The sequence below is a fragment of the Leptosomus discolor genome, chromosome 3 (assembly GCF_034619465.1).
Source record: "Leptosomus discolor isolate bLepDis1 chromosome 3, bLepDis1.hap2, whole genome shotgun sequence".
In the NCBI taxonomy this organism is placed as follows: Eukaryota; Metazoa; Chordata; class Aves; order Leptosomiformes; family Leptosomidae; genus Leptosomus; species Leptosomus discolor.
In genome coordinates this window covers 18,803,823-18,856,172 of record NC_141393.1, presented here as the reverse complement: position 1 = coordinate 18,856,172, position 52,350 = coordinate 18,803,823, and the positions used below count along the sequence as shown (strand labels likewise).

The following is a 52,350-nucleotide window of genomic DNA, read 5'->3' as shown; positions in this document are numbered from 1 at the left end:
CGGCCCTGCCCTGCCCTGCCCCGCCCCAGAAAACGCAGTACCAAAACAGGAAGAACACCACCGGTAACAGCAAACTGCCGGGGGTGGAAATAAAATCCAGGGCAGCTGGCTCCGTGCTAGTTTCGAAGTAATAATTTTATATATGATATATATTTATTTACAAATATATATAAATTAAATATATTATCTATATTTTTACATATAAAGCACCACATGAACGGTAAAACGAAACTGAGAAGAAAGCGCATTTCACGTTTCCAGCGAGGAGCCGGGGGCGCAGCAGGCACCGAGGCCGCCCGGGCGCTGCAGGCTGACCAACATCCCCAGGCAGCTCCGGAGAAAGCGGCTTGCTGCTGCCCCAGCGGGGCCCCGCAGGGCCTGGGCGACGGGAGTGGAGCTGGCCCCCTAGACCGGATTGCCGCTTTCGCTTTAGTGCCCGCTGTCACTCACAGGCCGCCCTGAGCCTGGGCATAGTTATGTGGTCCAGGAGTGTAGAAGTTAAAAGTAACCAAAACAGGTGTCAGGTTTGACAGTTTTCTAATAAATATTGCTCTCCCTCTTCTTCAGTGAACTATTTTTTCCATCAGGTTTCTAGGTTACCAAATTTTAAATTCAATAGTATATTTACCACCCTTGCAACTATCCATAACAAAAACAATTACCTCAAATCCATTTCTAGCTCAAAAAAAAAAAAGGCACCAAATTGTAGGAAGTATTAGTTCTGCAATATAGCATGAAACATAAACATGTATCTTAATCAGTTAATTTAAAACATTGTTTAATGGATATGAAATGTTTACAGTGCTCAAAACACCCTATATCATAGTTTTAACAAAACCCATATAGGTCCACAGGAGATAAAGATGCGTCACCTCTTCAAATACTGTTTGGTCAACTCATTTTTATGTGAAACTGTCTGCTACTGTCATTCATTTTATAATGCCAAGTAAGGCAAGAAGTCAAGAAAGTAGCACAGGCATCTTTTTTCCCCACACTTTTTTAATTACTACTCTTTAAAAACTAGAAACCATTCAGCATTGCAACTCATTTTTTAGCTGACGGGCTTCATCTACTGCTGCTAAGGTACACAGAAATCATCCAGTATACGCTGTGGATTGACTAAGCTACAAAAACAGTGCATCATGCCACCAAAAAACCCCAACTGTATTCTGGTAGCAAAACAGGAAACATTAGCTTATTTTAGAAACAGAAAGCATATAATTTTTAAAGATGTAGCATAACTATAATCAGCACCAACTTTCATCCTAACAGGAGTGTCTTTACGTAAATTTTGGAATATCAACAGATGAAAAGACATCAGAGATGACCAAAAAAAATGTCAGTTATGAGCAACAGGAAATTACCCCACTGTTACTGTATATACACAACACCTGGTACAAAGCCCATCGACAAAGATGAGGCTTTAATGTTTGATGACTCTGTGACCAATCCACATATAAGGGAAAGCACATATGCAATTACTCAGGTCAAGAGAGAAACATTAGAAGCTATAATCATATTTATTTTAAAAAAGTGATATCAAATACAACCATATATATTTGTGTCTATTTGGAGAGCATTTTCAAAATATCAATCAGCACTGCCATTTTCCAGTGAAAACAATGACAAAGCATTTCAGCTTTTTTTTTTTTTAATCTTTTCAGTGTTATAGCTTTATATACACAAAATAGAGACATAAATTGTATAGGAATCCAGAGCCAAAGACATGATACTGAAAGCAGAGTCTCAAGACGAAAAATCTATTACTCAAAATTATTTCTAAAGTACACAGCTATTAGGCAAGAGATGAAAAAAATTATTCCCTTACAGAATGCTAACTCTACACATGGAGTTTCATGTAACAAAAAAGAAAATTTTATCATTGCTTGCATGCTTTAAAAGACAATATCAAGGTGGTTGGTTTGGGTTTTTTTGCGCAGTGGCCTTTAAACATTACATCCCTTTCTGTTCAAACCCTTGTTTAAGTTTCCCTTACTGAATTCACACAGTGGCTATGCTAGAGTGGGGGGTGGGGGGGAGTTAAAGACAATCTAACTGAAGTAACAATCCTTTGCTTTCTTAACAAAGAAAATAAAGTAAAACCACCTTTTGGTTGAAAAAGTCAAGTCACATCTAATTTTTCTGAAGAACTGTAATTGGGAAGGTGGTGACTATGGCAGGTTAAATACTAAAGCATTCCCTCCATGTCTGAAAGGCAAGTAAGGCAAAATGTGTGGATGCAGGTTAAAGTTTATTGCAAAACAGCTCATGCTTTTAAGATGCAAACCTGGCTACAACACAAAGAAGCTACTAATTTTGAACTGAAGAACTAAGTATTTGGACTGGGCCAGTCTGAATGTATTAAGTTTTGTTCTTTATGTGAACAACTGATGATGTGGATGTGGGGAATGGGTATATATTTACGACCTGTTAGACTTTTTTTTTTTTTTTAAAGTGATTTGTGAGTAACTATGAAGATTTCCCAGGAGTCAAGTTTGTTTTATGCAAGACAGTAATGGCTTACCAAGTCAGCAACATAATTTGATATCTAAGCCCTTAAAAAGAGTTTCCACTTCAATTTTTCTTTTCCTTGGATTCTTTTTTCAATTCCTTTAAATGTATGTGCTGGTAACATGAGTTGTACAGTAATACTGCTTTCTAACTCTGAGTTCTAGAGTCCTCCAATCGCATTCCCCATAATATTTCTCAGTACGAAGGCTACCACTTGTACATTTTCACCATTATTTGAAACAGTAACTAAATTCCAGAAAATCTCACCAATATTTGGAACTGTAAGATGTTCTTGTTCATTTTAAAAGCCTAATTGTCAGTTTTGTAATAAAACAAAGCCGCTTGCAAATGACAACATTTGTCTGAGATACAGAAATAGTTGTTTACTAGACATGTGCAGAAGCCATTTTGAACTCCTCACCATTTAATAGATTTGTAATAGAAACACAAGTCCAACATTAAAACACATTGGAGATTTAACTTTGTATTGGTTACTTTTAAGTAGTCTGCAAAGTAACTAGGTATGAAAAATAATATGAGTACCTTAGCTGAAAATTACATTTACACTTGAAGTTGTTTGAAGGGTGGGCACAAGGAGCCCAAATGTTGGAGAGTAAGGCAGTATCGTATCAGATTAGTTTCAAACACAGAAAAATGTGAGCATTTAAATAGCTTATACTTATACCTGCTGTGCGTTACAAGAATTGCATTCAAGCAAGACTGCATTACAACTTTTTCCTCCTGCCTTCAGTACAAGACCATGAAAGCAGTTTACTGAATTATACTTGCAGAACTAATTACGGAAGATATTTAATGTAAGTATCCCTCATTCCTCCTACCCCTTTGATTGCTATAGGCATAAAACCACAAATTATGTCACATGCACCATTCACTGTGAGGAAGACAGTAAAATGCTGGATGAAGTCTGAAATTCTCTCAAATACCATACTGTAATAACAAAACCCCAAACCACAAACCAAATCAATTTCTGCTTCTTTACAATGGACTTTGGCCTAAAGATACAACATGGGAAAAAACCCCTTCAGCTTGACAGGATAACACTAGGAATAGGCTCTAAATGAGTAAATGCCTTATGAGAATAGTTCAGCCACGTTGAGAACTGTTTATCACTGAAAGAATGCACACCAAAAAATGAGATAGCTTTTTATTGACACCTTCTTGGCAGGTCCACACATTTTAGGTCTGGGTTATAAAATATATACGGTCAGCAATTAGTATTAGTCTTTTCCTTTGGTGCAATTAACATATGTAGCTTAAATTGCTACCTCTTAACTGCTTGACTAGGCAGATATGCCTACACTTCATTAAACTTGACATTCCTCTGAAAATCAAATTGGTATTTGCAGAGTGACAATGTTCCTACACAGAAATAAATATGGTTAGTCCAGTAACAATTGAAAGTTGTGCTTTTCAGGCACTGTTACTTTATATTCCTTACATATTAAAACACTTGGGTGATGAAGTAACTTACGAAGTGACATGGCAGTTCAAATGCAAACCTCCATGCTTTAGTGATTATAGACATGTAATTTTCATGGGTTACAGTTAATGCAATTCAAGGGGCTTAGATATTGGGTTTTTTTAATATAGGGCTGCTACACTATATGGCTATAGAAATAATACATTTTTATTATATTCTTATAATAGAGGATAAAAGGTCCAAGTTCCAAGTAGTGGTATCAAATGGCCAGCCTACACCTATTTATAAAAATTAAAGTCGTATTTCAGAATCAGTTTATGGCACAACAAAAGATTGGAAATTAAAGCTGTGGATAATTTACAGACAAGCAAAGAAATAATTCAGTGCTTTAGATATTCCTTTCCTGTCTTCAGTTTCATAAAAATTTTAAACTGAAAGCAGAAATTTACATCCTGAAAAATACAGCATTTAAAAATGGCACATGCACACACAGACTTTTAAAGTCATTGTTTAGCTGTATTAATTTGAGACATTATAGATATCAATTATAATGTGCATGACATGATTATTTAAAAAACACAAAATTTAAAATCAGTTTTTAAAAAGTAGTGCTGTCTCATGACAAAATCCATATTGTCTTACACATGTCAGTGGTTCTGGTGACATTGGTGGAAGTTCAGCACACAGGTAAGGAAAACAGAATTTAGCCCAATTAGGTATAATAAAATAATATCCTAAGCTATCAAGAAACCATTGCTGTAAACAAATCTTTACTGAGAGGTAAGAGCCCTTTCATGTACAGTACTACTTGATGCTGAATGTATATTTCCATCTAGCTACCATTCATTTCATACTAATTTTAATTAAAGGTTACTATTGTGCAATGAAGTAACTTTAGACTATTTTGATAAAGAAATTTGGGGTTATCATCACAAGATTCTCAGAATGCCTGTGCTAACTATTAATGCATTAAGTGGACTACAGCTTACATACCCCATCTACAAGATATTTCCCTATAATTTATATGTAAACAGAATCTGTATTTCAAGCACCATTTAGGAAAATGAAACATACCTCAACTGTTGCACTGAAGTTGAAAGTCAGGTTTGGTCACCCTGTTACACATTCATCCTGGATATCAAAGCAAATGTCTTCCAAAGAATAGCATAAGCTATCTCACACACTTTGCTCCCCAATTTTTCTCAGGATCAGAAACAGCATGACAAAAAATTGTAAGGTGCGTGAATAAAGGCCATTCCTGGAAAAGCTGCAACATTCTGACAGACACTCATAAAAAGCACTTCAGAAAGAACATCCACACAGACATAAATATTCATTCTTAAAAGAACTACTTGCACAGGGATCATTTCAGACTGCAGGAATGCACCTAACGTGAGTGGCACTGACTTTATGGCACCTAAATCCCCTCCTCCTTTCTCCTAGACTCAGTTACAGCCCTTTCATACTGAAAGGTCAGAATGAAGGGTTGAGCTTGAAAAGGAAAAAAGATTCCAGAAGAGGTAGAAAAGAAAAATCTGTTTAACCCAACTGATAATATGCTACTTTTATAGTAAAGACAGTGGCATAATAGAAAGAGCTTAAGAAAACAAAAACAAACAAACAAACAAACAAAAACCAACCCCACAAAGGCGCCAACTTATCTGCCAAAAGACAATAGGGCGATGTAAAAAACCTACTTTAAACATGGATCTGAAAATCTTACAGTTGGAACTGAAACTGAAACCAGAAAGTCACTGGTCAAAGTCACTGAAATATTCAGGAGTAACATCATAATCAACAATACACCAAAGATTTTCTCTTGAACTGCAAAGTATGAAATTTATGGGTTCATGTTTCTCCTGCAGAATGGGTCATTTCAAAAGTGGACAGCAGGATCAAAAAACTGACATGAAGTCACTCAGAATAAACAAAACCAAAATAAATTATCTAAGATAATCAGAATTTAATTCTTTTTCCCATTTTAAGTGATTTCTTATAAAGAACTTAGTCATTTACGAGCACAACTGACTACTTGTATCTATTTTTTTGTTAGTTCTGAAGGAAATCAGTTGATGCTGGTTTCCAGCACCTTTTGTAATTCTTTGAAACCATTTAAACTTGCTTTTTAAATGCAAGTTACAGCTGCTACACGTTTATAGCTTTGCTCATGTGAATAGTTGAAGTAATTTTAATACAGCTACTCTTGTGAATAGATGTTCTGTAATAGGAGTGCTACCGTTTTCTAAATTAGTGCAATATTTTTGCATTTGCAGATTCCCTCTAAACTCTGACTGCCAGCCCCCCTTTTATTCCTGCTTCCAGAACTCTGAAATGAACCCTGCTTGTGCAACATCCACACAGTAAAATCTTAATGGAGACTTAGTGTTTTGACAGTAGGAGGGAAAAAAAAAAAAAAAAAAAGTCATTTCTCTTCTTCTGTATTCAAGTGGTTTCTAACAGATTCCAGAGACATATTCATGGCTGCTTGAAGCATGTCTTCTTCACTCATATCACCTCCTAAAGAAAATAAATGCATGTAAATTGTAATAAACGCATAGAACTCGTTCTCAACTGTAGTTAAATGCTTTTGTTGTTCCTTTTGTCCATACCCACATGTTTCCACCCACTCCCAATATAGGTTTTGGTTTTGTTTTTTAAAATCATTAAACATTTTGCACTTAGCTTTCCATCCACAACGGTCAATTTGTAACAAGTAATACACATTAATTTTGGATCACCAATACCTAATACTGGTAAGGCCTACATACTTGCGTTCTACTGAAAACTGGTTCCAGTAATTTTGTCAGATATTACTCCAAGTTTATTACATTGTCACACGACTTTAAAAGTCATTTAGAAAACAAATTGTTGGCATAAATCCCAAAGATTACCATTTGTAATGCTCAAGCCAAACAAAACAACAAAAAGCAAAGCCAGAACTCAAATGGTCTAAGAGTAACGCTCTTCAGGATATTGACATACAAAGCAGAACCGGCTATTCAAGAAAGAAAAGAAAGTAATGGCTGTGATACACAGTCCAAAAGGGTGCTGGAGTGAGCAGACAAGGAAAGTTAATAAACAGAACACAAGACAAAGGCGAAAAAGACATAAATATTTCAGCATTGGAAACAAGTTTAAAAAACAATACCTGGGTCAGCTTCCAGAGTGCTTGAGCTTAGAGCTGGCTTATCACGTAGCTCTGGGGTCTGATCTGGCTGCTGTAACTGTTGTTGCTGTCTGGAAGTGTTATAAATTTATAAGAGAATAAGATTAACAGCCATATGAGACCTGTATCAAGCTATTTCATCATAAGAAAGACCAAAAGTAAGAAGCAGAAGCTATTTGGTACAATAACACCCCTGCACCTAAAATCTCTTCAATCATTTCACCCTGCTAACCTTCAGACACCAACATTATACTCCAAGCCACACTACTATTTTCCCAGAATTCAGATGTTCTGCATTCTTATCCTCTCATGCGAAGTCTAACTCCTCTCAACCATAGCATTTCTCCTTGGTCTTTATTTCCTCCATCACTAGGAGACAGAGATAAAGACAAGCTACAATACCCCAACTATGTATTAAGAAGGTACTCCAGAACAGCACATAAAATATCACCTAGAATACTTTCATGTGATGCACATTAGAGGCATCATTACCAAAAGCAACGCCTTAGAGAAAGAATACTTTTCTTCAGGAAGATAATTACAGAAATTTACAGGATTTCATTTAAAATACTTCTATAACATCTATGTTTTCTTTCTTCATAAGACTGATGTTGCATTACTAACAGATCCCCTCTTATTTACAGGTTTCTTTTCTTCATAGGAACCACATGGGAATAGCAAAATTCAGGTACTGTTAGGAAAACATGTTAAGAGAGAAAAGTTAAGGCTGGACCTCAGTCATAAACCCATCCATGCCCCAAAAGCACTGAAAAATACATGTACTTCCACATGCAGTTTTCTATCAACTACTTTACTTTTCAAAGTAGGCTTGTCTTCTCCTTCGCAGTTCTTCTGAAGAAAGGGAGTCTGTCTGACTGGTGTGAGGCGACTGAGGAACATTCTGGGGTAATGAGTCCGAGAACTCCCTTCGACGACTACCTGAAACCAGAATATGCCATATTCTACTAATCACAGTAAAATTAAGTTAGTAAATGAAATACAGTTTAAGAAAATGCCTTCAAACTTGAGAAGACGAAGAAAGAGACTTGTTGGAGAAATAAGCACCTAGGCTAGCTTCACTTGATAATTGTTTTCCCTCCCTCCTGCCACCCTTTGCTGATTTGTTCTTGCCTCCTAATGATCAATGCTAACATGAAAGTTACAACTTTTCAAAAAGCAGCAGGTAGACAGCTACAGGAAATTCTGGATTGCCCTTCCATGCCTCAAAGCTAGGCTTTTCAGAGAGCTTGACACATGCTGGAAAAAGTGGCAGACTGAAACTGATTTCAGTAGCTGCCTAAAGCATAAGCAACATGAACACTGTAACAGAAATTTAGATGAGCACTGCACCTTGCATGCTGAGTTGAATGGCTCTGCGAAGATCAGCTTCTTCATCTTCCATATCAATTTCCTGCCTACTTAGAGCCAGGGCTCTCTGAAAATTCTCTTCATCTTCATCTAACATGCCTGTGCCATCAAAAGGATTATTAACTTCTATTGCTTGGTCCACATCACTTCTGGGTAGCCTGTGAAATTGATACGTTAAACGTAAAATACAGACAGAAATGATATTAACTTTTACTGTGAGATTTAAAGTAAATATTTTCTGCTGATTTAACTCAACCTTTTTTTAACTTTGGAAAAAACCATTTCTATTGTGAGAATCTGTTATATAAACAAATATTTTCCTTTCTACTTGAAAAAGCAGAAAAGGGCCGCAAGCAGAGCGTGCAGCTGTAAAAATGAAAATACTGCAAATCTAAACCCATGCACATGTTGACAAGAATCTGTTTGATAGGAAAAACTTCAAAAACAATAAGCCTACAAAAAGCAGTAATACATGCTATTTGACCCTACTGCTATTTAAAGTTACACCAGCAGAAAACAGTGCATGTGGTCTCCTTCTAGGAAGCTTTGATGACCACACTAGAGCAACAAATCCTCTTTAAACTATACACATTTTCTGTGTTACTGACAAGTAGTTTGTTTTCAGTCCATCAATTTATAACACCAGTTTAGCTTTACAAAGTGGAATAAATAATAATGAATTAATTCCTCTGAAAAGCCTTAAGCCTTTTTATCAGGCTTATTTTCTGTGCAATTTATGCTATTTTTTCCACTATGAAAATGTGATAAAATTATTGCAGTAGTAGTATTTTATATGCTTTCAAGGATGTTTTATATTAACAGTATGCATCACAACAGAGTAGCCCCACAACAATTATTCCCTTTTAAAATTATTCCAAAAAGGAATGCTGTATGATTTCTACGATGTGGAATTCAGATATGGGTTTCTCGTTCTTTTCCACTTATGACAGAATGCACAAGCCAGTCTTAATTATAGATTGATTACTGTTAACCATAGCTTGGTAAGATTTGTTAACCCATTTTACTATAATTAGGAAAATAGTGTAATCCTGAAGCTAAAAACCTGCACTACACAACACTTACGCACATGGAAAGACTGAATCCTTATTAAGGTAGTTTTTGCCCACTTAAAAATGCACCATTTATATTCTACCGACTTGGTTTTCCCGTGTGCAGCACTAGTAAGTGTATGGCACTAAAGCTGCTTCTAATTACTTCAAGGCGTTTGTCTCATGGAAACCAATCACACTGAACATCATTAAAATAAAATCTCTATTTACCTTACCTCTGATCTCTTGACTGTGCTGTCTCTTCTCCAATTAGTTTTGGTCGCTGCATCTGCTGCACCCGAATCATCTGCAATAGTTGATCAGCCTCACAGTCTGGCAGGTCACCTTTTACTACAAATATGGAATAACCTGAGAAAAATAAATCGTAAGTCTACAGCATTAAGGTGCATGCGTAAACACTCTAAAATGCACACTATGGAACACAACGATGTGCAACTTATTACAATGTAAGGCTCTACCTTTCATTATAAGGACTTGGGTTATTTCACTATTTCAATCATAAAACTAAGGGTAGTTAACTGAATACATAAGTTCTAATAAATAATGATTATTACCTACTTTTAATTAATGAGATTTAACATCTGCAAGTTACTATTACCTTCCTGTTGTAATTGAGCCAAGAAAAGTGCAAGATATGTATCTGATATTAGTTCTGGACCCATCAAGAGAGAGTTCAAGTTAAACCACTGTAATTAAGAAAAAAAAGGTTTGAGAGAACAAATTAGCATAAAGATTACTCGGTAATCCATTTCTGTACATTGTGGTCATTTTCTATGATGGAATATCCGAATAAATCTAGTAAAGTAAATTATGAAATTAAAAGTCTTTTGAAGCACAATGCCTATACTGATAAAGGTTACCCTTCAAATACTCTTCACCTAATGAGATCTGAAGTGGGCAAATCACTAAATGCTCTCTCCCATTACTGAACACTGGTGCCAGGCAAACAGATTAAACCAGACAAATCAGAATATAATGGTAGAAGAATTATTTCAGACATCATTCTAGATTTCTGTTTAATCCTAGTTTAAAATCTGTTCAGAGACTAATGAAGGAAGAAACCCTTCATATGTTAATGTTTTAGCTTAAGAAATCAATAGATACAGGAAACAGAAGTTGAATGTATTAAATACTTTCATTAGATGTTCTGCCTTTAATAGCTGGTGATACTGAAAACTAGCGTTTACCTCACTCTGAGATAATTTTTAAATTTAAAAATTATCTCAAATTTAATATGCTGATAGTACAGCACCATATTACAATAGGGAACACAGATCAAGTCTAGTTCACTGAAGACGACAACTAATCATTCATAATATTTCTTCTAGAGAGAAAATATATTCAACATCGATGACAAAACAGTCTACCTTTAAAACCCCACACATATTGCAATCAATCTGAAGAACATTTTTTATACCGTACTTGTTCATCTAATTTTAACCAGGAAGCAGCATTTCAGATAGTAGGAGAATTCTGTCTCCATTCTCACAAAAATCCATTTACCTACCCAAATTTCCATATATGCAGTCACACACATGCAGTCAGGCCCATACTATAATTCACCTGGAATACAGGTAAGAGACTACCTTCCATTCTGTCATTCAGTCACTTGTGGAAAAACACCCTTTGCCACTAGGAAAGGGTAGGATGACCAACAGCGTAGGAGTGGGGAGTAAAAAACAAACAGATACAATGGACAGACTACAGACAAACTTTTAAAAGAGAGTATGGAGGAGGAAGGTTTGGTAAACTAATTTTGCTTTAACTGTAACAGACGAGAAGCAGGTCAAATCTAAGTCAACCTATTTGGCTATCTTTTCTCATTACTTTATAGATAACAGACACCTAGTTTTGTCATCATGTGGTTACAAGCCACATGTACAAGCAAAAGACATCCCCCCTCCAACTTAGAACATTTTGGGCTAGAATGCTGTCTCAGAAAATTCCACCCAACATGGGTGTATATATAATAAGGAACATTCCTGTACTTTTGAAGAACTATTCAGCCTTTTTGATATCAAATACACAAAAGTTGTCTGTAAACATTAGCCATACTTCTAAACTAAAGCAGAACAGTAGCGTTTAGTTTGCCTACTCACAGCTGAATATTTTTTTTTTTTAAATCTGGATGACAACATAGGTAGCCATCACTTGCAAAATGAACCAAATGGGTAAAGAGACTCCTGTCCACTATTGTAGAATCTAAAAGCTTATTTCATGGACATTTTCTATGACAAAAAAACCCAAAACAAACAAACAAACTGCAAACCAGCTTATGTTGTATAAAAGCTTATGCAGTATGTTCCAGAACAGGGATCAGCTACCGAAATAAAACACTGCATTGCTGTTACAAGGGACATAGATGCGACTTGAGTTATTGTATACATACCATATACTTGTATGGCCATCCCTTACCTTTAATAACTATTTCCTGCTTATGATACAACTGTTCCAAAAAGTTTTCTAAAATAGTGCAAAGTTTTGATTCTACTTTCCCCAACCTTAACCTGATGGATACTCCTAAGTACTTGCAATTGTAAATATTAATACATTTGAAATTTGAACTTTTTCTTATACCTACTGTCCATTTAAATGAGCATAATAATTTTTACAATGTCAATAATTTAGTGCATTAAAATAAGCTTGCATTCTATAGGTATCCTAATCCTTGTCTAGGACTCCAGACTCCACCCATACAATTTTTCTGCTACTTTTCATGCAGAAAAGAAAGAAAAGAGCTTAAGACATCACATAGACTCCACCAGAGCTTCACCTCCCTAGAGGACAGGTTCACTGAGGAATTGATCCTGGGGTCCTTCCCCAGGCCAACATTTGTAAAAAGCTGCCTGGCATTTTTGTGATACAATAAACATTTACTTTTTTTTTTTTTTAAATATGGGATATTATTAAGGCAAACCACAGCAAAAGATTGCAAAAGGCCAACACGTGGTCTACTTGCAACCAGTTTTCCACCCCCATTCTGAAGTCAATTTTTAAATTAAAAAAAAAAAAGACAATGTCACCTGTTTTCCTAACTTCCGAACTGTAAACCAGTGTTCCTTATAATTACAAATAAATGATTTTTCATTTCTGTAAAAAGAAAAACAAAGGGTATAGATAAAATTAAATACTCTAATATCGGAGTGCATATTAATGTTTACATTCTTTGCCATGACTAATTTAAACTTACATAATGAAATTTCAGTAACAGAACTGTTGATGTTACAGAGTACTCATACTGGTTTTATAACATTTAGTAAGTTGTCAAAGTTACTGAAATCTCCATGTACCTGTCATGCCACAGATACTGAGAGGTCATGAAGGCACAGAGGACAGATGTTCATATAAACCCCCAAAAGGAAAAAATTAAAGACAAAGGGGATAATAAAATGATCAGAATGCAAGAGAGTCTAAAATAGTAATTTTAAAGAAAGGTTTAAATCATAGAGTAAGAGTATTATTTTTCTGCAGAATGAAAGCAGGGTGCTAAGAAAACAACTTCTTACATAGGATCGATCCCAAGCCTCTGATACTCTGGGCTGTTGAAGAGGATCAGTTCTAAACCCCAAACTTTCAAGGCATTGCTTATAACCTGTCAAAAGATAGCACTTTTCGTTAGTTAAACCAGTCAAATCTAAATTTAAGCAATGCAACCATCTTAGCTGCTATAAAAAAATTGTACTGTTTTCATAAAACTTAGATTTCAAAGCACTGCTAGGAAACCTACGAACCCCATTATTCAAAATGCAACCGTCATGAATCTACAAGCAAGCCTAACACGCATACCATTTCTAAGAGGAAGTAACAAAACCAGGATGTAACTGAGATGTGTTAATAAGCCTACTCCCCAAAGCTGTAACTGCATGTCCCACAGACAATTCATAAGTTACCATCTCTCTGCTCTCAATGTAATGCTCTGCCCTCCCTCCCCCCACAACAGAATCATCAATACAATGCCATCCTTCCCCACAGTAACTACTGGAAATTTTGTACCACTGGATTGTCACAGGATCAGTCAGGTACACTAGCACAAACTCTTTTACAATAACTCTTTAAAGCTATCTGAAATAAAGCTGTAAGCAACTTTAAATTAACAATTCGTCTTACTTTCAGCAAGCCAACTATGTAGCAAGTGAGCAAAGCAATGACAGTACAAAAAAAAAAGTAGAATATGAGGAAGCATTTTTTTTCAGCTTCAATATTGAAGCAGCACAATCAAGAATACAAGAAATGACAAACTGTTAATGGTTTTCCACTGAATACAAAACCAGCTCTGTCCTGCCACGAGGAAGAGAGGCTCTGGGGAATTCTAGAACATCAACAAGCACCTCTGAAAGCTCGGGAGACAGCCAAGGGTGCAAAGCATTGCCTACAGCTCTAGTCTAGACACAAGCCCCCATTTGGTGTTCAATACCTTTTTTTCCTGTTGTTCTCGTTTAAGTATTTATTATTAGTTACTTTTCCATTGTGGTCCTTAAAAAAAAAAAAAAAAAAAAAAAAGAGAAAAAACCCAGCTCTAATGTGTCTGCAGTGTGTTATAAAACCTGGAATGCAGATATTGCAGCTTTTTCCATTCTGCTGTAACTATTGCCAAGGGCTTTACAGTCCATAATTTGAGAAAACAACCTCAAGTCTGCTTTTTCACCTGTAGCCTATGGGAGACAAGGTCTACACCTGATGCACCCATAAGAAGCAGCTTAGAAATCAAGCTTATTGCCACCAGGTGTCATTTCAGTGTCCAGGAGTCCATGCTTCCACTATGTGTTTAAGGGCCCATGAACTCAAGAACTGCAAGTCACTGCTCTGAAGATTGAGAAGTCCAGTACTTAAACCCATTAAGCCTATAAACTGGAAACTAGATGAAAAATCTCAATGCTGTTTAAAGTATATAAGAGAACACATATTGCATGCATAAAAAATTCTGCAGTATAGAGCTGTGCTTACTTGAATTGAGAAGAATCCACTATCATCCATGTTTACAGAAGGCTGCTGCTCAGTGTGAGGTTGGGAGGGAGAAAAGGGAAAAATAGTGTAAGCATAAAAGGTCAGAAATAACTCAGTTTTGAAAATAAAAGTAACTGCACATACTTATGTCCTAGTCTGTAAGTCTGGTTACACTGCCAAAATTAGCTTATAAATTAAAAACTCAAACCTTTAAGTTAGAAATGCTCAGTGCTTAAAGGACAGAGGGGCATGGGAACTTCTGTTCCTATCTCTGCCACTGCCTTACAAAACAAGACAAAGTGCAGATCCTCCTTCTTGCCATGCCTGACCTTACTACCTGTAAGATGAAGGTAATGTAGCTTTTTGCAGATTTATCATAAAGCTGTACTAGTAACATTTGAAAATGCCAAATTGAAGATACGTGAATGAAAAGGCCTATAAATTTAAGAACTTTTAGCACTCGGAAATTAACCCTCTCTGGCTATGCAAGAATAGCAGATCTGTGCTACACAATGTTAGCTTTCAGGCAAATACCAAGCAACCTCCAATTAACATGATTTTACCTGTAAAAACGTTCTATATTCTTCACTAGACACTCCTCCCTCTGCCATTCTCATTCTCTCTTCCTCATCCAGCTGCTGTGCAATAGATGATAACTCAACAGGACTAAAATATTCCCCTTGTAGCAAATTATTCAGACAGTGCTGAGCACACAATGAGCCTTCTTGCTAACATTGGAAGAGAAAAAAATACCAAAGACAACAACAAAAAATAACGTTAATGTTTTACTCTGTAAAATGACTCAACCATTTCATTCTGGCAAGTTTCCTGCTCTCCCCACTCAGGCAGAATGCCATATATTCTTCAGACCTATTACACTGCAAGCTATAGAATACAACCCTCCTGTCAATTTAATGGGGAAAAACCCCAACACACATACTACTTTATTTTCTCAAAGGAAACAAATTTCAAAAAACACTGTAAAAATTCCAATGGCCTGACCAAATCAGACAAGGACTCTGCAACCGTCAGGACAACGGACTCCGCCCTCTTCCAAGTCACCACCACCTGAAAATGAAATGGTTTAGATCTCTACTTTCCAATAACGAATGTTTTCTTCAACAGATGCTCTCGTTCTTTTTTAACTTTTCTTCCCTGCCAGGTATGGCTATTGGCAATCTGCTCTCTACAGGTGGCTAAAGAAAAGCAGACCTTAGATATTTAAAAGTAGACATCTACAGAATTTATTTCCTTCTTTTCAGGTTATTCACCCAGTTCAGGTTATAACCAATTTGTTTATTGCCAAGAAAGCGATTAGGAGCTGGAGGAGCAGTAAAGCTAATTTTCCACATGAAATTCATATATGGAACTAGGTAAAAGAAGCTAATATTATTGGTTCTAAAATCTTGATGACAATGATGAGGTGACAAGAAAAAAAGATTAAATTCAGCATATTAAACAACAAAAATATTTTTTTAAAAAACCATTTAAATGGTAAGCACTTCAGATACTTTGTTACATATCCAGCACACTGGATATAACAGAAATGTAATATAACATTTTTAGATTGTCAACCCAAATCAAAAATTAGTAAATTAAAAATGGCAGTCATAATTTTGTAGCAGAAATTAAAAAAAAAAATCTAATCTAAACAAACTCATGTCAGGCTCTATCATTTTCAAACTGCAGATAAAATACTGCCTTGTTAAAAAAAAAAATAAACAAAAAACCAACAACAAACCAACCAAATTACAGTTTCCCATGAAAAGCAACCTTTCTTTAAAAATAATTAACCTACAAATGCAAACCAAGATTAACATCAGTTTTAAAATCCTGCCTTTCTCTGTTGTTTTAATCAGTCCCCATTTTTATTTACATTAAGAACTGGAATGTGCATGCACTCTATTAAAAAAACTTAAAATCTCTCAATAAAATGAAGAACACCCCTCCCTCCCACCAAACCCACAGAAACTAAGAATCCAAGAACATGCCTTGGAGGAATATTCTTTAAACTTCCATGAAGGCCTTGTACAAATCATATGCACAAATCTCCCAAGATCTCCCTTACAGCCAGAGCCTCAAAAGTTGCCTTTACCCCAGATTACAGAATCTTCCTGGGGCTTCATCACTCAGTTGAGCAATGAGCCATTAAAGCTAGACTGGCTGTACAGCCAGGGTTCCACAGAATCCAGAAAGCTCCTCCAGCTCATGTCCCTGCCACAACAAGAAACTCAAGACTAAACACCAGCTCCTGTCGCTTTGGGATCACATCCCTGCTGCTGGTCAAATGATAAAACCGTAACAGAATAACCTGCTCAAGAATCACAAGTTTCTCCACTGGAATTACATGAAACTGATTTAGAAACAATGGGATATTAAAATACCTTTGAAAACTAGTTGTATTACAGGCTTAAGTTTTAATTTCACTAAAAGGATCTTTCTGTATTTGTACAGTTTTATCTTAGAGTAATAAACATAAATTTTCATATGCAAAATTTGTAGACATTAAGGGCAAAATGCGGAAGAGAAAACTGATCTTACAGTTTTTAACAGATACTAATTTCTTTTTCTTTTTGTGCAAAGAACACTGCATCTTTCTATAATCTGAAATCCCCTCCTTGAAACCTATCCCAATATAAACTGCTGCCCTGCTTTCAGTGTTTCCACTTGTATCTTACCAAAGGAAGGACAACTTCTAAGATAGCGGCTCCTTAAGCCCCATCCTTAAGCCCTACTTTCTCCAATTGTCATTCCTCTGTTAAAAATGCCATATTGCTTAAGTCTTTGCTTTGTTAAACTTCCTTTAGAAACATCATGTTTTTCACTGAAACATCCGAGGTGTGCAGATTCAAGTGGAGGACGTGTGTGTACATACAGCATGTTAAATATTTTGACAGGAACTGAGATAGTACATTTGATGGGGTGGAACAAAACAGAGGTTCAGTTAAATTTTCTCTAGAATAATAATGATGATGAGACAAAAATATTTGGTACTCCAATATAAAACAGGTATTCAGGTGTAACTTTAACTGTGCTACTAACTTACCAGGGAGCAGTTATGTTTCACATGTGAGAGACTCAAGACTGTACCCGGCTTCCCCAAAACCTGTAACCACTACAAATCACAATCAGCTTATAACTTCGAATGTATTCTGCTCCATCACTTCAATTTCAGCAGAGGCTTGTTACTAAACTAGACAGCAACTTAGTCATAAAGAAAGTTATCGTTTTGTTATGTGATAGGCTAGGCCAGGTAAGAGAAAGGTACACTTGTTTTGAACTTATTTTCAAATCTAGGTCGGAACTCGAGGTCATTGTAGTAGGGGCCATAATGGCTGAAATCCAACACACATCCTCTGAACAGCAGCTGTTTAACACCATGCCTGCCAAGTGCTTTTGCAACCCAAAGCTAGTTTGAAAGACCACTCCTCATGTTCTATGGATTTCAGAGCAGTAATTTTATTTTTTAAGTTACACAGCTATCTTGCTTTACTTGCTAAGCAAGCCAACCATAACACATGAGAACAGCGTATAAAAACTAGTGTTAATCTTAACACAATAAAGGTGCAGAGGCATTGGCAAAGTACATGAAAAAGACAATTATATTTGAGTAGCATTAAAGCATAAATAGCTCATATTTGGGAACCTGGATAAATCACAGCAGTTCATAAAAGCATTTGTCCTCCAAAACAGAAAATACCGTTCAGCGCACAGAAGCACAGCACATGAACTAGGATTTCATTAGCAGCTCTCCCTTTCCCTGCTCGTTACACAGCCCCAAGCAAGCCAGGCAGGGTGAACAGACGCGACCGAGGGCACAAACAGTCCTGCCTGCCTCCGCTCATCTTCACGCTCGTTTCTCAGCCATGCGCGTTCTCCCTCAAGAAATACAGGCAGCTGTAGCCTGCCCCTTCTCACACTTGATCGCTATTTCTAAAGGCCCAAGAAGAGCAGTCACCGCGCGAGAGGAAACCCTGAGGCTCAGTCCTGCCCCTCTTTGATCTCCAGCAACCGTGCTTTCCCGCAGAGCCAGGCCACAGGCACCGGCACGGCCGCGCGGGAGGGCCCCAGCTCTCCCCAGAGACAGAGGAAACCGAGCGGCCGCCTCATCCTGTCACCGGAAGGATGCCGGGGAGGGGCAGCGCGGCCCGGCCGGGCACAGGCAAAGCGTACCCCGTGGGGACCGGGGACTGACTCTGGGCCAGCACAGGGGCGGGAGGCCCGGCTTCCGCCCCGAACAGCTCCGCGGAGAGAGCACTCCCGGCCCGGACGGCCAACGGACGGCAGGCCCCCGGGAGGGGACACGGGACATGGACGCAGGACCCTCACTCACCCGCTCATGGAAGATCGACTCCATGTTTATTGTCAACCGCCAGCAGCCTCCGCCTCACGTGCCCTCCCCAGCCAATCAAACCTTCCCTTGCTCGTCGACCCGCTGCAGCCAATCCGCGCAAGCCCCCTGCTGGGCGGGGCCGCCCGGCCGTGGCGGCGCCCCCTGGCGGGAAGGAGGCCGCCGGGCTGATCGGCCGCCATGTCCTGCCCGCCGGCAGGCCGGGCCCTGGGGGTGGAACACGCACCGCCCGCCCGAATTCCCCCGTTCCCTCGGAAAGGCCAGCTCTCCCGATGCCCCCGCGGTCAGCACAGGCCCGGCAGAGCCGGTGCCCGCCTTGTCCTCGCCCGCGCCCGGCCCTCCCACGCTCCGGCTGCCGCGCTCGGGCCCAGAGCTGCAGCACCCCGCCCGCCCCGCTGCGGGCGGGAACCTGCCGAGGAAACCCGCAGGGAAACGCGTTCAAGTTCAGTTAAAAACCCAAACAACTGGCGACCGCATTCCAGGTCTGTGTAACTGTTCCTTTGAGCGCTGGTTCGCAAGTGTGCTACAAATTCCACACCACAACATACCTGACTTTTGCATAGTTTTTCTTTATTACATAATTCTTCTTCCCCCCCCTCCAGAGTATGGTTTCTGTGGACAAATGTTTCTCAACACTTATGAACTAATGGAATTCCTGGACATGTATTAGCCATGTAATTAAAACATCTTCCAAAAAAGCAAGACCGGAAATTAAACTAGCACTAAGGAACTGCAGGTGTCCTTTTCTGTAGCTTTACATATTTTCTCAAGGTAAAACCCGTAATCCTAGTCTTTCAACATGTGAGATAAGATGATGAATCAAACGAAAATATTTTCCATTTCATCAGCAGCCTTTACTTCCATGTCACTTCTTCACCAGGCTTCAACTCTCTGTGGGGAAAAAAAAAAACAGAGCAAAGAGACTAAAATTCGGGCAATTTTTGTAGAATAATTACTAAGAAATGTAATTAATTATTCTACAATACTTTAATCTTGAGAGTTATGTACAAATTAACTTTCCTTGCAATCGTCAGTAAACATCTTTCAACACTGATAAGCTTCCTCTTTTCTCTCCAAAGCTTCAATGGATTGACTCCCCCTAACTCCCACCCATCTAAAGAGAAGCCCAAAGCAGCTGACCCTAAGGAGTTAACAGACTTTTTACATAACGGGATCCAAAACGGAAAATTCAACTTCTTTTACACACAAAAATTCATTACTTTAGTGGGAAGAGAACTAGGGGTGAAAGCAGAAGGCATTTTTGCAATATGCTGAAATACTGGCAAGGCTTCACCAGCCCCTGCAGTAAGAAAAGCGCTAACATAGCAGCGGGGTGCACTATGTCACAAGGTTACTTTCTCACTCAGAACTAATCTAGGTGAGACCAGGGTAAAAAAAATAAATCCACCTGCAAACTGGTAATAACATTCCTACTACTAGTCCATGCTATGCGGCATGACTATTTCCCTGTTGTTGCATTAACCCTATGAACCCAGAATTCGGAGAACTGACATAGGTGAGGCAATGCATTATCTAGATTCTCCACAGAAGCCAGCCAGTAAAGCCCAAACTATCTGTGTATATAATCACATCCTTCAGTGAAGATATGGCAGTTGCCAACATAAACGTGTTTTCAAAAACTTAGTTATTATTTTTAAATGACACAAATTTATAAAAGTCTTTAGTTAAAAAGTGCTCTGATCATTTTAAATTTAAGACAGAAGTTTGCTATAATCCACTGAAAAGCTGAAAATGAAAATTCAAGCACTGTGTTTACCACTGTCATTTTAGAGACAATGATTTCCACATTTCATGACCAAGAACTTGACAGCAGTTAATGATCTATTCTTCATGACTGAGATGGCTCCTAAAACCCTGATTTTCAGTGACGTAAAACCCTTCATGAATGCTTCCTGCAATTTTTTGGGCTTTCTTCCCTTTAATATATTGACAGCATCACTTATTTTTTTCTTTCACACTGAAGACTCCCCATACAAACAGAGTAGCACTTTGCAAAATAACTATATATATGAGGCACCATAAAGCAAACCTTCTATATAATAAGCTCTTGTTTCTGAAGGTAGACAGTTTTTCATCATTCCATCTGTCCAAATAGCACCCAATCACAAATCCTAAGGGAACAAGGATGTGAACCCAGTGGTCACGCAGAGCTTGGGCAAAATTCACCATGACTGCTAAAAGAAAAGCAGAGGAGGTAAAGGTTACTGATAAATCTGTATGTGGAAACTGTTGCGTACCTGGCACCTTTAATCACTTACTAGGACCCTACAACAGCATAATAAACGCAAGGGCCACTGAACACTTCCTACAAGATGCATGCTGTTCTCGAATCCATACACAGGCTTCTTAGAAATAATTCCAGCTAACTCTTGGCCCTGGGAAACAGGATTTTATCCTAAAATTGGGAGAGAAATAGACCATCTCTTTAAAATTATCCCTGGTGAAATAGTTCCATTTAAATGTTCTAGAGTAATTTACCCAATAAAGTAACTCTAATGGTACAGACGTTTGCTGTTCTTTAAAACGTTACAAACGCATTTATAACCCAAACTCCTGCAGATGGACGCTCTGTCATCCGTAACAAGACTGAAAGGTAAGCCGTACAGTCAGCGGGGAACCGACAGATAAGCAAGCAAGAACACTGCTAAAGCCCAGCGAGCCTTTGCCAACCTAACCGAAGCCCTCCAGAAGACGCCTTGCTGCAAGTTGTAAGAGACACAAAGTCATACACCTCCGAGCCCCCAAACCACACATTAATTCCCGAGGACGCCCAAACAGTGTCCAAGCCCCAAGAACTCCCACGGCCGCGGCGGGCCGGCGGCACGCCGAGCACCCGAGGCGCTGCGAGGGCGCACGGCGGGTGGCACCGCCCTCTCCCGGCCGCGACGGCGGCTCGGGCCGGCGCTGACGGTACCGACCCACAAGAGGGCCCTGACAGCCTCCCGCCTCCGCCGCCTGCGGAGAAACGCCGCCCTGGCCTGCCTGGGGACCCGACCGCCTCCTGCACGGGGCAAGCGCGCCGCAAAGCCGCGGGGCTGAGGGGCGCTGCCACCCGGCCCCACGTCCCGGCCGAAGGGACAGGGGACAGGGCGAGACGCTCCCAGAGGGGCTGACGCCGGTACCACGGAAACACCCTCCCGGCCGCTCCCGGCCCCCGCGCGGGCCCAGCCGTTACCGCTCCTCGCTGCCGCCAGCCCCACGCAGCGGCCACGCCAAGGGCAACGGGCGGTGCGAGCAGGCCGGGAGAGCCCATGGGCTGCGCAGGGAGAGGGGGAGGAGGGCCCTCACCCCCCGCGGCCTCGCGGTGGTGCCGCCCGTTACCCTTCCACCTTCCCTCCTCCTTCTCCCCCCCCCCCCCCCCCCCCCCCTCGCAACATGGCGGAGGGTGCCGCGCCGGGCGGCGGCGGGCGCGCGCCCCGGCGGGCCTGAGGGAGGGCGGCGCGCGGGCGGCCCGCGAGGCAGGTAGCGGCGGCGGCGGCTCGGGGGCAGCGGAGCGGGCCGGGCCCAGAGCCCGCTGCTGAGGGCCCTTCTCCGCCCCGCGGGGAGCCGGGCCCGGCCCGCCGCTCGGCCGTGAAGCGCTCGGCTTGCCCTCGCCGAGCTCGCCCTTCTCTTCCTCCTTCTTCTCTTCCTCCCGGGACTGGAGCGGGCGCAGGGCTCACAGGCTTAAGGCCTGGCCCGGCTGGCGAGGCTCACCCCATCAGGGCCGGGCCGCTGTCTCGGCGGTGGGCCCAGGCGGCGGGGCCCGGCGGGGCGCTGGAGTCGTCGCGCGGAGCCCCCGACCCGCCCGGTGCTGGGGCCTCCCTCGGGCAGTCGCTGGGCTTGGGGAGCCGTAGCCCTGGGTCCGCCGTGTGCGGGTTCACCTACCGGGCCCCCAACTGGAGCTGCTGTTAACCGCGCTGCTCTTAGTGATCCTTTTTGTCTTTATTGTAAAAAAACTCTCTAATAACTAAAGACCTACAACGATCAAAAGTTAGTATCTGAGGCTCAATTGGTACCCGGTAGCTGTCTTGAACAGTGTTCACAACTGTTATCCTGCGTATTCTCAGAAATGTATAAAGTTAGATCTAAATAAATAGACTTTTCCTTTGGAATAGTCAATTAAACATTTTGTTCCCCCATTCAGATTAGTCCTTTTGGAGATTAAACACTTGGAGAGGAAAATGACATCGATTATCAAGTTGACTACACTTTCAGGGGTGCAGGAGGAATCTGCCCTTTGCTATCTGTTGCAAGTAGATGAATTTCGTTTTCTTTTGGACTGTGGCTGGGATGAAAACTTTTCTATGGATATTATTGATTCTCTAAGGAAGTAAGTAGTTAAGTTCATACACTTTTTTTTCTTTAATAGGTCTTGTCCTTTTCAGAAAGTTTTCAAAATACCATGCAATGGTATGTGTATGGTGATGTTAAATCCAAAATTGTTCTTTTTTTTTTTTTTTTTTTTTTCATCTTGTTTTGCTTTAAGTATGTTTTATGTGAAGGGAATTATGCTGCTGAAACATTTCCGGTAAAAACTTTGGGGTTTTTTTTTGTGAGTAATGAGTTACATCTATTTAACTGTAATCCTCAAACTGTTCTGTGTTTGGTTTTGCTTGGATGTTTTGGTTTTTTCGTAAGCATCAGACAGAGCAGAGTTTATGGGAGGCTGACCTTGGCCCTAATTTAGAATGGTTAACTAAGTTTTAAGTGAAAGAAATCTTAGTGTGTGTAGGCTGAATACAAAGTGGTTCAACTCTTGCCTTTTATTTCAAGTTGAAGAGACTATCAGTCAGAAAAACAGCTTGTGCTAGTTATCCCGGCTCTGCAAAGAAGTAGACCTGTCTAGTGTTTAATACTGAAGGTATTACAACAAGGAGCTTTGTTGGTACAAGCATTGATTACAAGGTTAGGACTGAAACATGGAAATTTCTGAAAGAAACTAAGCTTTGTGATGCTATTTTTATAGATCCACTTTTCTAACATTGACACACTTGCAGTGGTTGAAGTCTTTTAGCTGAGGATTATTATGTACTCAGGATAATTTATAAAGTTTTTCTAGTGTCTTATCTGAGAAGCAATTAAGTAAAATCCCCTTTTTAGTAACAGCCACCAAGAAGTGGGTGCCCCAGTTGCTATGTGAGGGAACAAAAAGCTTTCAGCCCAACTTGTATTTTCACTTGTTGCATATTTTTATGCCCTCAAGTTTTTCAGTTATGATAGGTAATAAATTTTTAGTCTGAGTTCATATTTTATGCAACACTTTGAAAGAAAAAAAATCTTCAGTTTTTAAAATTAATAAACCCCACTAAACTTATGTGCCACTTTTAAAAAAAAAAAAATTTGTCTCTTTCTGTTTCTAAAGAAATATCATTTCATTTGATCCTTGTCAATTTAAGGAATTTTGTGTCTTTGGTCTTGTTACTTGGTCTTTCTCATTAGAAGAAAAGTTATCTGTTTTAGGTTTTTAGATGTATAAACAATTTGTAGCATGTCTGCATTGATAATATTTTTGGCCCTTCAGATAATGTACTTTCTGGTGTCATATATATTAAGGTCTTTCTAATCAAGAATTTGATGTGAAATTTATGTCTTCCAGACCTTGAAATTATGTTTTCAGAAGTCACTTGCATTTTTAAGTACTTGGCTGTTTGGAAATATCTGTAACCTTTAATTACAATTTTAAAAACTTTTTTTAAAACCTGGAAGGATTTAGGTTTTCTTGTTTGGGATTCAGACGTAATAGGGAGTTTATAACAGCATGCAGAACTCTTTTCACCAACTTCTTTTGTGCCTGTTTTTGTAGACATGTACATCAAGTTGATGCTGTTCTTCTTTCTCATCCTGACCCTCTACACCTTGGTGCTCTTCCATACGCAGTTGGAAAAATGGGGTTGAATTGTGCCATTTATGCAACTATTCCTGTGTATAAAATGGGACAGATGTTTATGTATGATCTCTACCAGGTATATTTGATACTTTCATGCACAACATCTTTGGTACGGTAGAGTGCTCAGGTTCTTAAATGCTCTATACTTCTTATTTGTTTTAGTCCCGCCATAATACTGAAGATTTCACACTCTTTACATTGGATGATGTAGATGCAGCCTTTGATAAGATACAACAGCTGAAGTTTTCTCAGATTGTGAACTTGAAAGGTAAAGTTGTCACTGAAGTTTCAATAAATTACTTTCAGTGAAAGGCAGCAGAGTCGTTAGGAGTTAGATAACCTTTTTTTAAAGGGAGTAAGTTTTGAAATGTGCATTTTGCAGGGCTGCATTCAGTAGCCCTTGTCAGTCCACATCAGCTGAACGTGTGCGTCAGTAATTGTGTGTGGAAATGGGTAGAATTTCCACTTAATGAGGAGGAGGTCATGCCAAAGTGTATTTAGGCATTTGTTTCTCTTTTGTGTTCTTGTAACTTTTCTTGGAATTGTCTCATGTCTTTCAGAAGCATTTACTCATGCCTCGTGGTAGGTACCTCAGAACTCTTCAGTAACCAGTAAGACAAAAGAAAGCTTTCTAGAGGATGAATAGGTTGAAGAGATTAAGTTGCAGCATGTGGGTGATTTAGGTGGTCTAGATTAGGGTGATGTGAGGAGGTCTTTGCTGACTCTGAATAATACTCAGTGTAGTTTAGCGCCAAGAACAGGGGCATCTGGCAAATCCAGCAGCTTTTCACGCTTGTTGAGTTTAAAGATCAGAATGAAATGGAACCCTTTTCTTGAACAAAGATGCGTAGAAGCTGACCACCAGCAGCTTGTCTCTGAAATGCAGTGTCTCCCAGTTCCTGAATGCTGCTTCCCAAGATACTTGCCCTGTAATTTGGAGAACAGAAATGGGATGCCATCCTTGAAAGGCTGCTGACCCTTTTCCAAGGTATCTGTAGCAAGGCTACATCTGTGCTCCCAGCTTTAACATCTTAGAAGTAATTTTGGTGAACAATGTTTTTAAAACACCCTACTTTTTCATACTTAATGGAAGTGATTTGAAAACATTCAGTGGATACCTCTAAGAAGATAATATATGTTTTAACTGTTATTAAAGCCGTGCAGTTCTGTTCAAGTTGGCATTTGATGAAGTCAGTGAGTAGTGGTCATGGGTGGTCCAGTTTTACTCTGACAAAGATACAGGCTCACACCAGTGATGAGGAGCAACAGTGTATTAAAGAAAAAAAAGGCATAAAGTGTGAAAAGATCCGTCATCCCTGACTGCAGCACATGAACACCTTTCCTGATGTTGGACTTGTGTGTCTGTTGTTCTGGAAAACTTCCAGTTTGTGTAATGTATATGTGGTTTTGTAAGTACCTAGAATGATACAGTAAACCTTTCACCACTGTACTTGCTTTCATGTGATATGTTTGTATGTAATTTACTCTTGTTTAGGTCTGTAGTTACTGCAGTTCTGCAGTGCATCTGAGTACCAGTGGGAGGTGGAGGGAAGAAATGATCTTCACTTTAGTTTCTTTTTCTGGAGGCAAAATAGTTATTACTGGTTAGATGGGAAGGGCAAATGTGTTACTGATTTTTTTCATACTTTTTTTGACTTTTTTCCCCATTCATAATTTTGATGTTCAGTTGTTTAAAATTACTCTCTTACTCAGAGTAATGGATTTTAATATGTGTTACGTACCTAAAATATTGAAAACTTTTGTAGGCAAAGGACATGGTTTATCAATCACGCCGTTGCCAGCTGGACACATGATAGGAGGCACGATTTGGAAGATTGTCAAGGATGGAGAGGAAGAAATTGTTTATGCAGTTGACTTCAACCACAAGAGGGAGATGTAAGTTCAACATAGCAATACGTATTTCTTAGATGTTGTGTTAGGTGTGCATCATTTAGAGTGTGATAAACAGATAGGGGCGTAGCAGTGCCTTTCCAGCTCTAGTAAGACCACTAATTTTGCTTGCATTTGGATTAATCAGTTTGAAACAAGCGTTAGCTCTGGGTTTTTTTATTCCACTCAGTTTTATTTATTTGTGAGTTTTAAGCAGGAAACTCAGCTACTGGGGAGTTTGATTGCTTTACATGCAAACATCTGGAAGCTAGTGGTCTTATTTTTTTTCATATAATAGAAATGCAAAAAGTGAGATTTTTGCCTTTTTTTTTCCCACAGCCATCTGAATGGATGTTCCTTGGAAATGTTGAGCAGGCCTTCATTGCTCATTACAGATTCATTTAATGCTACTTATGTACAACCCAGGAGGAAACAAAGGGATGAACAGCTACTGAGTATGTATTCTGTTTGGGCTTGAGAATAGCAGTAATGTCATTTATTAGCCACTGTAAATTGTTTTTCTATGAGAAATTCATCAGCATCCAAACAAAGAATCTTTATTATTTTATTATTAAAATTTAACAAATTTTGAATTACTCTTTTTTCAATGGTACTACTGATCCTGTGGGTTAAACACTTTGCTGAAAACATTGAACCGTATTTGAAAACAGTGTATTTTACCCAGTATCCATTAATCTCTTAAGGGATTTTAAAATGAGCTTCCTCGGCACATTCTTTTTTAAACTCAATTTTACTTTTCATTAAAAAAAGAAAAAGTAGTATCAAGGCAGTGAAATCTTCAGAGCTACCAAGAAAACTCCACCTCCCTTTAATTTTGGTGGAAATGTGGTTTTGGATCTCTTCTGAAGTTTTAATTTATTTCTGTGTTCAGTTTGCTTTTGATTATGATTGCTAGTGTGATATAACAAACAAACAAACCCAAGCCACAAACATTCTAATTTTTGTTCAAGGTATAAGTAGGTTTTTGTTTTGTTTTTAATTCCTCTTAGCTAATGTTTTGGAGACGTTAAGAGGTGATGGAAATGTATTAATAGCCGTGGATACAGCAGGCAGAGTTCTGGAACTTGCTCAACTTCTTGATCAGATCTGGAGAACGAAAGATGCAGGATTAGGAGTCTACTCTCTAGCACTCTTGAATAACGTCAGCTACAATGTGGTGGAGTTCTCTAAATCACAGGTTTGTTTAGATTTTCAAATGCAATTATGAAGAGGGTAATGGAACACGTATGCAAAAGCATACGTTTCTTTTTAACAGTAAAAAATGGCTACATGCTGGCTGTTGTCCTCATTCTGTGGTGCATGTTTGCGTCAGATCTTTTGACTGAGTAACAGAGTGCAGTCATGGCTATAGGGATGTTTCTTGATACTCATTTCTGGTTTTATCACAAGGCTTGTTAGCACAGTTTATAGCTGTTAAAAAAGAAGACTTAAAGTAGTTGTTCCTATGTTGCTTACACTCCAAGTTATTTCTACTTGCTGAGAAACATTGGTGTAATCACATGTATATTGCATCCTGTATTTTGTAACAGGTTTGTACATTATTGTAGAACTTGTACTCTTATAAATAACTTTTTCTTAATACATATTTTAGGTTGAATGGATGAGCGACAAGTTGATGAGGTGCTTTGAAGACAAGAGAAACAATCCTTTTCAGTTCCGCCATCTCTCCTTATGTCATAGTCTGTCTGATCTGGCTCGAGTGCCTAGTCCAAAAGTTGTCCTTGCTAGCCAGCCTGACTTAGAATGTGGGTTTTCTAGAGATCTTTTCATTCAGTGGTGCCAGGATTCCAAAAACTCTATAATTTTAACTTACCGCACTACACCTGGAACATTAGCACGATTCCTGATTGATAATCCTTCTGAAAAAGTTATAGATATTGAGGTAAGAGTTGGCTATACATCTCGAAGTTTTTTTTTTACTGTGGACTGTAGGGGAATATGAGCAAAACTGAACTTAGTTTCCTTTTTGATCTGCTGATGCTTTTAGAGGCGGAGGGAAATTTGAAATCAGAATGTTGCCTGTTTAACCAATTGTGAATAAACTGACATAAAAATATGTCTTGTATTAGGAACTGCAAAATGCTTTTTTGTGGTGTGGCAAAATTAATACTCCATAGAGGTGAGCATGAAGTTGCTTTTAAGTGTTTATGTTTAGACAACACTTTAATTCATGTTTTTGTCGTAATAGAAAAAATTCTACTTGCAGTTCATGTACAGATCACAATATATGATGGATTATTCTTGCTGGAAAACACTATGGGTTTGGATGATGGTAGAATCAAGTCAAGCTAGTGTAATATATCCCACCAGAATTAGAAAGATAAGCAAAAGATAGGAATTAGAATGTAATTAATTGTTACTCATGCTTTCGCATTATTTTCGGTAATTTATATACCTGTGTCTGTTTCTCTCTGGTAAGCTTTGTTAATTTATGGGAGTCCCCTGTGATCACAGTGATAACTTCAATCCTGATGATCCAGCTATTAGATTGGATTGAAAGCATTGAATTACAGTATTAGACTATTACTAGAATTCAGTATTATTCAAAGTGAGCTATACTCAAACTTGGTTTTCGGAAAACAAGAAACAAAACTTACCCTTGTTTTGCCTGCTAGTATGACTTTGCTGGGTTCTTGGTTTGATGTTAGTGACACAAAAATTGAAAAAGCCACTGCTCATCTTGGAGTATTTGAGTTCATTTATTAGAGAAATACTTTCTGAAGAAGTTTTAAGAGACTTTTGTAAAGCTAATTGATTTTAATACTTTTAGAAATGCTTTTCTGTTAAAGTAGATTTTACTAATTGATAATGCTGTCATGATGTTGCAACACCAAGGTGCCACATGTTTGCATAATCTTGTCTTGTATATGACATGCAAGTTGTACTTGCCCCTGGTACTTAAATACAAATATTCTTGTCAGCAGTGTGTAGGAAAAGTATCAAAATCATGTCAGCTACTCATTTAATTCTATCTGCAGTTGAGAAAACGTGTCAAGTTGGAAGGAAAAGAACTTGAAGAATACCTAGAAAAGGAGAAACTAAAGAAAGAAGCAGCTAAGAAGTTAGAACAGTCTAAAGAGTAAGTGTATTGGCTGTTCTTGCATTCTGCTGTTATTGTCAGAGTTGAGATTTCTGTGTGATCATTCTGCTGCTTCAGCCATTTACAGGGATAAATGAAAATCATGGTTTTGATAGACTTGTCTGAGGGCACTGAGGAATCGGGAGTGGTTGTCTTTAATCTGTTGTTGTGATAGACCTGTTTCATCTGCCGTTTGACTGTGAGCTCTTTCTCGGATACATAAACTGCCCTTGTCCTTGGTTAATGTTAGCTCAACTGTTACTTTCCAATCGGTGTATTTATGTAATATTAAACGTGAAGGAAAAAAGAAAGTGATAGGTTTTTTTTGGAATGTCATTTCAGGGCAGATATTGATTCCAGTGATGAGAGTGACGCTGAAGAGGATATTGATCAGCCAACTGTACATAAGACAAAACATGATTTGATGATGAAAGGTGAAGGTAGCCGGAAAGGAAGCTTCTTCAAACAGGCAAAGAAATCTTATCCAATGTTTCCGGCCCCTGAAGAAAGAATTAAATGGGATGAATATGGCGAGATTATCAAGTATGTGGTGGTAATGCATACTAACACATAGTAGCTATGAAATAACTCAAAAATAGAAGTAATAAAAATAAAAATCATCATTTGTCTCTTTTGCAGCACTGTTATACGCTCTTCCATCCACAGTAACTTTTGAACAGTTAGGACAGTTTGCGCTAAATCTCCCAGGAAACTTGTGGTAGGATTGTGCTGATCATTGGCCTGTGTTCACACCTCTTGGGCTGGAGTGGAAACACATCCTTTTTTTTTTTTGTCTTCTATCTTACAAGATAGAAGATTTTTTTTTTTCAACCTGACTTTTTTTCTGCTTCAAATTACACATAATTTTGATAAATTTATGAGGGGAAAGAATGTTGTTCATCCTAGAAAAATCTAGCAACACTTTTCCTGTCTGCATAAGGAATACTTGCTAGAAAACCTCAAATTGCTAGTATTTCCCAAGATATCAAAGTTTTGAGTTTTTTTAAGATAGGAAGGTGATATTTTCCAAATGAGCGCTGTTCAAATATGGAAATAGTGAAGGTAAGTGTAATAAAGTTGTTGGTAATAACAATTACAAAGCATCTCAGTAGTAATAGTCACCATTGCTTGTTTTTATATTATGTAGTGCTTTGGTTTTACTGTTAGACTATTAAAAGCAAAATGCCTTTCATTCTTTAGACCTGAGGATTTTCTAGTTCCTGAACTCCAAGCAACAGAAGAAGAAAAAAGCAAATTAGAATCTGGTTTGACAAATGGAGAAGAACCCATGGACCAGGATTTATCAGATGTTCCTACCAAATGCATTTCTGCAACAGAATCCATGGAAATTAAGTGAGTGGCTTTGTTCTTGTCAGTTCTTCTAGAATGGTGGCATGGGTACGGTGCAAATTGGGTAAAAGCCTAGCCTGGAATTAAGGAGGTGGGAAGGGGCTTGCTTTTAGGGTTTTTTCCCCAAGCAATCTTAAGTTTTTTACTAGTCCTTCTGACTAGTACTAAGCACAGTACAGAACCTTATGGTTCCCCACTCCTAAGAAATTTGTAGTTTGTTCCCTGTCTGATGGAGACAAGTGAAAGAGGAAGAACAAATTATATGATAGTATGTTAGCATCAATACTGAAATAGGTATGTATTTTGTTAAAAACCCAACTTAGTCAAATAGACATATCTCATGTTTTGGATAACTATGTAAGTGAATTTTGGGAATTTGTAATGTTAAATACACATGCTGATATTTGACAATTCTCTATTTTACTGATCCGTAATATACTGTGTGCTGACAGCTTTTGCTGATGTAGAATAATTTCAAAGTATCTTCCATTTTTAAATGAAATATTTTGGACAGCTAGAAGATTTATTCTTTTAAAGTAAAAAATGTTGTTCTTGGGTTTTTAATTCAAACTAGAGCCAGAGTTACTTACATTGACTATGAAGGACGCTCAGATGGGGACTCAATTAAAAAAATTATTAACCAAATGAAACCAAGACAACTGGTCATTGTTCACGGACCACCTGAGGCCAGTCAGGACCTTGCAGAATGTTGCCGAGCCTTTGGTGGAAAAGATATTAAAGTTTACATGCCAAAACTGCATGAAACTGTAGATGCAACCAGCGAAACTCACATTTACCAGGTAAGGTACTGAAATTCGTTAGTTGTGTTAACTACTGTGAACTGTAGTAGAGCTATATTGGCAGACTCTAATTTGGCCCTCCATCCTTGGGGAGAGGAGAGACAATACTACCTATGTGTCTGCTTGGTTTTGTGTGATCAAGACATTAGTGGCGTTTTTCTGTCTTCTAGGTAAGTGTTCTCCTTATGCTTATTATTCATAAGAAGTTTTTAAAAGCTTGAACATGAGATCAGTGTGTTTTTACTGGTAGTGCAAAAGGCAAGGTTCATGTCCATGGGAACATCAATTTGCTTTACTAAAGTTGTAGTAGATTTATAATGTTTATATTTAGAGTACCCTGTACACTCCTTGCAATTCAGGATTCTTTTTGGAATCTGAAGGGGAGCCTTAGAGAGCAAAGAGAAAAAAAAAAAATCCTTCAAACCTAAATAGTACCCAAGAATGAACATGTAAAGTTAGGAGCAAGTTAATGCTAAAAATAAATAAGACACCTCTACCCCCCCCCCCAAAAAGTTAATGTAGTGGTTCTTGGAAAGTGAGGTTATGATAATGTGTTGCACTGTGTTAATATATTGCATTTAATTTTAACGGTTAAGCTTTTAAATAAGAAAACTTGGATGATTTATGTGAAGTATGTGAAAATTGTGCATGGTCCTGACTCAACTTTTGAAGTTGTTGAAGAGGAAAGTCTCTCACATGCACTTTTGGCATTAGACCTTTATTTCTTCTGTCCTTTTGAAGTTAATAGAAAAACATCAGTAGAATTGTTGAAAGAGGTACTTCTACTTCTTTCCAGAGAAAAATCTGTTACCTTGTAGGAAGTGGAAAGTTCCAGTTATTCAAAATTGTCGAGGTCTGACAGTCTTAAAACAGTGGTGTTTTCTGTGTTTGGTTGGTTGGTGGTTGTGGGGGTTTTTGGTTTGGGGTTTTTTTTTAGAGTTTTTTAAAGCTATGAGGGTTGCCAGTGTGTAAGAAATGACATTATAGTGATTTTTCAAAAAATATTTGTCTAAATAAAATTGTAATTGCTTTGTATTTTAATTTACCCTTTATATATATAAATTGAAATTAATCTTCTGCATAGCTTCAGTATGTTTTTCTCTTTGAAACTTTCTGAACAGATTAAGTACACTGGAGACATTGAATTAGAAAATAATAGATGTGAGTGGGGCATCAGAATCCCAGTGTCTTTGGAGTGGATTGTGCTGCAGATGGATAGTTAGTGGCAGTATCCTTCACGTAGTTGGAGCCTTGATTCCGCTGTAGGGATCATGTACAATCTTGTGTGGATAACAGTCTTTCAGAGTAGGTCTTTATTTAATAGCTTAAAGTCCTGGAAAGCACCTGAGGAATCAGTGTAAGGTAATGTTTTGGTCACGTTAAAATCTGATACTTACGACATCCCTTCTTACAATAAAATACTAATTATAATTTTTTTTGAGGGTTGAAATTTGGAACTGCTGTTCAGTAACCTAAATGTATCTATAAGAACTTTCCTTAAATTTACTAAGGCCGACTGAGGAACTCCTTGGCCACAAAAAAAGGTTTCTGATGTTGTAAAAGGAGTTGATTGCTCTTGCTTGTAAGTTTAACTCAAGTTTGCTGTGATATTGGTTCTTTTTTGATTTAACCAAGACGAAAAATGTATTGATCTCCACTGCTTTTTAAGTTGAGTAGCAACGTGGTAGTTCTACAAATTATATTTTGAAAGTCTAGAACATCTTGCTTTGGTGATACCAATTCCCTCCTTTCCCTCCCCAAAAGAGCATGAATTAAACCTATGTGGAGAGACAGTGAAAGGAAAACTGCTAGGTTTTAAAGCTTGAAGTAAGAACTCTCTCTGTTTATCATCAAACTAACAGTACTTTTATTTTTGCGCAACTCAGGTCAGGTTAAAAGATTCTCTTGTCAGCTCCCTTCAATTTTGTAAAGCCAAGGATGCTGAGTTGGCTTGGATAGATGGTGTTCTGGACATGCGGGTTTCAAAAGTGGATACTGGAGTTATTTTGGAAGAGGGAGAGTTGAGGGAAGATGAAGACTTAGAGATGCAAGTGGATATGCCTACTTCAGACTCTAGTGTCATCGCACAACAGAAGGCCATGAAAAGCCTCTTCGGTGATGATGACAAGGAGATGTGTGAGGAGAGCGAGATCATTCCTACTCTGGAACCTCTGCCACCTCATGAGGTACAGAAATTATGCTGATCTGGACTTCTTGTTTGAAGAGCTCGGTATCCATTTGTCTTTTTCTAGTTGATACTTTGATCTTACTCAAATGAAAGCCTGACTGAAACTGGATTTTCATGTTTGGTTTTCCCTTTGTTAGACTTGGTACTGTGCTTTGTTCAAATGTTACACTTTTCAGCAAGGATCATAGAATCTTAGGATCATTTTGGTAGGAAAAGACCTTTAAGACCATCAAGTCCAACCATTATCCTCACGCTACCAAGCCTACCGCTAAACCATGTCCCTAAGCACCACATCTACATGTCTTTTGGACACCTCCAGGGATGGTGACTCCACCACCTCCCTGGGCAGCCTGTTCCAATTCCTAACTACTGTTTCAGTAAAAAAAGGATAATCTGTTGCATCCACTAACAGTGCCTAACATACAGTACCATCTATTTATGAAGATAAGATTTTAATTAGCATGTTCCGTATTTGCAGTTAGTACTTGCAGATTTGGAAATTAGTTGGCGTTTAGTCACTCCTGGATTTTACTATGTTTTGTTGATGCTATGGAAAATACTTCATATACTTGAGATACAGATCTTTGAAGTTCATACGTCTCTGCATCTATAGTAATGATTTGAGAGTTCATTAAATTAATTTTTTCTATAAATTTATCTTTACTCCTAAAATACTTTGCATGGGAGTAGATAAAATTTTATCTTCTCATTGAATTATTTCATTGAATGCTTTCTAATCCTAGAATTGCTTTTTAAGATCCTGTTGCACAGTCCTAAATGTCGCCTGTTCTAGGAGCTAGAATGTGGAGACAACTCTAAAGTCTGTTCAGATTCATGACAACTGTCATAGAAGTATATACGGATCGGCAGTGCAGCTTACTGCAGCTCTGTCCCTGGTAAAACATGGCTTGGAAGAGGGATATTCAATGACAGCTTTAGGTTTGTCTTCAACATGTGAGCAAAGAAGGAAACTTTTCCTTTACTCAGTGGATAACTTCTAAGGCCCTCCTATGTGGGAAATGTCTTGCCGCAGGTGAAGAGAAATAGGACGAATCTTCTCATTTACAGTTTTCTAGTCTAGGCTATGCTGTTGCCAACACGTGGTGAGGAGATCTTTGGAAAATGGAAGGTATTAAGTAGCAGAAATATTAAAATTTTGCGTGTTGTTTAAAGGTTCTTGGACACCAATCTGTGTTTATGAATGAGCCAAGACTGTCTGACTTCAAGCAAGTTCTCTTGCGAGAAGGTATACAAGCTGAATTTGTAGGAGGAGTGCTTGTGTGCAACAATCTGGTGGCTGTTCGCAGGGTACGTATTCTGTGTCTTGAACTCTTTGCTAAATAATATTCTAAATGAAAATCAAGTTTCTCATTAGTGTAAAAATAATGAATTGAAACGTGTCTTTTGTTTCAGACTGAAACAGGGCGCATTGGATTGGAAGGCTGTCTCTGTCAGGACTTCTATAGGATAAGAGACCTTTTATACGAGCAATACGCTATTGTCTAAGGAAAGTGCTGCAAAGATGTTTTTACTTGAACTTTTAAAGACAATAGAGATTTCTCCCAATTTTGACTTTTTGTAGTTTTCTAATTTATGCAGCGGAAACCTAATTCATAAAGAACAATTAACCACCCTGAACATGTAAATAACTGCTACTGTCATTCTGCATAAATCTGCTGGTACATTCCATGTTGTTGACTTTCAGACTGTTATGACTTGTCTCCCACATAACACATTATAAATGACTTGATGACTATGAACCCTACTCAGGCAAGGTTCAGTTAGTCGGGACATGTTTTGGTTTCACAGATTCCCTGCCAAAGAGTACAAAATATATAAAAGTCATTCTTCTGTTCTAAAATAAGATTACATAGGGAGCAGTGGGTTTCTTGGTTTTGGGTTTTGTGTGGTTGGTTTTGGTTTAGTTTTGGGGTTTTTTTGTGGTTTTTTGTTGTTGTTTTTTTTAAAATAATTTCAATTTAGGGCACAGTCTTGAGTCTTTTTTTCCTTTTTTTTTTTTTTTTTTTTTTTTTAAATGAGGGTTAGTTAAAGTACATTTTTAATAGCCCACTTAAAGCTAGAGTACCTAAACTTTCCCCCAGTGTTAATCTGGCTGCATCTTAATGTATCTGTTCCATCTTACTCATTTGTTCCAGAACAGCATTTCATATTGTAGATAAAGCATTAATCTCCAGGATCAAAAAATTACTTGGGAAAGGTACTCTTAAGAACACTGGATAATATTGTCAGGCAGTTTAAAATCCAGTAATTTTGTGCTTCAGAGTAACTTCTGTACAAACTTACAGTATTTGTGACATCTAGCTTTTGCAAAATGACGCCCACTATAAAATCTCTTCCGAGTTCCGATTTTAATACTTTCAAAGTCTAAAAGCTTTATCTATGCACTGCTGTTTGTTCAGAGTGCCGTAAGCCAAGTTCAGGAGGATCCTTTATCTTGAAATCTGAGTTGATGTGATGCATTTAATGCTTTTGTGCCATGTTTCGTTGTAGTTGCATGTTTGTGCCATTTTTCATTCTACTTGACAGTGGGACTTACTGTAGCTGCTGATGCTAGGAACTGACCTTACTTTTTAAGTGAATATGAGCATAGTTTTGGGCTCCTTAGTTTCTCAGAAATGAACTTATGCAAACAAATGGTCTCTTGAGAGTTTATTTAATCCTTTTTTCCCCTGTCCACCTGTGAACCACCAGCTTTGGCAGTGGAGGATTACTTGCTTGTTTTTACATACAACAGCGATGTAATATGTGCTCTGTGTGTGAGTGTTTAAATAAAACCTTTTGAAAAAGTGGCAAAAAATAGCCCTGTGGGCTATCGGTGGAAAGGTAATTTACTTTGCAATTAATTCTTGACAAATAGCGTGCTTTCTGATCTACAGACTGTTTATTCTATTTAACATAGTAACTTAAAACTGAAGAGTGTCTTTAAAAAAAACCCAAACCAACCAAAACAAAAAAACCCTGCTAGAATTATATACTAAAAATGCAAAAAACTTGAAAATTTAATGCTGACTGAGAATGTATTTTGTTACATAAAGAAAATCTTGGCTAGGAATGACTGAATGGATCAACACTTTTTGTTTTGTGGTTTTTTTCTAACTGTAGAAAAACATTTATTTTATATTGTCGGCCAGAACTTCATTGAAATGCTCTGGTTTGTAGCTGTTTTGTAGCAATGCTGTGTAAATCTATATGATACTGGATGCTTGTTGGTGAATACTGTTGTATTACTATTGCTGATACTAATGAACTTTTATAAAGTAAGTTACTTTGTACATGATCATATTGGCCTTAGGACTTTTAACTTGAGGGCTTAGGGTGGGCGTAGATCACACATGCCTGCATGATATATACTGATAAAGAAAAAAAACCCTTAGGAAATCAAACCAAAAATAGTGCTGTTTTTACAAACGGGATAAAGACAAGACAGTGTGATCATAAACTTTTGTCAGTTTTGTTTGTTTTTTCTTAACTTACTGAGTTGAATTCAGCCAAGTTTAACCAAAGTTTAGTGTTATCAGTCACTAAATTTCTGTGTATTCTGGTAAAGAGGAGAACCCCAAATTAGTGCCATCACTAAGCAAAGTATGAGCAAAACAGTTAATGGTTCTTTTTTAGTCTATCAGCATGAGCGTGGTTTGAAATCAGACCTAGAAAGCTGATATGCAAGGTGATAGTAGTCCTCTGAGTGCTGTGACTGCGGAAAGCTGGGTTAGTGGACAATTCTGGTGGTGAGACGGATGAAGGGGTATACAGGACATCTGTAGTGAACGTATGACAGGCTGCAGCTGCGCTGCGGGGCAGGTGTGCACCTCAGCTATGCATTTATTACTTGTAAGCAGTGTGGAACGAAAGCAAATTCCCATTAATTTTGCCTAGTCTGTTATCAGTTCTCCAATAGATTATTATTGTTGTTTTCTGTTTTTGTTGTTGTTCTTAGCTGTGATTAGCTTTTAACAATAATTGAACTTCTCTGTGTAATTTTCAGAGTTACTAATCTGGTTCTGTTATGAAGAAGCAAGTATCTGAAATGAAAGATTCGTTTCCCCTTACCTCCACAAAGTGTCAGTGCTGCCATTGACTGTAAGCTGTGTTTTCTGACTTCAGCATTTTCGTCATCAGCAGTAAAAATTTGATAAGGAGTGCCATTTCTTACTCTTTGCTCTATTGCTCTTGAGGGCAGGAATATTAACTTCAAGTCAAATCTAGTTTTGGTACTTAATGTCCATTTAAAAATATTTCCTTCCAAGGGTCTTGGATAATTCAGGTTCCTCAGCTAAGAAGAGCCAAGACACAGGAAAGACAGAAACTTGCCTTCCCTGATCCCCAAAGTCTGTAGTATTTGTGGGTAAATCCTAGCTTTTGTATTCTCTTCCCATGCATATGTAGTAGAATATGAAGACATATTTACAAAGATTAAGGGAATGTAGAAGCAGAATTCTTTAATAATTAAATCATTCTAGAGTTAATTGTTAAGCTGTTCCCATTATCTAAACATAGATTTACCCTGAAGTTAAATAACGTTATGTGCGTGACAGTCTCATTTTTAATCTTTTTACTTTCACAGTATGTACTGGAGGCGAGGTGAAGCTGAAAAACTTTCTTCTTCTCCTTCCCTGAACAATATTTAGACTTAGCCAGATCCACTTCTCAAAATACACTGTTAATGGAAAGGTAGTATGCCCTGCATTCAGTTAGAGTAACAGTCTCATGAGAGCATTTGAGATCTATTTTGCTGGTAAAACTTGCTTAGAAGGGTAGGAATTCTCCTGTATCTGTATTAGCTTTCAATTGCAGTCAAACTGTTCATTTGGAATAAATAAGAGACACCCTACAAACCCCCACCTCAATCTAAATAATTGTTATAGACTGAAACACTTACATTGTGCAGAATCAAGATGCCTTTGATAAGGCGTGACGTGTGTTAATATTTCAGTTAGGAAAGGGGAGTCTGTTGCCTGGGGAAAATACTTAAACCACTAAAATTTTTGGAAACAGGAAAAAGAAATCTGCCCAGGGAGGTTGTGGAGTCTCCTTCTCTGGAGACATTCAAAACCAGCCTGGACATGTTCCTGTGTGACCTACTGTAGGTGGTCCTGCTCTGGCAGGGGGGTTGGACTAGATGATCTTTCCAGGTCCCTTCCAACCCCTGACATTCTGTGGTTCTGTGTGATTCTGTAATGATTTGAACATTGCACAGTACTCTGTTTCATGGCTTTTACAGATGTTTTCATAGTTTTAAAAAGGTGGTGCTGGGGAAGATGATCTTGCAGTCAAATCTGATAAAGAAATGTATCCAGTAAATAGAATTTTGGGTCTTGATCTGAAAACTGTATAAGGAGCTGATGGTAGTTCAAAATGGAATAATGAAACTAGATTAAAAAAATCTTTAAAATTGCCTGTTGAAATGTCATTTTACAAATACTTTAAACAGTCTTAAGTGTTATCTGCTGTGAGACTGGTTGGAAAAGGGATATGACTCAAAGATCAAAACTTGCATCACTAGGATATATTTTGAAAATCCGAGTCCATTGCATGGCTTGTTTCCTGCAAGTACAGAACAAGGTAGTTAGCCAAAGGTGATGTGAGCAGTATTCATCTTAAAAGAGTACTTTTATTTCTTCCAGCGAAGCTGAAAGCTTCTATTATAATAACACAAGCTTTTGTAGAATATCATCTTCCATGAAGTTTGCCAGCAGGGCAAATATTTCATTGAATATTTTGGATGGTCTAAAATTATCTCCTCCCTGCATAGTAAGCAGTACATGTTGAGAACTGTTAGTGTACATCACAGTGCTTGACCAGTATTAACCAAGGGATGAGACAGCTCGTTGTTTCAGATTGATCTAAATTACTTTAATTGCATTAGTGGAATTCTTAATGCCTTGTCCTAAAAGGTGTCATGGTGTTTCTGGCAGAGAAATTCTGAAGAGTGGTTGCAGTTCAGTGGTAAGTGAACTGATCACTCCTTTCAGCTCGGTAATGCTTGCTCACAGTGGTAGAAGAGGAATATAGAAGTCATATTTAAAATATCTATTAACAGACAAGTATATTTTCTTATGTGTAGTGAGAGTGTGGAAGTTTGATAAATACGGGAGATAGATATAGGAGAACTAGATTGTTTCATGCAGTGCACTTTAATTCTGCTCTCCCTGGTAGGTTATATAATACCACTGTGATAGGAATAAAATTAAAATTACTGAAATAAAAATAAAATTACTGAATTTTTTAGTAGAACTTTCGATAAGCCATGTAGCAGATTTCCTGGAAAAGAACGATCCATAGAAACTCAAAACATTATGAAGATGGAAGTTTGGTATCTGAGCTTTAAGCAGTAATAACCTGGCTGTTGTTGCATAATCCTCTTAGGTGATGCAAGCTGGATCTGTGGTTCGACAGCTGCATGATAATGAGCTAAGCATCTGCCAAAACGTATAGTTTGTAACTGCAATCTGGTATTCACAAATTTTGATAACAAGCAAATACATGATTTTAGATGTGTAGGCTTTTCTTAAATATTTCTTATTTTCAGTTCAGTTTTTCTGAAGTGCTAAAAGCTTCTCTGAAAGGTATTTTTGATAAACGGCTCTATAAAGAAATTTGCAATGATGGTAATTTCAGTTAAAAAGAAAAAAAAAAAACAAACCAAACCACAGACTTTCTGTCCACCTCAGCCCAAGGTTGATATTAGTTTTCATAAAATTGACTTTGGAAAATTACATAGGGAAGTCCATGGAAAGAGTTCATCCTGTGGTAGTGGCTGTGGTGCCCTTGCTGGTATTTAAGATGTAGAAAATAAAGCATAATATTTAATGTCAAGTGACAATGTCAGAACTTTTGCAGCTAAGTAACTATCCCATCTCCAATGTATTAAAGGATTTTTTTAGGTAAACTAAAACTATTTTTTTCTTTATTTGTGGCTAATGGATTTATAGGAATATTTAGGTGTCAGTTATGAAGAATGAACTCTTAGCAACACAGTTGTTAAGCAACAACACTTGGAGTGATCAGTTTTCAAGCTGGTGGTTTCATCAGTACCTTCTTAGAGTTGTCACTTAGCTCAGTTGCCTTGTCTGCAAAGAGTCTGGTTTGGTTGTCACACCAGTTCTAAGCCACAATGTTGTGACACAGAGCAGAGTCATTTTCTAGACTGCTTCACAGCTGTGTAAGTGGGAACAAGAACTCTAAATTAGAGTGAGCTGGCTTAGATCACTGACAATGAGTCCCTGTGAAGAAAAAATTATTGACAGCATAGAAGTTGAAAGCTAGCCTTTTATTGAGGTTTGTTTAAAGTAGTAGTTTTATATAAAACCATTGCAGTTAATCTAATCTGGAGAAGTTACTGCTTCCTCTCCAGATCTTTGTATTTTTGTAGAAAGAACATTTCTTCAGAAGTGACTGGCCAGGTACCAGTGATAATATTTGCATTAAGGTCTATTTTACCTTAGTTGCTTCCAATATGTTTTTTTTTTTTTCCCCCCTCTTTTTAAATCCAGCTGGATGTGTTTTATCTTATGCTTATCTCAGCTGTTACTACCAGTGTTTCTCAGAAATAATTCTGAAGAGGGTAGGTAATGTGTCTTTATCAGTAGTAACACTCAAATGGTACAGAAAAATTGTACAAGAGGATTTTGAAAGATCTGTGAAAGAAAAAAAAAAAAGGAACATAGAACTTACTCATCACTAAAACTCAGTAGGACTGTCAGCTGTTTAATTTCTGTATCTGCTGGCACACAGTGACAGAAACAGGCTTTTAAGGAATACTTTCTGATGATGTTATGCCACTAACTATTCAAGTAAATAAAAAAAAAAAAATTACCCACAATTAGCTAACTGGCTTGTTGCATATGCTTCAGGATGTGAACCTGAAAATGCTTTCATGGTGTAGATTATGTATCAAAAAGTGGGAGATGGGACATATGATAACATTGCCACCTGTCTTGCAATTTTACCACATGCCTGGGGCAACAGTTGTAGCTTATCCAAGTAATTATTTGTATTAGGACAATATTGTTGTGTCTTCTGTTGTTTTCAGCGATCTTGTTTAGCTGCTGTGGAATAAAAAACGCTGAGCATGATGTGATCATAAATTATTGGCAGGTGCTCTGCAAGCCATAATAATGAATTATCCTTAAAAATCGTCAGGGAATTATTTTTTTTTGCCATTTTGCAGCTCCTGAAGGAGTTGCACAGCTGGCAGAGCATATTGCACGTCACCATGCCAGACTTGGCATTTGAAAGCCTGCCAGATTGCTTTGTGCTGTTGTGCTGGCTATGGATCAGCAGTGTGCAACAGTATGAAGATAGTAAGCGGGTTTTTTTTGCCTGTTGTAGGATCACATGAGTTAATACTGCATTTGTAGAGAGTTCAGCCTGTTTTCTGAACTTACCAGGTACTCGTGTTCCATTACCTGGGTAGGTTAGACTCCATGTGCAGGAATCTGTAGAGAAATTATGTCCTTGATGTAGTCTGGCAAAATTTCTGTTAGTATCAAAGTGTGGAGTCACTCTGCATAGCCTGCTTTTCATGTTTTATGTAATTTTATTATGCTTCAGTATTTCTTTCATAATCTCCCTGATTTTACTAATGCACAATATTGCAAATGCAGTATAAAAGTAGTCAACAGACTTTAAATCATTTGTGTACCTCTAAACCTCTTACGCTGATTAAAAGTGTTAAGGCTATTAGTATTTTTTATGTAACTGGGTCTAAATTTAGTTTCTGTTGCAGTCAAAAAACCACTCTGGTATTGCAAACCATGATCCTAATCTGCTTCCTCTTGGAATCAATGGCAACGGTTCTTCAGCACAGCTTTTGTGTTTCTGTGTATTGGTGAATAGTTACCGTGTTTATCATAGAAATTCAATAGCGACTTTTCATAGTTCTGATTTCTCTTCCAGAAGTGTCAAAGAACTACTTTTGTTCTTGTGTGAAATAGGATTTTAATTACTTTGGGGCATTGTTTTCATTGATTATTGACTTTAAAATGTGATTTGAGTAGCCCATAGACTACTGCTCCATTGGTTGGGAGGAGGGGACTATTGATATTTTAACTTGCATAAATTCTTCTGGGTCTTGTGAGGAGAGGCAAAAAGAAAAAAAAAGAAATATTAAACTGGAAAAAGTATAAATCATGTATATAGTCTGTACCTCCCAAAATGAATAGCTGTAAAATACCTACCTGACAGCCTTGTCCTGCAAAACTGCACCTGTTCGTTCATTTTGTGTAGCCTGTTCTTACGGTTTTAACAACTTAATTAACTACGAAAAAGCCTAAAAGTCATGCCATCATGTATTAATTACTTTATTTCCTGCAATGTTGTGCATTGCCTTTGGTCAGTTAAGAAGCGTGGTCTTAATTTCATGTGTGCACAAATTTTATGCCATAGGTGACAGCTTGCTATAAAAATCCAGCTTGGGGAAAAACAAAACAAAACAAAAACAAAGAAAACAAGACTCTGGACTGGTAATTGAGGTATTAGTGAAGGAATTCATCAGCTTTGTGTTCAGGGAACCCATTGGAAAGGTTGAACATTTGACTAATAGCCTTGCTGCTATTTATATATCAAAGGGAGTGCCTTTAAGCTGATGTACAGAAATGGCTAATTTGCACTTTTTTTTTTTAAATACAAAATTGAAGTTTATTTTTCCAATGCCTGTGCGCATGATCTCAAAAACAGCTAGAGACTGCGTTGTGTGAGGTGTATATACAAGAGCCAATAGTTATATACCCAAGAGTACAGAACTTGAGTGCTTCTCACTTCTGGTAATTTTACTCCTACATTTGCAGAACTGTTCAGCTGTTTGTTTTCTAAGAAACCGCTTCCAAATGATACAGTTATTTCTTTGATTTGTGAATGGAATTTTCCTTTGCTGGTCAGAACATGTGCTCTAACAGTTTTGAAGTTGTTGTAAAATGACCTTCTAGCTACAGGGGGGAATGCTTTGAAGTTGAGCTGCCTAAAGAAATTAACCATCTTCTTGAGGCTGGGGAAGGAGATCTGCCTTGGTATTCGTTAGGAAATGAGGTATGGGTGGAGTGAAGAAGGAGCTTTAGACAACGAGGAAGGTAAGGAGAAATAACCAAAACTGTGACTTTTGTAGGGAGATGTTGTTCTGGTTTGCTTGAGGTGGTTATGGATATTTTGTCAACTGTTCCCTGTAGAATTAGGCATGGGTTTAAGACTTCAGAGGGGAACTGGAGAGTTTTACTGGCAGATCTTTCAGTGTCTGTAAACTTACTGTGTCAGAAGAAAAGAATGGTATATGTTTTTCTCCAGAATAAGATTAGTTTAGGACTATGAGCAGCATCAGAAAGAGTTGGACATATTCACGGATCATATAGCAGGATCTGCAGGTCTAGGTGGGTTGGCTTATTTGATTTATAGTTTAGGTTATGGCTAAGGAGCGGGTTAGGGGCACCAGGGTTACAAATTGTACAGAGTCATAGTGAGAGAAGCTAAAATGAAGCTTGGTGTTGATAATACAGATGGAGCAGAACACTGAAGGCAAATCATGGGTATTCTTGGCAACTTACGCCTTATCAGCTGGCACTGGGTTGACACCAATGACGAGAAGTTACAAGACTTCTGTTTCTTGTCCATTCATAAACTTTTAATATATGCAGCACTCCATTTACTGTCACTGGTCAAATCATTGGACTGTAAGGTTCTGAATACGCAGCTTTGTGCAACTTGTTGGACTAAATGATACTTCTGCTTTTTGTTTCATTGTTTTGATCATACCATTCTGTTGCTTAATAATTCACGAGATAGTTTGATCATATGAAATGTAGTACTATGAAGTCCAGAATTAAAGGAGTTTTTATAGTTTGGCTCCTAAATATTGAAAAATTTTCATAGCATTCAGTGACTTTTCATTATGATACTGACTTTTTTAATTCCTTGAGCTTTCTAAAATTGTGTTTAAAACAATACTAATGTCCTAAATGTATACTTGTGTAAGCCGTGATTCCTTATTGCAAGTGCTCTGCCACATCTTCTCTTTATTGTGGCTCTGAAAGGGCAGGTGCATGCAAGTCTCTAAACAGGGTATTGCACTTTGAAAGTCTGCTGCTTACTGATGGATGTACAAGTGTAAAACCTCTCTGCTGTCAGCATTGCAGCATGCTTCTTATTGCACAGAGTTTTGACTTCCTTTGTGTGACTGCTGGGAACTGCTGAAGTACAGCATTATTTACGTTATTTGGAAAACTGTCAAGTCAGCTGCTTAGCTTTCACTCCAAGGTCTTTTTTTTTTTTTTCATTGTCTAGCAAATTTGTAACCCTGGAGTTGGTAACTAGCTTATGACTCTGCAGGCAGCCAAGGTGTAGCTAGCAAGGCACCTTTAATGTCTAGTCTGATTGAATGTCTGTTTATACTGACACAAAGGTGTGCTTCAGGGAGGAGAAGGGGGAAAAGATGGAAGTGGCGAAGACGGGCAGATTCCTACTTGGTTACCAAATTATGTATCTGTGGAATTTCCTTATGAATTATGTTCTGGATCATCAGCTTCACCCTGTTTCTAATACTCCACTTTAGCATAACTGTCTCCTCAAGCACAGGACCTTTTTCTCTTTTCTACATTGGTTCTGTACAAGTCTTCCACTCTTTGATGTGCTACAGTGTGTGGGGAGAAGAGCAGTTACTCTTTTACTAGCACCAGGTATGTCATTTAGGTGAATAGGAGCCTGGTGTTCCCATGCTTCCTGTGGAACTGGAGGGTGTGATTCAGAACATGAGAACCTGAGATCTTCCCTTGGTATTGACTGGGTTTCTGCACCAGATCTGGGTTCTTTGTGCATTTCTTCCCTTAGGAGTCTCTGTTCGCTCGTGGATGCAGTGGGTGGATGGTTCTCTTAAATACTTTTTTTTTTTTAATGGGGGGACTAAACTCAGGAGAAGAGTACATTAAAGCATCGTACTTGAATTTCTTACTGCAGTTCACAGTTCCATACATTGTGGCTTTTTCAAACGTCTCATTGATTCCTAATGATAATGTGGAAATTTCTTTTGCTGTCTTGAATGATAAAATATCAAGGAGGCTCTAGATTTTTGAGAGTGCTCTTCATTGTATCCAGTAGCTGTAGAAATAACTCATTTCAGAATCCTCTTTGCTAGTTACTACTGGCCACATCATTAAAGAATACAGTAGAAGGCATTGTAGTTCAGAGATGAAAAGTACATTCTCTTGCTGCAGTCAAATGAAATAACTGAAGAATTCCAGTGCAAATACCTCCTCTATGCTTTTCCTGTGTTTGAAAACAATTCCAAATATAAATGACTGCAAGTGCAAGTCATTTTGATTCAAAAAAGAAAAAAAAAAAAACCAAAACCAAAACAGTTCTTATGCCAACTCTACAGTTGGCCAGAAGTAAAAACTAGTATGGCTAATGTTAGTGAAGACCAATCCTTTGTCACACAAACCCAACTCACTTGTCCATATGCCGTGTCTGGGCGTGATGTCTCGCCTGCCATGTTCATCTCCTCAGTTGCAGGTTCTGTGCTGCAGCTCGGGACACGTGTTGTGTCTCAGCGGTGGTCTGAGGCTGGAGCTTTGAAGGCCAAAGTGGGACATTGATGGTGCAGCTCAGTGTGGCCATAGAGAAGCTTCTTTTAAAAAGGAGGATATATGTGCCTCTGTGCCCAAAATAAAGTCTCTTTGTGAAAGTACATAATTAGAACCAATGATCCTTTTGTGTTTGAAACTGCATTCTTTATCTGAACAAACTCCATTATAATCTTCGAGTACCTTAAAAAGCCTCAGTTCTGATAGCCCACTTAAAAAGGTAATTAAATTTTTCTTTTTTTGACTTCCCTTTGTACAGATATTTGAAACCTCCCGCAGAAAATATTGGTTTCAGTATGTGTATTTGTAAAGCGTGAGTTCCTTAGGAAGTTATGCAAGCCTTTGAAACAAAAGCAGCTATAAAAAGAAATCCGAATGAAACAATTTGTGTTGCAATAGCAGCCCAGTTTTGGTATGTATATGCTAAAGCAAATGGAAATCCACAGGGGAAAAAAATATCCCGAATCTAGAACAGATAAACAAATCCAAAGTAAATCACGAGAGGATTTTCCACAATTTCATGTCAAAGACTGCTGAAGTATTAGTGCTGTTCTGCTTTAATGTTGTTTCAATATTTTGACTTACTCAGTGGTGTAAGAGCAAGGGTAGACTGAGATTACTTTTTTTCTCTTTTAATAGTGTGGCTGTAACACTTAAGCTGCATGATGTGGAGCAGCTTGTTGCTGCACAGTGTTTGGGCAGGGGGGCCGTTCCCTGCCCCGGCCGGGAGGTGCCGTTCCCTGCCCCGGCCGGGAGGTGCCGTTCCCTGCCCCGGCCGGGAGGTGCCGTTCCCTGCCCCGGCCGGGAGGTGCCGTTCCCTGCCCCGGCCGGGAGGTGCCGTTCCCTGCCCCGGCCGGGAGGTGCCGTTCCCTGCCCCGGCCGGGAGGTGCCGTTCCCTGCCCCGGCCGGGAGGTGCCGTTCCCTGCCCCGGCCGGGAGGTGCCGTTCCCTGCCCCGGCCGGGAGGTGCCGTTCCCTGCCCCGGCCGGGAGGTGCCGTTCCCTGCCCCGGCCGGGAGGTGCCGTTCCCTGCCCCGGCCGGGAGGTGCCGTTCCCTGCCCCGGCCGGGAGGTGCCGTTCCCTGCCCCGGCCGGGAGGTGCCGTTCCCTGCCCCGGCCGGGAGGTGCCGTTCCCTGCCCCGGCCGGGAGGTGCCGTTCCCTGCCCCATGCTGGTGCTGGCCGGTTCCGACCGGTTCGGGCAGCCCGTGACCATCAGCGCTGACAGGTTTGAGCAAGAGCGGCAGCCAGGAGGGGCTGGAGAGACCATGCTCGGGGGACAACTGCTCTTGGAAGAGGGTGACCCGTGCCAGAGGAGGTGTTCCCCGAGGGACGGCAGCCGTGGGCGCCTCACACCAGGATGGGAACACCCCACCCCTGGCCTGAGGGACAGTGGCAATGGGCGCACCACTGGGTTGGAGACACAAAGGTGTGGAGTGGTGATGGAAAAGCAGCAAGGAGGAAGGAGCAGCGGTGAGACCATTACCACGCCACCCGCACCGCCTGCCTTGGCCATCACCTTGACAAGGCGGTGGGACAGGCTGGCTATAATTGGCCGTTGACCCAGGAGAAGCCAAGACTAGGAAGGGGGAGGAGAGCCATTCATGGGTGTGTTTGTGCTCTTTATCACCACCATGCACCCCAGCTGCCCCCAGCACTCGGATCAGTGATCAGAAGTTGGTGTTAACTGGCAATAAATTACAGTCAGAAAACATCCCTGAGTCCCCAGGCTGTTCTGCCTGTGACTGCCCACCCTGAGAGGGTCCCTTCAGGCCCACTGGCCTGGCAAGCGAGAGGGTCCATTGCAGGCTTGTGTAAATGTTCAAAATGATGTCAGCCATTAGTGACTGATTAGCAACATTACAGACCTCATCAACAACCCATTTGCTATGGACACCTTTAAAAGGCTTGTGCGGTGTATGATATTTTGCCAGAGAAGTAAGTTACATGGAATCTGGAATTTCTTGGAATCAAACTGCTGTTGGGTTAGTCGTGTTCCTTGCGGTATGGTTAGGGAGACATGAGCCAGCTAGCATCAAAGCAACAGAAACTTGCCATTTAGGAACACACTAACGAAGTGTGAGCTGCAACCATATGTCAAACAAACATCTTTACGTGTCAGTCGTGACTTTCTGCGGTGCGCCGTGTGCTCTGGAGGAGGCACGTGGAGAAATCCTGGCTGGGGTAAGCACGAACAAAGCAGTGAAAGTTGAGAGTTGGCGCTGAAGTTTTGGGAGACACGGTATTTCTGATAGAGAGAGATTATTTTTTTTTCTTCTGTCTGGTACTTACAGCCTCAGACATCCACTTGTGTTGCTCTGTGCCTAATTTGTATTACAGTGTGTCTTACTGACTTTTTTGAATTGCATTGCTTACCATATTGTTAAACATCAGAATACATTTAGCTGCACATCTCTTGCATCTTTCACGATACTAATGCTTCTTTTTGGTATTGTTGTACCCTTTGCAATTGGACTACTATTAAACCTGTTGGACAAAAGCCTAATGGTTTCCTGGGGTGGTGGTTAGGGGAAAGAGTATGTTTATATGGAGTGGGAGGTGTTAATGTGGCTGCTGGAAAGCCAGAACCTGTCCCAGGTAGACTGCAAGGTGAGATGATGCTGGCTGTGACAGACCCACCACGCTCCCAGTCTGAACGGAATTCCTCCTGTACCTTTTCTCGCAGCAGAGCAGTCACATCGGTTCTAGCAGTTTGCTGCTGGACGGGAAGAATCCCACCTGGTCAGGGAGAGAAAAGAGGGGCAAGGCCCACTGCCTGCCTAGTAGCTTCTGTCAAGATTAGCATCCTAGCTACAGGGGGTGGTGTCAGATTCTTTGGGCAAGGTAATACAGAAATTTAGATGCTGTGATATAGTCACAATCTCATCATTTTGGTGTCATGTATGCTTAGGCTTGAGGTATTTTAGGTCTGGTACAGTATTGCCTATTGGTTGTGAGCTACATGCTCTGATGAGGATCTACAGATGTCTTTCTCTGTTGCTGCAGTGATGTTTTAAACTAGCCAGTCTGGGAGGTCAGGGCTGGATCCTCTGGCCGAATATCTACCAGCTTTTTGGATGCATTTTCCAACCTCTGAGTTTTGTGTTCTGCATTACAATTCTGACTTGGGTACAAGGTAACTACTTTTAAGACTAGTTGGCTACAGTCATGATAGTAACAACTAGTGATGGTCCGTGCTGCTGTGAATGCTAATGTGGTCAGCTGCCAGTCACTGAGTATGTCCCACCAAGACCCTAAAGCTGGGTGTGACCAAGATGTATGAGTGAATGTCAACTTCAATGTAAGCAAACAGGACAGGAACCGGAGACTTGTGATGGGTTAGTGATAAACTAAATGGGTTGTATTGACAGAAACGGCCTGCTTGCTGCTGCATTTTGTGTTGGCAGGACAGGGATGAAGTACATGTCAAGTGGTTTAATCTAGATTTCACAGTCTGGAGCTGTTCAGCTTCATATATATGGGATATAATCTGTGCTCATATGGCTTTGGGTTGGTGGAAGTGTAAAGGTGGCTTTAAGTGGCAGATGGGCCAAGAGACAGGGCCTGGACTGAGGAAGGCGCAGCATTTTCTGTTTTGTTTTGGTTTTCTTTCCTCGCGCTCTCTTTTTCCTCGCGCTCTCTTTTTCCTCGCGCTCTCTTTTTCCTCGCGCTCTCTTTTTCCTCGCGCTCTCTTTTTCCTCGCGCTCTCTTTTTCCTCGCGCTCTCTTTTTCCTCGCGCTCTCTTTTTCCTCGCGCTCTCTTTTTCCTCGCGCTCTCTTTTTCCTCGCGCTCTCTTTTTCCTCGCGCTCTCTTTTTCCTCGCGCTCTCTTTTTCCTCGCGCTCTCTTTTTCCTCGCGCTCTCTTTTTCCTCGCGCTCTCTTTTTCCTCGCGCTCTCTTTTTCCTCGCGCTCTCTTTTTCCTCGCGCTCTCTTTTTCCTCGCGCTCTCTTTTTCCTCGCGCTCTCTTTTTCCTCGCGCTCTCTTTTTCCTCGCGCTCTCTTTTTCCTCGCGCTCTCTTTTTCCTCGCGCTCTCTTTTTCCTCGCGCTCTCTTTTTCCTCGCGCTCTCTTTCCTTTCTTTTTATTAAATGTACACAGCCATGCTTGCAGCTCCAAAGTTCCTTCTGGGATGTGTACTGAATTTGTTTAGATAGAAATGGAGGAAATAAGAGTTAGTAGAAGAGTTTCATGTACACTTTACTTCCTTGTCTGACTTTCATGTAAATAAAATATGAATAGGAGGTGCTCTTATACAAGATGTGATATCTAGCTACTTCCCAGCATGTCAGGAGTTCCAGGAATCTTCTGACATGCACTGTCCTAACATTCACCTGGGCTGGACTCAAGTGGAAGTGAGTAACAGGACTCGTGCGTTAGTTTAGGTCATATGAAGAAACTCTGAATTTTTAGAGTGTATTAAATGGTGTAGTTATAGCCTTTGTAACTGGCCTTCACAAATCAGCAATTTGATAGTGCAGCATAAATATACCTGCTTAGAATGATCACAGAAAAAAATATTAAATGCTGAAAATCGGCCTGATCAAGGTGATTATAGCGTTGGGATGCAAGCGTATTTTTTAGTTTTAGCATGTAATTGGACTGTTTTTTCTCTTAATTTCTTTGCTTACTTTTCTTTCCACAAGACTTTAAAATCAGATATTTATTCTAATGGAGCAAGGTATCAAACCTCGTTACAGTGACTATGTAGTGAATCATTCACTGGGGACCTGCATGGATGAGTTACAGTAAGGTTGGAGTATAACTGTTGTCCCTGATTCCTCCTGTCGCAGCAGGGAATTAAACTTAGGTTTGATGAGTAAGTTCAAAGGGATACCCTCTGACAAAGCAGACATCTCACTGCAACTCGTGGCTAAAGCCAAACATGTGGATGGGATGAAGAACAGTCATAAGAACTGAACTGGGAACATGCTCCCTTTCCCCAGTAAATGGTTATGTGATGGCTCATGTGGTATTAGTGATAATCACTTCAATTACATGTTGATCTGTGAAACAATTTTTTTGCAGATGAGCCTGAATTTTCTCTTAAAGTGGTTGTAGAGAGCAAAAAAAGGCAGCTGGCCAAACTTTCCTCAGCTTTGCAATCGGAGGTTTTAAAGCTAAGATGGCCATATAGGGCTGTTGATGTCAGAGCATTTCCTCAGCAGAAAGCAAACACTTGTCTCTTCGCCCCTAAGGGGATAAGGGAAATTGTTACCAAAAAAGAAATCATGAAAAATTGAAAAACAAGGCCACACAGTGTGCGGGGAGTGGGCTTAATTGGTTGCATTGGGAAATCATCAAGAAAAGTCCCTTCTTTTGATTTGACTCACTCCAGACTGTCTTTCTCAAGTTGTCACTTGCCTGTGTGTGTGGTAGATTAAATGGCATCTGTTTCATTTTGCTGTAGAATTATGCCTGAACATATGAAGTGAAGCGTTTGGTTGATCGCATTTATTTTTTTCCTAGTGCGATGTCTCCAGGGGATCATCCAATAAAAACTGGGAAGTGCTACTGTTAGAAATAAAAGCAGAGCCCTTGAAATCAAATGAAGCTTACCTGTAATTATAAAACCCACACAGAGATGGAAAACCAAAGCCAATTAGCAAATGGTATCCTTTGCCTCTCTCTGGGATTTTAGCTTACAGTCTCCACTCTTTGTTAATACCTAACATGAATGTAGATTTGATCGTCAGCAATGCTCTGCCA

The 52,350-nt window shown here is 39.3% G+C and overlaps 3 protein-coding genes across 6 annotated transcripts; 1 reads left to right on the top strand and 2 right to left on the bottom strand.

Moving 5' to 3' along the window:
* Nucleotides 1–6,357: 6,357 nt before the first annotated feature.
* On the bottom strand, nucleotides 6,358–18,862 carry ATXN3 (ataxin 3). The gene is made up of 11 exons (XM_086462083.1): nucleotides 18,834–18,862; nucleotides 15,064–15,228; nucleotides 14,501–14,545; nucleotides 13,063–13,148; nucleotides 12,580–12,646; nucleotides 10,155–10,242; nucleotides 9,772–9,904; nucleotides 8,469–8,644; nucleotides 7,934–8,057; nucleotides 7,101–7,189; nucleotides 6,358–6,469 (listed from the first exon to the last, which is right to left on the bottom strand). Exons 1-11 carry the CDS (start codon nucleotides 18,855–18,857, stop codon nucleotides 6,375–6,377), a joined length of 1,092 nt encoding a protein of 363 aa, XP_086318209.1. The 5' UTR covers nucleotides 18,858–18,862; the 3' UTR covers nucleotides 6,358–6,374.
* Nucleotides 18,863–19,400: 538 nt separating this feature from the next.
* NDUFB1 (NADH:ubiquinone oxidoreductase subunit B1) lies at nucleotides 19,401–22,083 on the bottom strand. Of its 3 annotated transcripts, none has more exons than XM_086462740.1 (3): nucleotides 22,048–22,083; nucleotides 20,902–21,046; nucleotides 19,401–19,742 (listed from the first exon to the last, which is right to left on the bottom strand). In XM_086462740.1, exons 2-3 carry the CDS (start codon nucleotides 21,039–21,041, stop codon nucleotides 19,706–19,708), a joined length of 177 nt encoding a protein of 58 aa, XP_086318866.1. In that variant the 5' UTR covers nucleotides 21,042–21,046; nucleotides 22,048–22,083; the 3' UTR covers nucleotides 19,401–19,705. The 3 variants fall into 3 exon arrangements, with proteins under 3 accessions (XP_086318866.1, XP_086318865.1, XP_086318864.1); XM_086462739.1 differs by lacking the exon at nucleotides 22,048–22,083 and adding an exon at nucleotides 21,995–22,025; XM_086462738.1 differs by lacking the exon at nucleotides 22,048–22,083 and adding an exon at nucleotides 21,548–21,696.
* Nucleotides 22,084–23,032: 949 nt separating this feature from the next.
* On the top strand, nucleotides 23,033–36,053 carry CPSF2 (cleavage and polyadenylation specific factor 2). 2 transcript variants are annotated; one of them, XM_009953585.2, is made up of 14 exons: nucleotides 23,033–23,181; nucleotides 24,655–24,814; nucleotides 24,901–25,006; nucleotides 26,505–26,634; nucleotides 26,968–27,083; nucleotides 27,639–27,826; nucleotides 28,241–28,531; nucleotides 29,628–29,728; nucleotides 30,071–30,271; nucleotides 30,929–31,081; nucleotides 31,653–31,878; nucleotides 33,765–34,064; nucleotides 35,240–35,374; nucleotides 35,480–36,053. In XM_009953585.2, exons 1-14 carry the CDS (start codon nucleotides 23,033–23,035, stop codon nucleotides 35,570–35,572), a joined length of 2,349 nt encoding a protein of 782 aa, XP_009951887.1. In that variant the 3' UTR covers nucleotides 35,573–36,053. The 2 variants fall into 2 exon arrangements, with proteins under 2 accessions (XP_009951887.1, XP_086318107.1); XM_086461981.1 differs by lacking the exon at nucleotides 30,929–31,081.
* Nucleotides 36,054–52,350: the final 16,297 nt, after the last annotated feature.

Coding starts and splice junctions, on each gene's coding strand:
- NDUFB1 (XM_086462738.1), bottom strand. CDS start 21,626: ATGTGTGGTTTGGGGGCTCGGAGGTGTATGACTTTGTGTCTCTTACAA. Junction 21,047..21,547: donor GCGTCTTCTGGAGGGCTTCG/GTTAGGTTGGCA, acceptor CTTTTCTTTTAG/CAGTCATGGTGAATTTTGCC. Junction 19,743..20,901: donor AAGAGCTTATTATATAGAAG/GTTTGCTTTATG, acceptor TTTTCCCCACAG/AGAGTTGAAGCCTGGTGAAG.
- CPSF2 (XM_009953585.2), top strand. CDS start 23,033: ATGACATCGATTATCAAGTTGACTACACTTTCAGGGGTGCAGGAGGAA. Junction 26,635..26,967: donor TTCAACCACAAGAGGGAGAT/GTAAGTTCAACA, acceptor TTTTTCCCACAG/CCATCTGAATGGATGTTCCT. Junction 27,084..27,638: donor AAGGGATGAACAGCTACTGA/GTATGTATTCTG, acceptor AATTCCTCTTAG/CTAATGTTTTGGAGACGTTA.
- ATXN3 (XM_086462083.1), bottom strand. CDS start 18,857: ATGGAGTCGATCTTCCATGAGCGG. Junction 8,058..8,468: donor CATTCAACTCAGCATGCAAG/GTGCAGTGCTCA, acceptor TTCTGGTTTCAG/GTAGTCGTCGAAGGGAGTTC. Junction 6,470..7,100: donor CACTCTGGAAGCTGACCCAG/GTATTGTTTTTT, acceptor TATTTTCTTTAG/GAGGTGATATGAGTGAAGAA.